The following is a 72,089-nucleotide window of genomic DNA, read 5'->3' as shown; positions in this document are numbered from 1 at the left end:
ACTAAGGGGCAATGTATCATGGCCAATTAACTTAACACGCACATCGTTGGACTGTGAGAAGAAACCGAAGCACCCGGAGGAAACCCACACACACACACGGGGAGAACATGCAAACTCTATACAGATAGTGACCCAAGGCCGGAATTGAACCCGTGTCCCTGGCGCTGTGAGGCAGCAGTGCTAACCACTGTGCCACCACACCACCCACAATATTCCGGACATCCGGGTTCGAATCCTGCGAGGGCAGCTGATGGAATTTGAATTCAATAAAAAATATCTGGAATTAAGAGTCTACTGATTACCATGAAACCATTGTCGATTGTTGGAAAAACCCACCTGGTTCACTAATGTCCATTAGGGAAGGAAATCTGCCATCCTTACCTGGTCTGGCCTACTTGTGACTCCAAGCCACAGCAATGTGGTTGACTTTCATCTGCCCTCCAAGGGCAACTAGGGATGGGCAATAAATGTGGCTAGCCAGCGGCGCCCATGTCCGATGAATGAATTTTTAAAAAAGGTCACTCACTGAGAACTCACTGTCACCCCTCTCTTGTGCAGCTTCCAGCAGCTTAGGTGTGCACATCTCAATGAAACCATCAAGACAAGTAGTTGGGTTGTTACACACACCACATGTGCATTAGAGCAGGCGATGGAGGCCAGTACAGCAGTAGAGAGTTGCATCAGAGGGTGCAGGAGTCAACAAGTTCTGCTCAGTTGAACATCGATGCCGAGACTCAGGGGCGTCAACAAAGAGGACCACTCTGGAGCAGTAGCAGAAAAAGCCCAAGGATTTGTATGGCCTTTCCATAGGCATTGTTCATGGTTGGAGTAGTCTGTCTTTGGCATCAGTGCCACAATGCCTCAGGCCTTCATGCTGATGCTGAGGCCCAGGGAAAGAATGGCCACCTGCATGGAGTATGAGATGCAATTGTTAACTGAGTGCACGTTAGCCCTAATCTTCCACCTGAAGCCAGATGGAGGAAAATCTCACCTTGGCTGTTCAGCACCTCACTGGAATGCAGAAAGAGCAGCAGGGGTTGAGGAGAAGGTTGCTGCTGCTGGTGTTGGAGTTGGTGTTTTGGCACTGGCATTGATGATGAAGCGTTAAAGATCAAGATGCATTAGCAGTTGCCATTACTGCTGAGAAGGGCAAATTAAAGGTTAAAAAAAAACTCCAACATAGCTGATGTGACCTCCAGAGTCACAACATCCAACATTTAGGCCGGAATTTTACCGGCCAGCCCGCCATGGGAATTGGAGCAGGCAAGGGGCAGAGCATGAGAAGGCCCGTTGACCCCAGGCGGGATTTTGCGGTTTCGGGATGAGTGAGGCCCGTCAAATCCCACCCTTAAACTCAGTTGCCTTTTAACATACTCAAAATAACAGACCTCTCTCACTCTAACAAATGCACTTGAGTTAAATGTGTAAGTCAGTGGGTTCCTGCCGGCCTACAGAGACTCCAGCGTTTGTGTGCTCTTTTACCCTCCTTCCTGCATAGATAACTGTCCAACAGGCAGGTTCAAATTCCCTCCCATATTGTCACCAGTGCCTGTCCAGAAATGCATGATACTCTCAGATGTACTGGCCTTAGTATCACGGAGAACATCATATGGAAATTTGTTCACTCCTACAAGTTTTCATTGAGGAGGCGGTAACATTGTTTTGCAGACTCTGGCTTAGCTTCATCCCCTTAGACACTGCACATTCATCAACAGTTACTTCTGCTTTGAACAATAGATCAAACGTGTTGAATTTTAAAAACTCTTTACAATCCTCCTTTTGTGTGCACTGAGTATTCCTGCTGATCCACCTCTGCCAATTCCAAGCCCACGATCACTACCATCTAGAACATCAATAGCAGCAGAAACCTGGGAACACCATTGTAATGACCTCAGTGAGGCCCATGAGGGTGGCCTCTTGGAGTATGAGCTCCCTGATTGAGGTGATGATTGCCTGCCCAATCAAGGAGTCTCACATGTGTAAATGAGATGGGTGGCACGGTGGCACAGTGGTTAGCACTTCTGCCTCACAGCGCCAGGAGCCCGGGTTTGCACGTTCTCCCTGTGTCTGCATGGGTTTCCTCTGGGTGCTCTGGTTTCCTCCCACATTCTGAAAGATGTGCTGGTTAAGTGTATAGACCCGAAAAGGTGCAGGACTGTAGCGACTAGGGGAATTTCACAGTAACTTCATTGCAGTGTTAATGTAAGCCTTACATGTGACTAATAAATAAACTTTAAGCTTTATTATGAGGATTATCAGGTCTACTGACACTCTGGATTCTGGCTTTGTACCTGAAGTACTCTTAGGAGTGGAGGCAAGTTTGTAAATAAAGGGAATCTGGTGAAGGGACAACGGCCTCTGAGGAGTTATTTCAACCACCACCTTGAAGTTCCCCTCCATCACTCACTACTCTGACTGGGAAATATATCAGTCGTTCCTACACTGTCGCTGGGTCAAAACCCTGTAATTCCCTCCCTAACAGCACTGTGGGTGCACCTACACCTCAGGGACTGCCGCGCTTCGAGAAGGCAGCTCACCACCACTTTCTCAAGGGCAGCCCAGGATGGGCAATAAATGCCGGCCTAGCCAGCAACACACACATCCCGGGAATGAATTTTTAAAAATAATTCCAAATAGTTGATGTTGGAGGCTTATTTTGGAGCAAAATAGCTTCTGAGCTCGGCAAGGCAGTCTGCAACCACTATTGTAAAGCTTGTTTTAATGATGGTCACAAGCTTACTGTATGAGAGAGATAGGGATTCATGCAAAATGATGAAGGTTGAATTTGAATTCAATTATTCTGCTATTAACAGGCTCGACAAGGCAAAAAACATGGATTCAGCATCGTAATGGATATGACCCACTTCATTTCAGCCATCGTTTTGTAGTATGCCGTGAATGTGCACTAAATGCACACTTCTAAAATGATTGCTGCCTAAAGCATCAATAACATAAGCATCAATAGTGACACTGATAGTGAATTCCATTTTAAAGGTATCATATCAATTTTGTTCTCGGAGAACATTTTTCATGCCTCCACAATAAAAATATTGTATTTCTGTTTCTTTTTCACTTCGATTAAGGCTTGGAAATTCTGTGTTTGCTTCTCCTCACCACGTGTTCATTGTCATTGCCTGCCGAAATTTAATCTGTACGTTTCTGTGATGACTTCAATTAGGCAATTGAGGTTGGCTTGCTCTCCTAATTGAGTTCATACTCAAGCAAGTGTGAGCTCAATACTTGCTTGAGGGAGCCAAATCAGGGAGCCCCATGTCCTGCATTTAAACAGGAGTGTCAGTCTCTCTGCACTCCTGATGCAGATAGCACACTGTCAGCACTCTGTACGTTGTAGTGAGATCTTGTAAATAAAGGAATTTTTGGTGACGAGACTTTGGCCTCCGAGGACTTATTGCAGTTTCAGAATGCCAAAGATTTCTGACAGATCTCCTCTAAGTCTCCTTAGCCAAGGTTTTCTACAAGGAAGTGAAAATTCGTGAAAATTAGCTTATTCACTTGATCCATTCAGCATAACTCAGGGCTTATGGCCAGGAATCATCCTGCTCCTTCTTCACACAACTGCTTTTGAATGTATCTCTAGCAGGATAAAAATTCAATTTCTGCACTCTTGACACTCGTTTATATTGCACATGTAAAACTGCATCATCCCAGGTTATGATTTTCTGTCTATTAAGGATGAAGCAGAGTTTTAAAATCCTAGTCTTTTTCAGATAGGTGACCAAATCTGTATACCACACTCCAGAACGCTACTACTGACACCAATATGACTTATCGATTTCCTTCCAGATGCAATGCAGGACCTTGTTTGCCTCATAGGTAATTGCTTCACACTCACCAGATGCTATCAGGTTGTGATCAATGATCACTTATTTCCTTTGTAGTTTCTGCTAGTGGAAGGTGTTTTCAGAGAACCATACAAGTTCACGGCATAGAAGAAGGTCATTCGGCCCATTTATAGGGTTAAACATTCCTGCTAGAGGATATAAAATCATGGACAAAGACCCTACAATATGCCCTTTACTAGAACTACCCACAACATTTTTTTATTCATTCATGAGGCATGGACGTCACTGGCTGGCTAGCATTTATTGCCCATCCCCAGTTGCCCCTCGAGAAGATGGTGGTGGGGCACCTTCTTGAATTGCTACAATCCATGTGCTGTGGGTTGACCCACGATGCCATTAGGGAGGGAATTCCAGGATTTTGACCCAACAACTGCGGAGGAACGGCGATATATTTCCAAGTCAGGATGGTGAATGGCTTGGAGGGAAACTTGCAGTGGTGGTGTTCCCATGTATCTGCTGCCCTTGTCCTTCAGATGGAAGTGGTCGTGGGTTTGGAAGATGCTGTCTAAGCATCTTTGGTGAATTGCTGCAGTGCATCTTGTAGATAGTACACACTGCTGCTACTGAGCATCAGTGGTGGAGGGAGTGGATGTTTGTGGATGTGGTGCCAATCAAGCGGGCTGCTTTGTCCTGGATGGTGTCAAGCTTCTTGAGTGTTGCTGGAGCTGCACCCATCCAGGCAAGTAGGGAGTCTTCCATCACACTCCTGACCTGTGCCTTGTAGATGATGGATGGGCTTTGGGGAGTCAGGAGGTGAGTTACTCGCTGCAGTATTCTTTCTGATTTGATTTAGTATTGTCACATGTATTAGTATACAGTGAAAAGTATTTTCTCTTGCGCGCTATACAGACAAAACATACCGTACATAGAGAAGGAAAGGGGAGATGTGGAATGTAGTGTTACAGTCATAGGTAGGGTGTAGAGAAAGATCAACTTAATGTGAGGTAGGTCCATTTAAAAGTCTGATGACAGCAGGGAAGAAGCTGTTTTGAGTTGGTACATGACCTCAGACTTTTGTATCTTTTTCCCGATGGAAGAAGGCGGAAGAGAGTATGTCTGAGGTGCGTGGGGTCCTTGATTATGCTGACTGCTTTTCCAAGGCAGCAGGAAGTGTAGATGGAGTCAATGGATGGGAGGCTGATTTGCATGATGGACTGGGCTTCATTCACGACCCTTTGTAGTTTCTTGCGGTTTTGGGCAGAGCAGGAGCCATACCAAGCTGTGATACAACCAGAAAGAATGCTTGCTCTTGTAGCCACTGTGCTTATGTGGCGAGTCCAGTTGAATTACTTACTTTCTCCCTATAGCTCTGTATCTTCTGCGTCAGATTTGTTTTGTGATCCTTCCTTAACAATTGCCGATAACTTGACCTCAACCATTCCCTGTGGGACATTATTTCACGCTCCAACAACTCTGCAAAAAAAAACCCTCCCAATTGCTCTCGCCACTTTCCTAATGACAATTTTAAATTGATCTTCCCTTGTCACTTACACCCCAAAGGAAATTGTCTTTCCTTATTTACCCTATCAAAACCCTTCATAATTTTAGAAACCTCTATTAAATCAGCTTTTAGTTTTCTGTGCATCAAGGGAAATAGCGCCAGTATTTTCAGCCTCTCCTCATTACTATAATTTCTCATCCTTGGTATCATTTAAGTGAATCTATATATTATATTCTCTGTGGCTTTAATGCTTTCCTGTAATGAGGTGCTCAAAAGTACTTCATGACCTTAATATTGGCTTGTGCTAATTTATCATAATCTCTTTCTTCTTGTTCCAATGTAGAAGCTCCAAAAAGCTGTTGGTACTATTATAAATGAGTTGGAAATGGTGTACTCCGGGAGGTGTATGCTTAACAAATTATTCATTTGCCCCACAACCATCATCTCCTTCAAATTCTTCACTGTTCCTCCTGAGTGGATTACCCCACTGTTTTAAATTACATCTTCTAACTCTCTACCCATTCCATTAATGTGTCTTTATCCGCTTGAAATGCTTTGGAAGTCCATCTCTTTTTTACTAAACTTCCAATCTTGCTTTGTCAGCCAATGTAAAAAAAAATCTTAAAACTTCTTCTTGTCCCTTTCATTCTTTCTCTGAATCCCATTGCGCTCTCTCTTTATATCTCTTTTTTCATACCTGGCTTGACATTGGATTCATTCACTCTAATTTATCCTCCTTCTCAGTACTATCTTTGTCTATTTCACAATCCTTAAATGTCATTGGTTAAGGAGATACACTGTCTCCCCCATTCTTTGCTAGAGTCCCAGATGCCCTGTTGCCATTGACACCATTTTCAACTTGTTCTCAGAATCTTAAAATGTTATAGAATAGAAGGAAGCCATTCAGCCTGTCTTGTCCATGCTAGCTTAATACAAGTGAAATTCACTTAGCCCCACTTCCCCAACATTTTTTCCCGTAGCCTTGAAATCTCTTTTCTCTTTTTATCCAATTCCCTTTTGATATTCTCATGTGAATCTGCCTCTAACAACCTCTCAAGCAGCGCATTTTAAATCCTAACCAGATACAGCGTAAAAAAAATGACATGTCACCATTTCTTCTTTCACCAAGCTGTGTCCTCTGGTTCTAGATCCTCCCATCAATGGGGTGGTACAGTGGCACAGTGGTTAGCACTGCTACCTCACAGTAAAAGGGACCCGGGTTCAATTCCTGGCTTGGATCATTGTCTGTTGGGAGTCTGCATATTCTCCCCATGTCTGCATGGGTTTCCTCTGGGTGCTCCAGTTTCCTCCCATAGTCTGAAAGATATGCTGACTAGGTGCATTGGCCATGCTAAATTCTCCCTCAGTGTACCTGAACAGGTGCCGGAGTGTGGCGACTCGGAGATTTTCACAGTAACTTCATTGCAGTGTTCATGTAAGCCTACTTATGACACTAATAAATAAACCTAAAAACAATGGAACAGTTGCTCTCTATCTACTCTGTCCAGAACCTTTATAATTTTGAACACCTCTATCCAATCTCTTTTAATCTTCTCTTCTCCAAGGAGAAGAGTTGCAGCTTCTCCAACCTATCCACACAACTGACATTCCGGGCACCATTCTCATTCATCTTTTTTTTGCACTTTCTCTAATTCCTTCACATCCTTCCTAGACTGTGGTGCCCAGAACTTTGAGGCACCACAGTCTAGGGTAAAGGGTATAGGAGTAAGTCAAACTAACAAAGTGCTCTCCATGAGGTGCCAAGTTTCAGCAAAGACTGAGCCATTACATGGTCTAGTCTGCGGTGCCTTGGCACAAATAGAATTGAAAGCTTGTGCCAGTGCCTCTGCTATTTCCTCTGGTGCCTTCAACAGGTCACAGTGCCTGGACAATACAGTGACTCATCTCTGTAGAGCTCTGCTGTCTTTTTAATTGTTACTATTAACAACTGTTTCACCTCATTTTCTAGTAAATCTACATACCCACTCTCACTGTCAAATGATTATGATTAGCCCTTTCCTTGTTACATAGAATCCCTACAGTGCAGAAGTATGCCATTCAGCCTATTGAACCTGCACCGACAAAAATCCCACCCTGGCCCTATCCCCGTAACCCCACCTATTTACCCCTCTAATCCCTCTAACCTATGCATTCCAGGACACGAAGGGGCAATTTAGCATGGCCAATGCACCTAACCCGCACATCTTTGGGCTGTGGGAGGAAACCAGAGCACCCGGCAGAAACCCACACAAACACGGGGAGAATGTGCAAACTCCTCACAGACAGTGACTCAAGGCCAGGAATCGAAGCCAGGTCCCTGGAACTGTGAGGCAGCAGTGCTAACCACTGTGCCACCGTGCCGCCATTGTGTTGTTTGTAAGATCTGGCTCAAAAATCCTGGGTTTCCTCAATGTGAATTATATCATATATATTAGATATATTTGAGCGGCACGTTACACTTTTACCAACAAACGCAGTTACACACAGGTTTCCTGGTGCTTTAATTTAAATATTTTATTGCAGCTTTTGCGCAACTGGAGTGTACATTTAAACATAAAATTATTCTTAATTTCTATGCCACAACAGTTTAACTCTTTAAAGGTGCCCTACAGAACATATTTGTCCCATAGCAAAGTACGCACATGATAAATTATTTACTGTCAGTTTCTACTAATTCATCCCCACCCACAGCATCAGTTTACATCTTGCCCACAGTTGCCATCTGTGCCCAATTGGCACCATGCCAGAGCAGCAGGCAGAAGTTGGGAATCATTTGAAAGATGGAAACAGAGCTCTGAGATGAAGGTTGGGATTCTCCCCAAACAATTCCAAGTGCCGAATTTGCGCAAAAACTGGAGTAAATCCTGCTGGATTCTTTGGCGGGATTTTCAAAATGAATCTCCCATTGGTGGGGATGGGGGCGGGGTAGGGGGGGTCCCGCTGCCAATCTGCAGCGGGATCAGTGACAGAGGAAGGAAGGCCAGCGATTGGGGCTGGGCATCGGGGTGGGGTGGTGGGGGGGGGGGGGGGGGGGTCAGCCTGTCGGGGAGGTGGTTGGGGCTGTGGGGGAGATGGGGACGGGACTGGGGGCGGAGTTGGGACTGGGGGTGGAGTTGGGACTGGGAGTGGAGTTGGGACTGGGAGTGGAGTTGGGACTGGGAGTGGAGTTGGGGTAGGGGAAGGGATTGAGGTGGGTGTGGGGGTTTGCGGGGGGTGGTGAGGCTGGCTCAGACATGTCTGGGGGGCTGGCGATCGGGCCGTGGGGGGTGGGGGGGAGTCGCGGAGCTGGCCAGCAATCAGGAAGCAGACAATGCATACTGCGCATGCTCAATGGCCCGCTCAGCACTATGCTGCCAGGAATAGGTCCTGCCCACTGATTTATCATGTGAATCACGCCAGGGCACTCCGCAGTGCACAGAGTTTCCCACTGAAAAAAACCAGCAGGATATACTCCAGTTTTTATGCAGATTCGATACTTAGAATTTTTTTGGGAGAATCCCACCCAAAAGGAGTGAGCAAAGCTATGGCAGACAGACTTCAATATTGGAAGTGTGAAGTCATCCACTTTGGATCTGAGAAAGTCAATATTTTCTGGACAGCGAAAGATGAGAAGCTGTGGATGAACCAAGGGATTTCAGCGCTCATGTACGCCTCGTTCAAAGGTACAGAAAGTGAATATAAAGGCTATTGTAATATTTGCTCTTTTCCCAAGGAGAATCGAAATTCATGAGTGGTAAAGTGATGCCTCATTGGTACAGAACCTTGGTGAGTCTGCATCTGGAAAGCTGTGTTCAATTTTGGGCAAACGTACGTTGGAAATAGCTGCAGCATAGGTATCCAGGTTTAACGGGTAAAATTATAAGATCAGGATATATAAGCTTGGCTTGTATTTCCTGAACTTTAGAAGGTGTATAATATTATTAAGGGGTTCAATAGGAGAGATGCAGGAAAGCAGTTTCCTCTGGCAAAGGAATCCAGAACAAAGGAGCATCATAACATTAGAGTGAAACTATTTAATAATCACATAAGGAAGCACTTTTTCTCTCAAAGAGTGGTGGATACTGAGTCAATTCACATTTTCAAGTCAGATTGATAAATTTTGATTAGGTAAGGGTGTGCACGGATATAGAACAAAGGCAGCTAAATGGATTTGTGGTATACATTAGTCAGGTGTAACTGAAAAGGTCGAGGGGCTGAATGGCCTACTTCTGTTCTTGTGGTCCTATCTAGTATCCTCAGGTATCCAAACTTACTTAACTTCTCTCAACACAACTGCTGCACATTCATAACCAATAGCCTTCTCTTCACACACAGCCTCCCACCCCCTTAACCTGCAATAGAATTACAAATATATTACATCAGACACTTACCTTGCAATTTGATTTTTAAAAATTCATTCATGGGACATGGGCATCATTGGCTGGCCAGCATTTATTGCCCATTCCTAGTTGCCCTTGGAAGGCAGTTGCTGTGGCACATCGCCACATTGCGGTGGCTCTGGAGTCACATGCAGGCCAGACCAGGTAAGGACGGCAGATTTCCTTCCCTAAAGGACATTAGTGAACCAGATGGATTTGTCCAACAATCGACAATGGTTACATAGTCATCAGTAAATTCTTAATTCCAGATATTTTTTATTGAATTCAAATTCCACCAGCTGCCGTGGCAGGATTCGAACCCGGGTCTCCAGAATAGTAATTGAGTTTCTGGATTAATAGTCTAGTTATAATACCACTAGACCATCGCCTCCCCATGAACAAGATGAGTCAGAAACATGAACATGATGAGTCAGAAAATAGACCATTATGCAGGTGTGGATTTCTTTACACAGGATTTCTGGCAAGGGTGCGCTGGTGTTATGGTTCAGGTTAGAAACTCCAAAGTGTTTTATGGAGCCTGTCTGAATCATAGGTTTTGTATCTTGAATTTGGCTAGGATAAGCATGAAATGTTCCTCTTCAGGTGTGATTCAAAAGACCCACTAGGGAGCTTTTATCGAACAAAGTTTACTTAAGAATATAGTTAACATGTATGGAAAGAATATTTGCAATAACTTCTAACAATTACAAATAAAAACAAAACAACCACGATAATGTATAACCCTTAACAAAGCTATCTAATGTGTTCCAATCAAACCAAAACCCTTGCCATAGACAAAATCCTTTAATTAGGTTCATTATAGCAAAGTCTACTGCTCACTTGATAATGGAAATTGAATCCTTTGGTTGAAGCCTGCAGTTCTTAGGGTGGCATGGTGGCACAGTGGTTAGCAGTGCTGCCTCACAGCACCAGGGACCTGGGTTCAATTCCGGCCTCGGATCGCTGTCTGTGTGGAGTCTGCACGTTCTCCCCGTATCTGCATGGGTTTCCTCCGGGTGCTCGGTTTCCTCCTACAGTCCAAAGATGTGCAGGTTAGGTTGATTGGTCATGCTAAATTGCTCCTAGTATCAGGGAGATTAGCAGGGTAAATATGTGGGGTCACAGGGATAGGGCCTGGGTGGGATTGTGATCGGTGCAGATTCAATGGGCTGAATGGCCTCCTCCTGCACTGTAGGGATTCTATGATTCTACGTTCTCAGTTGGAACAGTTTGAAGCCAAGACAGCTTCCTAAAACACGAGAGAGACTCTGGTCCAACCCCCAACAACAGCAGATTTTCACCCTTCAGGTAAGCAAGATCTTGGTTTCAGCTAACCAACTGAATTTTCAAAACAACAGGGAGAGAGGGAAAACATTTCTTTTCAGCTTAATGTCCCTTCTAAAACTAAAAAAACTCAAGCCTACAGCTCCAAACTGAAAATGAAAATGAAACTGTCCAAAAACACCTGACCGTCCTCCTAACAATGTTACAACTAATCCCAGAGTAAACACACACAACCCCATTTCAGCCACTTAAGTAGCAATAAAAGGACATTTCCAGTCAAGCCAGCGACAATGACATCATTGAAGCTGCGAGCTAAGAAGCCACTGGAGCTGTGAGAGCTGCAGAAATCATGCTCAAAAAAAACCTTTCTTAAAGATACACAAACATCTGGGTTAAAGAGATGAGCTTGAATGTAATTTGATCAGGTACAGAGATGCAGGTAAGGATTCCATTGTGGTTAATCAGTCAGTGAGGATGTGCTGCAGAATCTGACCTGATGATGTTAAGTGAGGATATGCTTGGTTGCAACACAGATGGATTCTACAGCCTTGGGGATGGAACCATTTCCCATTTGTACCATTCACCAGTGGCTCGGTCGGTTCCCCTGTAGCATTACAGTGGGTGTCTGGATTACTAGTCTAATGACAATACCACTATGCCCCACCGCCTCCCCTAGCTGGGGTATACTCAGTTCTGTTTATAGCAAAATCAAGCTGGTGTCCACATCAATGTGGCCAACAGTAACTTATGGTCTAATTACCCGCGAGGGTCATTTGGCTTCTTTGGAACATAAATCCCAGTGTGAAACAAACATAAATGCAATGCAACCGATCGGAGTAATATGGCTGACTGGATTGTGCCAAGGCACCTCTCTGAGCTCCTTGTCTCTACAGCTGCTCTTCCCCTGTCATGATATTCCAGATGTGGAGATGCCGGCATTGGACTGGGGTAAGCACAGTAAGAAGTCTCACAACACCAGGTTAAAGTCCAACAGGTTTATTTGGTAGCAAATACCATAAGCTTTCGGAGCTTGCTGCTCCTTCGTCAGATGGAGTGGTCTCTGTTCTCCAACAGTGCACAGACCTGATATTCCAAAGCATGGATATACCCATTCTCATTCCTTCATCCTTCCCAATGTTTCGGGTGCTAAAGTTGGTAAGCCTTTCTTTGGGGGATTTCCCAGATGGAATCCTAAGACAAACATTGTGGCCTGAAATATCATAGAATCATAGAATCCTTACAGTGCAAATGGAGGCCATTCGGCCCATTAAGCCTGCACCGACAACAATCCCACCCAGGCCCTATCCCCTTAACCCCACCTATTTACCCTGCTCATCTCCCTGACACTAAGGGGCAATTTTCCATGGCCAATCTAACTAAGGCACACATTTTTGGAGTCTGGGAGGAAACTAAAGCATTTGGAGGAAACACATGCAGACATGGGGAGAGCATGCAAAGTGACCTTGTTGTGGAATTGAACCCGGGTCTCTGGCACTGTGAGGCAGCAGTGCTAACCACTGTGCCACTGTGCTGCCCACGATGTAATATGTACGATAAGGGCTGACTGCCTGCCTGCCTACCTCCCGTCAGTTGGCAATGAGGAAGTAGGCACTGGGCCTTCCAAGCTCAGGATTTCACAGCAATCTTCATGGTCATCAACAAAATATAAGCTTTAATATGATACAAATCAACCCACCCCCAACTTAGCCCATTCAAACATCACCACTCCAATTCATCTGAAGGCTGCTACCAGTATCTTACCTGCTATCAATTCCATACAAAGCTACCTGGGAACATGTTGTGTGATACCAGCACTTGCCAGGCTGGTCTATCGAGACCTGAGACCCATTTTCAATTGAGACTTTTTCTTATATAAATAATAAATGCTAGGCTAGCATCTATTGTCCATACCTAATTGGCCTTTAGATGGCAGTGGTCACCTTCTTGAATCACTGCAGTCCACGCACGTAGGTACATCCATAGCGCTGTTAGAGAATGAGTTCCAGGATTTTGACCCAGCAAATCAGCAAAGGAACTGTGACTTTTGTTTTCATGAGGAATGGGCTTAAAAATATCTTACAGAAAAGGCTATTTGTACACATGGGATGGACTGACCTTTGTAGATAGCCACATCAACAGGTATTATTGGATATTGGGGAGAGTATAGCCATGAGCTATGTCTTGAGGTATTTTTCATTGCTAATAATAATCTAGATGATCCTCACAATCCAGCTGCTAATCAGGCAATGGGGAAAAGGAAAAGGGCAATGTTTTTAACAGAAGCACACCCACAAATATGTGAAATGCTCAAGAATTTGCTCTGCCCTGTTAAACCAAAGGTCATACAGCTGTTGGACATTTTGTGTAAGCTCAAACAGCACTGCATCCCCAAGCTATTGGAGATTGCTGAAAGGTATCAGTTTGGAACAAGGAATTAGTTGCCCAGTGAACAAATTGGAGACTTTATCGTGGCTTTGAAATAGCTATCCACATGGTGTAATTTTGGAGAATTTCAAGAGAGAGTGTTGTAGGACAGACATGCATGTGTTCAAAAGTAACGCATTGGCAGTTAGTGGCTTACATTGCCAAAGTTAACACTTGACATAGCTCACCAAACAACAGGACGGCATGGTGGCACAGTGGTTAGAACTGCTGCCTCACAGTACCAGGGACCCAGTTCGATTCCCGGCTTGGGTCACTATCTGTGTGGAGTCTGCACGTTCCCCTCGTATCTGCATGGATTTCCTCCAGGTGTTCCAGTTTCATAGAACATAGATCATAGAAAAAATACAGCACAAACAGGCCCTTCGGCCCACAAGTTGCACCGGTAATGTCCCTACCTACCTAGGCTTATATATAGGCTTACCTATAACCCTCAATCCTATTGAGTCCCATGTACTCATCCAGAAGTCTCTTAAAAGATCCTATCGAGTTTGCCTCCACCACCACTGACGGCAGCTGATTCTACTCACCCACCACCCTCTGAGTGGAAAAACTTACCCCTGACATCTCCTCTGTACCTACTCCCCAGCACCTTAAACCTGTGTCCTCTCGTAGCAGCCATTTCAGCCCTGGGAAAAAGCCTCCGAGAATCCACCGGATGTATACCTCTCAACATCTTGTACACCTCTATCAGGTCACCTCTCATCCTTCGTCTCTCCAAGGAGAAAAGACCGAGCTCCCTCAGCCTATCCTCATAAGGCATGCCAACCAATCCAGGCAACATCCTTGTAAATCTTCTCTGCACCCTTTCAATAATTTCCACATCCCTCCTGTAATGAGGCGACCAGAACTGAGCACAGTACTCCAAGTGGGGTCTGACGAGGGTCTTATAAAGCTGCATCATTATCTCCCGACTCTTAAATTCAATCCCTCGATTGATGAAGGCCAGCACACCATACGCCTTCTTAACCACCTTCTCTATCTGCGAGGCCGATTTAAGAGTCCTATGGATCCGGATCCCAAGGTCCTTCTGATCCTCTACCCTGCTAAGAGTCTTACCCTTGATATTATACTTCTTCATCCCATTTGACCTACCAAAATGGACCACTACACATTTATCTGGGTTGAAGTCCATCTGCCACTTCTCCGCCCAGTCTTGCATCCTATCTATGTCACGCTGCAGCTTCTGACATCCCTCCAACCTATCCACAACACCACCAACCTTCGTGTCGTCGGCAAACTTATCAACCCATCCCTCCACTTCCTCATCCAGGTCATTTATGAAAATGACAAACAGCAAGGGTCCCAGAACAGATCCCTGGGTCACTCCACTGGTGACCGACCTCCATTCAGAAAAAGACCCATCTACAACCACTCTCTGCCTTCTGCAGGCAAGCCAGTTCTGAATCCACAAGGCAACAGCCCCTTGGATCCCATGCCCTCTCACTTTCTCGAGAAGTCTTGCATGGGGGACCTCCCACAGTCTGAAGGACGTGCTGGTTAGGTACATAGGCCATGCTAAATTCTCCCTCAGTGTACCCGATCAGGCGCCAGAGTGTGGCGACCAGGGAATTTTCACAGTAACTTCATTGCAGTGTTAATGTAAGCCTACTTGTGACACTAATGAATAAACTTTAAATTATCCATGGACATGGTGGAGTGGGACACAAGAGGGTTCAAAACAACCTGTTGTCTACAGAAGTAAACAAGCTGAATAAGAAGAAGGCCCTAACAACAGCCGTTAGTCGTAGCAGAAGTACTTCATAGTCTTGTTACCAATGCTCAGGCTAACATTGGGCACAGAATTGTCCATTTGTGGAGGCAGAGCACTAGTGCTGCAAGAAAAAGGGTCATCTTGCCAAGGCATGTCAAAAGAATATAAACTGAGAGAACGTTGGTTGGAGGGAATTGGCAGTCACTGTATATCGAACAGCACCAGGTCAATGAGGGGTCAGTTGAGATCCATACAATCTGAAGCATAACAATATCCAATAGAAATGCACAGGGCAGTCAAAGCAGCATTGGATGGAGCTCCTGTAAATACAGAGATCGGCACAAGTCTGTCAGTCAGTGCGATTCCTGAATTGTTGTAATATCAAATATTGTGTCAGCATCAGCTGGAGAAATCACACAAAGAATTTCATGGCGGCATAGAGGCACAGCGGCACAGAGCACTGCTGCCTCACAGCGCCAGGGACCCGGGTTTGATTCCCACCTTCGATGACTGTCTATGCAGAGTCTGCACGTTCTCCCTGTGTCTGCGTGGGTTTCCTCCAGGTGCTCCAGTTTCCTCCCACAGTCTGAAAGTCGTACTGGTCTGGTGCATTGGCCATGCTAAATTCACCCTCAGTGTACCCGAACAGGTGCCGGAGTGTGGCGACTAGGGGATTTTCACAGGAATTTCATTGCAGTGTTAATGTAAGCCTACTTGTGACACTAATAAATAAATAAACTTTGAAATGAAAGTTATGGAGACATGAAAATCCTCACAATGTGAAGTGTGTCAGTCCCAGTCACACCCAAGGAGCAATACTCAAAATTGTCCATCATTGTAATGACAGGTGAAAATGGAATTTTGTAGGAGTCCACAACTTACTATGAGTTTAAGAGTGAAGCCAGGAATGGAGTCAGAAGTCTGGAGCAGCTGAAGAAAAGACCCCAAAGACTCAGGTAAGAACAGAATCTGGGAAGCAAGGGAGGAAGCGGAAAGGCCTGCTGTCGTCAATGTGCGGAGAGGTAAACCTAGGAGTCGGCAAGGTGGGGGAGAGATGAGGCTGGGGGAGGGGACAGGCAATTAAGGCCAAGAGAGGCAAGGCCAGGAGCAGGAGAAAGAGGGATTGAGGACAAGAATGGAAGCACTGCAGAAAAAAAACCCCGGTTGAGTAGACAGGCCACAGAAGAGGAAGTCTGTGGCTAACAAAGTGAAATCGGCAACATTAAACAGATGTACTGGCTCTACTTTATTAACAATGTTAAAATGAAACAACATTAAGTGAGTCGATGTTAAGCGAGGATCTACTGTAAATTGTATAGAATTTTGACCATCGTGTGCCATTATCAGGAAGGGGAGAGGAGTGTAATAACACCCTCTTGCGGCCATTTGTACATGTGAGTATATAAATCAAAACTGGATTAAACTTGTTTTTCTGGGGTACTAGAATTCCATACAGTTCACTGTCTCTCTTGTTCTATAAGGAAATTGCAAGCCCAGCCTCTGTTGTTTCTCCATCTATGTCTTTCTATGCCTTTCCCAAATCAGCCTTTGATTATTGATCTTTTCTCACTCGGCTGCAATTAAAAAACAAGAAGCCCTATTCAGCCCAATGCAGAAGCAAATCCCTACACCTCCCATCAGACCCACTTCATCCATTCCCTTGCTTCTCCCTCCTAATCTGTGCATTCATGGTCCAGGGCTTACCCTTTTCATACCCAGTTGCAGATAATATTCCTTTGGCAATTTGAAAGTCAGGACCCCCTAGCCTGTCTTCAGACCCATTGCAGAGATGAGCAGAAAAGAACATGATAAGATGTGCTGAAAGAAAAGGAAGACAAAATGGAATGGAGTCGGAGATGCTGAAGGAATTGGAGAGAAAGGAGAAAACGAGTTTAAGATGCACCGGAGAAAGAGATGTATAGAAAGAGAAAACTGTATAGAAAGAGAAAATGTCTGAACAAGAAGAACTTACATTAGTATAGGACCTTCAGTGAAGTAAACCACCCAAGACACCATAGGACCATTATAAAACAAAGTTTTGACACTGAATGACAGAAGGTAAACTTAGTACAGGTGAATGCAGGCTGGGACAAATAGGAAGGTTTAAAAGAGCATCTTAAAGGAGGAGAGAGGGAGTCAGAAAGATTTAAGGAAAGTATTCCAGAGCTTAGGGCCTAGGCAGCTGCAACAATGAAAACAATAAGAACCCGAGTTGGATAAATGTAGTGAACTTGATAAGATGGAGCAAATTCATGGAAGGATTTTTAAAAAAGAATTTCAGAAATCAAAACGTGGTAGAACGTGGAGCAAGATGATTGGTAAATGGAATGTTGTCTGATTTAATTTGATTTGTTACTGTCTCATGTATTGGTATGCAGTGAAAAGTATTGTTTCTTCTGCGCTATACAAAGCATGCCATTCACAGAAAAGGAAATGAGAGGGTGCAGAATGTTACAGTCATAGCTAGGGTGCAGAGAAAGATCAACCTAATATAAGAAAGGTCCATTCAAAAGTCTGGTAGCAGCAGGATAGAAGCTGTTCTTGAGTCGTGACCACAGACTTTTGTATCTTTTTCTCAATGGAAGGTGGAAGACAGTATGTCCGGGGTGCGTGGGGTCCTTAATTATGCTGACTGCTTTGCCGAGGCAGCAGGAAGTGCAGACAGAGTCAATGGATGGGAGGCGGTTTGCATAATGGACTGGGCTTCGCTCACGACCCTTTGTAATTTCTTGCGGTCTTGGGCAGAGCAGGAGCCATATCAAGCTGTGATACAACCAGAAAGAATGCTTTCTATGGTGCATCTGTAAAAGTTGGTGAGAGTCATAGCAGACATGCCAAATTTCCTTAGCCTCCTGAGGAAGTAGAGGCGCTGGTGATGGGCATCAGAATGTTGGATGAGATCCTCTTTAAGAATGGTGCAAGGGTGAATGCTGCCCAGGAGGGAATTGCAACCATAGAGAGAATGGGACATATCCTGAAGACACAGTGAAGGAGAGAATTGGAAAAAAAGGCAGAAATGAGGAAGGGGAAGGTGAGAGGCAGATAGATATGATGGGTCGCCTCTGCTGCCGGAAAAACTGCTACAGAAAATCCCCACCATTATCACAGCTACAGGCGGCATGGTGGCACAGTGGTTAACACAATGTCAGGGACCTGCATTCAATTGCAGCCTTGGGTGACCGAGTGGAGTTTTCACGTTCTCCCCGTGTCTGCGTGGGTTTCCTCCGGATGCTTCAGGTTCTTCCCATAGTCCAAAGATGTGCAGGTTAGGTTGATTGGCCATGCTAAATTGCCCCTTAGTGTCCCAAAATGTGTAGGTTAGGGGGATTAGCGGGGTAAATACATCGGGATACGGCGGGCTTGGGTAAGATAGTCTGTCAGAGAGTCGGTTAACTTGATGGGCTGAATGGCCTTTTCTGCACTGTAGGGATTCTATGATGGCCAATAGGAATTGTGTGAGTATATGGAGAGAGAAGGGGAGAAAAACCATGGAAGAAAAGCTGCAAGAGGAGACATGAAGCATTAGAAAGTGAATGATGGGATAGTCACAGGGAGAGAGATAGTTTATTTTTATCCATGAACAGCACCACAAGTAGTCAACTAGTAATTATTATGTGGTGAATTAAGTATGTACATTTCAAAGAAAGTTTGTATCATTTTTGTGGCAATGCAGGAAAAGGAGTTTACACTCAAATCATCTATTTACATAAATGATTATGCATTATGTTTTGATTGCAGTTGTTGATCCTGGGTGATAACATAAATTGTGAAAACTTGCAACAGCAGATCCTTTTGTTTGGTTCCGAGAGGCTAATTATGGGTATAACAGACTTCAAAATATTTCTCATGAAAAGGATAAAACGATGAAAAGATAGAAACATATTCTGTCCCAGTCCTAAATCTGCCGATTGATTGAACAAATTCAACTCTATAGAAAAATGAAAATGATTAAAAACAAAAGTGTCTTCCAGCAATGCGACGTCTTTGTTCAAATTACCAGCAGCTATGTGCCTGTCTGTTATGCTCACTGCTCATTCGTTGTCCATGGAGTAACTTTGGCAGAGAACCAGGAATTTCTGCAGCAGAGGAAGGATACCAAACGAGCCAGCACAGTATATGTGACACACAGGGAACTGGAGCTGTCTTTGTCATTTACTGTGGTTGCCTGTGAAGATCTCTCGCAAATTATAACAGCAGACCATTAAAACAAATCCCCTAAAGGCTGTGGATCTTAAGATACAGAATGACTTTTTTCTTTCTGTGCTATTAATTGCAAGGGCAGGACATTTGCCTGTAACGAGTGACAAATAGTTCTATAAGCACCTCTGACAGACCTATGCCTGCCACAGAGCTTTTAACATTGAAGTTCTGGCTCGGAGCAGATCACTAACAGCAGATGAAGTGAAGGTTGATTCTGGGACACAAGCTCTTCTCTATGCTGTCCCCAAAGGAAAGAGGAATGAGCAAAATATATCTGCATTCCCAAAATAGCACAAGGTACTGTGAGCTGGCTGGACCGTAGGAAAACATGAAAAGTATCTTACAGGCATTCTATTCAGATTTTATTTTGTTCAGTGTCTTAGCACAAGTCTTTCACAGTCTGTGATTCTGGTCAACAGCTTAGACCAAAGCTGCAGCTGCTACTCAGCTACTGCATGATTATGGTATGGAATGTGGGGATAAACACAAACCTGGGTAAGTGATGTATTGCTTTGATAAATATTACTTCATCATTTCTGTTCTCTTACAAATCCGGTGTTAACGATTAGAGCTGTTTTTGTTTCCCAGCATATCTTTCTGGATAAACCGGCATGCAGACAAGTAGATAAAAACATGGCTTTCAGTTGTTTGATTTTAATGCTGCACATTCAATGCACTGTAGAGTTTATATTACTGCCAAATGGCAGCATTGTTGAACTGGACAGTGTGTTAGAAAGCTATAGAATTCCAAATCCATCTCACTTCTAGAATATTGCAACAAAACAGCACTGGCAGTCAGCACGTTGCTGTGTTATTATTGCACCAAGGTTGGTGTTCAACAATCCATCTGAAACTAGAATATTTCAGATTGTTATCGGGTGTTGCAATCTTCTGTTCCCCTGAATTGGAAATTAAATCCAGTACAGCCAATTACTTCCCAACAGCACAGCAAAGTGCTTCATTATTTTAAGAAAGGTCGCTGTGGCTTTTCGAAAAGTGATTTTATTTTTGAAAACCGTATACTGCAGTTTCACAAAAGATTGATAAAACTTATTTCACTTGCTGGTTTCACATTGTAATACTGGAATCCATTATTAAATTGCAATAGCTGCTTTTGATTGCTGTCACCAAATAATTTTTGCTTTGAATTACGAATTACTTAATACCTTTAGCTGTACTTTACTAAGCTATCAAATTGTAATGTATTCATCGAATCAGAAATATATGAAATAATATTAATTGCTGTACCGCGTACCTCTCAATTAAAAATTACTATCAATTCTTTATGGTTCTCCATCCCTGCATGAAGTTATGTCTTTTACCTGTTTCCTACGAGTTTAATAAAATTGATAATCCAGCACATTTTATGTGTTTGTATTTTGATTAAAAGGTTTGAATTTAATTTTTGTCGCAGTTTTTGTAAATTAAGTTAATTACACTGGCATCAGATGTGAATTTAACTCTGAGCTTTTAAATGAAGTCAAATAGTTTCTTTGCCAGTAATGTTTAAGGGGCACACATCAGGATTGATAAGTATGTGTGAGATTGTTTGTCTTGGATAGCTGCAGTGCATGTTTGGACGTGGAATACATCTGCTGATGCAGTAATTTCTGAGCTGTCATAGCTCGCTCACCTCGTACTTTTAGTCAAAAATCACATCAAAACGATCTCAACAGAATGAAACAGCAAGATGCATTTTGCATCAGGGAGGCAGATGATAAATTTGAATTGTTTTAGATTTTTTGCCACAGGTTATCAGGGATTAATAATATCAGTTACACCCATGTCATTGTGCAGCGTAACTAAATATTAATATCAATATTCATTCATTTAAATTGCCTAGTTTTTAAAGCGACATTATAAAGTATGTCATTGTTGAGAATGCTGCACAAAATTGTCAAATATACAGATTTTAAGGATGTGGCGAAGATGCTGACAAAGTCCGCAAAAGCATGAAGGTGTCACTGATCATAGAACCAGAACTAAATAACACATATGTTAATATATTTTTACGTCAAGTGAAAACATGGTCCTTGAAATTTCATAACCCCCGAAAATATGTGCGGAGGCAGTGATGTGTGATTAATCCACCGGTACAAGCAGCATGCAAACTTGCCTGTTCATTTAAATCATCATAGCACACAGCCAATAATGTACCTGCAGTTGCACACCTGATCAGGGGGTGCACAATCGCGAAAGGCTATGATGAGTAAAAACCAGCCCATGCTACTTAAAGCCAGCCTGCACCTCGTAAAGGAGAGGAACTTTCCGGTTGGAGCTGATGCTGGAAGTCATTTTACAACCAGTTCGGACCTGGGGAAGGACGCAAGAATGGGACAACATGGAAGAGAGTGTGCTTCAAGGTTTTCCGGAGCTACATTGGAGGTGTCGGTTCAGGAAGTAGAGAAGAGGAGTGATTTTGTTCGGAATTTTCCGGCCATTCACGCCAGCTGGATCTTCCAGTCCTGCTGCCACACACCTGCCCCCGCCCTCCAGCATGGGTTTCAAAGCAGTGAGGGGTGCATTTAACAGGAAACCCCTTTGACAATGGCGGGACCAGAAGATCTCCTGCCAGCCAATGGTGAGCCCCCCCCCCCAGGCTGCCACGAAACACACACTGTGTTGCTCGGTAAATGCTGCCTGTTACCTATCCATCGGGGAAGGCGGGCCTGAAGACAAACTTGGTAAAGGCAGTGGGATTGGATAGCCATCTAAATCACCTGGATACAGTGACCTCATACGAGTGGTCAACTGACTATCTTCAAATGGCATATCCTCACACTCAATACATTACATCCCCTCCCAATAATATCTATCAATCAGGACCCACAGCCGATATTCATAGCTCTATCTCACTATCTCACATTTAGCACCGCTGCAATCCTCATGCTCACATCTCACCTTGCACCTGCCACCTATTCAACCATGACTGTCACATCACTCAAATGCATTGCACCACACTCACTGACACACTTCCCCCTTTATACAGGATAAGGTGATGCACAATCAAAGGCAACAGGATCTAACAAACGCCAGACAGGCACAACCACACACCCTTAAATCAAAGGAGATGGTGGTCGTCAATATGACTGTAGCTATGGTTAGCAACAAGACTGAACCATTGAAAATGATAGTATACTCATACCTAATCCTCCTTCTCACACCCCAATTAAAAATATATATATTTATTAGTCACAGGTATGCTTACATTAACATTGCAATGAAGTTACTGTGAAGACCCCCTAGTCACCACACTCCAGCACCTGTTCGGGTACACTGAGGGAGAGTTTAGTTTGGCCAATGCACCTCACCAGCACGTCTTTTGGACTATGGGAGGAAACCGGAGCACCCGGAGGAAACCCACGCAGACACAGGGACAGCGTGCAGACTCCGCACAGTGACCCAAGCCAGGTCCCTGGAGCTGTGAGGCAGCAGTGCTAACCACTGTGCCACCGTGCCGCCCGTAAATTTCCCCCTCGTCTCATAACTCTATCCTTGTGCCTTTCTCCTTTTAGATACCAAAGTGCTGCAGCCAGGTACAGACAGTGGTGGAAGGACAGGGGGGCATTGATGGAGAGAAAACCCACCGTGAGCTTTTGTGCTTGTAGATCCCAACTGAAACACTGACATTGCAAGCAGCTGAGAGGCAAGATCTATATGTGGTAGGCACATGTGGCCCGCTGCCAGGACAGGGGACAAGGGTAGCACAATGACAGCTTGCTGCTGGGCAAGATCGTACTTGAGTTCTGCTGCAGAGGACTCAGATGATGGGATGACCTCCAGGAAAAGGTTAATATTCAATGAATCATAGAATCCTACAGTGGAGAAGGAGGCCATTCAGCCCATCGAGTCTGCACCAACTACAATCCCATCCAGGCCCTATCCCTCATAAACTCATGTATTTACACTAGCTAGTCCTCCTGATGCTAAGGGGCAATTTAGTACGGCCAATCCACCTAATCCACACATCTTTTGGACAGTGGGAGGAAACCAGAGTAAACCCATGCAGACACGGGGAGAATGTGCAAACTCCACACAGACAGTGACCCGAGCCGGGAATCGAACCCAGGTCCCTGGCACTGTGAGGCAGCAGTGCTAAACACTGTACCACCATGCTGCCCCCATGATTGGTGAATTGACAAGACTGCCAGAAAACCTGTGAGCGATGTCAAGAGGCATGGAGGCAACTGGCACCAACCTGGCACAGGACTTGGAGTCCATCCTTTCCAGTGTGGAAATGATAGCCAACTTCATAGCCCATTGCAGATGCAGAGTCTGATGACTGGTGTCTCAGCTTCCATTGGAGCACCGACAGAAGATTCCCATTGTCTGGGTGTGGCATCAGAGACTCAGATGTATGCCCCGCCATGCAAGCTCATATTGCTGCCATCATGTCTTAGATGTCAGTGTTGAAAGGCATGATGGCACAGCAGTCCAGCAACCTGTCCTTCAACAGATTACTAGGATCACTGAGGTGTCAACCTGGGGGAGTGACATTGGGCCCCGATTTTACCATTTTGATTCCAAGTGCTGGGCGGACTTGAAACTGGGAGTGTTTCAGATCCGACTTTTAGACCTGTTCTCAGGCGCCCCCATATGCACTCTGCCTGAAAAAATATCAGCGATTCCAAATCGCGCTGCACAATCCTGTGAGCGGGGCTTAATGCACCCAAAATCTTGCAATTCCGATCGGCACCTCCAACCGCGCATGTGCAGAAAAAAAAATAATAGAATGCGGCTCCCCTGCCACATCGCTCCAGGGCCGGATAATGCCTCCCCCTGGCCCCCACAGACATTGCCCCACCCCAACAACATTACTGACCCCCTTATCCCCCCATCCCCTCCGCCACCCAGACCAATCATGGGCCCCTCCCCCCCTTCCCCCCCACCGATCTCAGGCAGAGTGGCAATAGAACCCCCTTCCCCCTCACTGAACACAGTCAGAGTGGCAGCGGACACCCCCCTTCCCCCTCTCACCGATCTTAAGCAGAGAGCATTCGGACCCACCTTCCTCGCAAACCGCCCCCCAACTGATCTCAAGCAGAGAGCCGTCAGACGCTTGGCACTTACCTCCTCACTAACTGGAGCGCCCAAATCGGCGTTTTGTAGATCATGTATGTTCGCACCGATTCTGGATGGGCAAACGTGGTGGTAAAGGGGGAAGTGCCGGTAAGGTTGGGTGTGCAGCCCATTAAGTCAATTTAAATGCATGCAAATACATTTAAATGACTGTCGCGCCCGTTTCGGGCGTGGTCCCGATCACGGCCATTTTCAGGCCTTGGTAAAGGAGGAACCGGCGCAGAGGTGGCCGCAGATTGCGCTACTCGCCTCACGCCCGACTTTACCAAGTTTTCGTGCCCGAAAACGGGCGCAATGTGATGGTAAAACGGACCCATGTGCTCCGTGGAGCATAACTCTTCGGGTGACAACATTCATCCTCTCACTGCCACTCTGCCAATGCCCTTGGTGTTGCTTGACAGCTGTCATCAATGCGGAGATGCCACAGTCCAAAGCCAGGCCCGCTGGGTCAAGAGCTACTCACAATCATCCAGCAAAGCCATTTCCAGTCTCTGGCATTGAAAATCAGCAACCTTCCTCCAGCCAGACCTGGGGTAGCATTATGGAATAGCACCAAGCCAGGCAAAGGCATTAAAGGAATGCACAAGAGTGATTGGTTTGTAACGTGGCAGGGTTTAATTTATCAATTCGGTTGGAATGTTTATTTTGTAATGGTTTTCGGTTTTGCATTATAGCCAAGCCAATCCTATGATGGCCAGTGACTGTTGGAAACAAGATGTGTGACTGTTGGTGAATGGGGAATTGAGGCTTTATCCAGTGGTACTGAAATCAGGTGAGCTCATCTCAGCCAGCCTGGCCAAAAAGAAATTGCTTTGGTTACTTCCTCCTCTTTCTCCTCCTCAGCTGTTCATCTGAAAGCTGGTGGAAAGAGTTGTGTCTTCAAGATGGTGGGTTGAGAGCCATGCAGCAGACCACTATGAATCTTGTTACATGCTCTGCTTGAGTATATCTAGGCTCCTCCAGTGTGGTCCAGGCAGCAGAGGTGTTCATAGAATCATAGACACAGTACAGGAGGAGGCCATTCGGCCCATCGAATCTGTACCAACCACAATCCCACCCAGGCCCTATTCCCGTAACCCTCATTTACTCTAGCTAGTCCCCCTGACACTAAGGGGCAATTTAACATGGCCAATTAGCCTAACCTGCACATCTTTGGACTGTGGGAGGAAACTGGAGCACCTGGAGGAAACCCACGCAGACACGGGTTGTTTGAGCACCCCAATGGTCTGTTCTATCACATAGTGCGAGACAGCGGGGCTTTCTTTAAGTGGTTGCTGCCCGTGTGTGAGTGTGTGAGTTTTCCACCGGAGTCATGAGCCATGTCATCAAGGCCATGAGCTCTTAGCCACCCCCTGGTTTAGTGGTGGCATACATGGAGTTGGCACAGTGGACTACCTCTGAATGAAGCCATCATGACTGCTGCCAGGATACTGAGCAATAAGCTGCATGATACTCTACGGGTGGGATAATGAAGTGGCAAAGTCTGACACGCTGTTACTCACTGAGTTTTAGGGAGAAAATTTGTTCTCCCTAAGTAGCAATGGCCTCCTGCTGAGAGCTCATTTCCCCATCCTCCCTCTTCCAGCAGCTTGTCTTGCTCTCTGTCACCTTTGACTGAAGTTTGATAGGAGAATGGGAAAAGGAAATGGAAAAACTAGCCCACCCATGCCTGAAAGGAAAAAGTTTTTTTGCAGAATCTTTGAAATCAGGATAAGTTCCTCTAGAACATGCTCCAAAAATCTCTGAAGACTTTAGAAACTTTAAACAATTCTTAGGAACTATCAAATGCTCTACAATTGCAACAGCAGCCAATAGAAATGAATCATGAACTAACCTAAAAGTATGATCCCTTTAAGTAGGGTGTCATTCCTGCTGCTGGACTCACGTGGAGCTGTGTGAATTTAGGAAAGGGCTTTAGCTGATAATTGTGCTCCAAGATGGCAGCACTGGTATTATATCAATGTTTGTCATAGTCAGTGTCTCATCATTATCAAAGGTGGCCATTTCTTGAATGCGTAGAGTTATCTGCTGTGCATTCTTTAATGGCAACACTTCCATAAACCTGCCTGGCTTTCCACAGTGCGGGTGGAATGAATTGCCTGACCTTGTTGGTACTGCCCAGTCTTTCTAGTGTGCCTTTTGTCCTCTGTGCGTTGTGTTTTTTGTTGCTCGAAGGAAACAGCACGGTCAGTAACTCGAGCTATCATTCCATTGTGAAACTGCTGTATCACATTTACAGCTCTATCAGCACATCCATGTTTCCCTATGACTTTCCTCTCTATTTACTGTATCAATGGCCTTCGTCAAGTCAACAAAGGCATGGTCTAGTCACAACCACTGGTTGCACCATTTTGTTTGTATTTGCTGAAGGGTGAAGATCATGCCACAAGTGCCTTTGTTTTTCCCGAACCCACTTTGATCTTCTGGCAGTAAACCATGTTCTGCCATATGGCTTACCAGTCTATTGAATAGAACCTTTGCCAGAATCTTACTAGCTATCATAAGCAGCGAGATTCCTCTTTGATTGCATGGTATAGTGGTTCGCACTGCTGCCTCACAGTGCCAGGAACCCGGGTTCGATTCCCAGCTTGGGTCACTGTCTGTGTGGAGTCTGCATGTTCTCCCCTTGTCTGCGTGGGTTTCCTCCAAGTGCTCCAGTTTCCTCCCAAAGTCTGAAAAATCCAGTAAGAAGTCTCACCTAATGAAGGGGCAGCGCTCCGAAAGCTCATGCTACCAAATAAACTTGTTGGACTTTAACCTGGGTGTTGTGAGACTTCTTACTGTGCCTAACCCAGTCCAACGCCAACATCTCCGCATCAGTCTGAAAGATGTGCTGGTTAGGTGCATTGGCCATGCTAAATTCTCCCTCCGTGTACCCGAAAAGGCACCGGACTGTGGCGACTAGGGGATTTTCACAATTACTTCATTACAGTGTTAATGTAAACCTACTTGTGACACTAATAAATGAACTAAATTAAACACACAAATGTTTGTGCCTTTTCCTTTGTACAAGTGAACAATTCCGGCACCCTTGAACGTCTGAGGAATAGTTTGTTGATCCCACATCATGTAATATGATTGTGTGATTTTGATGGCTGGCTAACATAGAAACATAGAAACTAGAAGCAAGAGTAGGCCATTCAGCTCTGCAAGCCTGCTCCGCCATTCATTTTGATCATGGCTGATCATCAAATTCAATATCCTGATCCTGCCTTCTCCCCTCTATATCCCTTGATCACTTTAGCCCCAAGGGCTATATCTAACATCCCCTAAATTTGTAAATTTCTCCTTGGATTCCACCTGAGCCTGGAGCTTTCTTGGAGGGTAGGAATCTGATGGCTTCGTCAACCTCCACGACAGAGGGTTTGCCTTCTAGGTTTTCACGTTTGGGCCAGTCTAGAAACTTGCCTATAGCCGCCCCATTTACAATGGATGGGTGGTTAAGCACACCCCTGAAGTGCTCAGCCCAGCACTCTCTGACTGTTGTCCTGCCCATCAGACAAGATTCCCCATCAACGCTGTGAATAGGCAAACAGCCTCGTGAGGAAGGACTAAACGCAGCCTCCAGGGCTTTATCGAAATCCCTCATGTCAAACTGATCAGCATAGACTTGAATCTCTCCAGCTTGTTTGACCCACCATGCCTCTTGGATCCTATACAGCTTCTGTTAAGCGTTCCTTTCACTCTCCTGGAGTGATATCTTCACAGCTGGTGTATCTTCATTTCCCAGCCATTCTGCATCTGCTGCATATTTCCCCTGTGGCACCTTTGATCTCTGGTTTTATCAAACCATCTCGGTAGTTATTTCACCATTCCCAGGACATCATTGACAGCTTCCAGGACTGGTGATTTTCAAGATTGATTTCAACATGATCAGTTGGGTTTTCTTCAGAAGACAGCTGCTCCCCCAGTCTGAGCCTGAACTGTACTCAGCAGCACTGGTCCCAGCGTGCCAGTTTCTACACATCAAGCTTTCTCGGGGGTTGAGTACATGTTCATCTTCTTTTCAGTAAGGTAATAATTTCATCTTGGAGTACAGCATCATCTGGTCTATAGAGCACTCCATTCCTTCCATAGCCCTGGTGATGAAAATATCCCTCATGTTAATTAGTCAGGGTTTGAAGGGCTATGTGAATGGACAGGAAAGTGGAGTTGAGGCTGAGGTGAAATCAGCCATGATCGTACTAAATGGCAGAGCAGGCGCGAGGGCCTAAATTACCTACTCCTACTCCTAGTTCTTACGCTTCTACACTCTACTGGGTGACAATAAAGTCAATCTGATGTTAGTGTTTAGATTTTGGATGCAGTTTGTACTTTGACTTCTGACCGAGGGGGAATTCTCCAGGCTCCCAGCCGTGTGTTTATCGCTGGTGGGAGGTGGCGCGCTGTTCATTGGTGGCAGGATTCTCTGGTCCCGCTGCTGTCAATGGGATTTCCTATTGAGGTTACCCCACGCTGCCAGGAAACCAACATTTCTAGCGGGACCAGAGGATCCTGCCAGTGTGAACGGCCAGAGAATTCCACCCAGCGTTGGTGATTGACATATTCCAGTGGGTGAAAAGACTCAGGCGAAACATGCCATTCCTGTCGCATTTCCTCACACTTTGATTCACTAGGATACAATCTCAAACCTGATAGTCAGCTCCGACCCTTAGAATCTACAGTGCAGAAGGAGGCCATATGACCCATCGAGCCTGCATCAACCACAATCCCGCCCAGGCCCTATCCATGTAACCCCATGTATTTACTGTTCTAGTCCCCCTGGCACTAAGGGACAATTTATCAAGGCCAATCCATCTAACCTGCACATCTTTGGAGTGTGGGAGGAAACTGGAGCACCCGGAGGAAATCCACGCAGACACGGGGAGAATGTGTAAATTCCTCACAGACAGTGACCCGAGATCGGAATTGAACCCGGGTCCCTAGCGTTGTGATGCAGCAGTGCTAACCACTGTGCCACCGTGCCGCCCTTTGCTTTGAAGTTCATCATCACAAGGTCTATCTTTACATATAAATGGACTGGAATAAACAGTTGTAAGAAAATCAATATCGCACACAGATAAATGTCACAATCTACCCAAGCTGTATACTTATTTATTTATTTATTTAGTAGTCACAAGTAAGACTTACATTAACACTGCAATGAAGTCATTGTGAAATTCCCCTAGTTGCCACAGTCCGGCGCCTGTTCGGGTCAATGCACCAAACCAGCATATCTTTCAGATTGTGGGAGGAAACCGGAGCACGTGGAGGAAACCCACGCAGACAGAGAGAGAATGTGCAAACTCCACACACACAGTCACCCAAGCCGGGTCCCTGCACTGTGAGGCCCCAGTGCTAACCACTGTGCCGCCTACTGCGTGAGTTGATGCCACCGTACTTCCCTGTGTGAGTCAATACCCTTGCTAAAATGGCATCTGGCATGGCTGGTGCCAGGAGTGTGCTCACATGCTACAGGTGACATTATGGAAGGAAAACCACACCCACAGTGCTGAAAAACCGCCATGCTGCAAAGTTGAATTTCATGGGCACAGCATTTTCTTTTTGCCAATGTCTATCTTTGCATTTCTTTGGCTCTTAATACCGTGGCATGTACTGTAATATTGGAAACACTGACAATTTCATCAAAACAGGTTGCACTTTAGTCTAATGTTTTTAAGACTAGCACAACTGATTGCATAGGCGCGAGTTATCCTGAGCACAGTTTGTACTTAAGTTCCACAATCTTTTGTGTCAATTATGCTGATGTCAGGCAATTTGTACCAAAAATAACAGCACTGTGGCACAGTGGTTGGCACTGCTGCCTCACAGTGTTAGGGACCCGGGTTCAGTTCCCAGCTTGGGTCACTGTCTGTGTGGAGTCTGCACGTTTTTCCCGTATCTGCGTGGGTTTCCTCCGGGTGCTCTGGATTCCTCCCACAGTCCGAAAGTTGGTTAGGTGCATTGGCCATGCTAAATTATCCCTCAGTGTACCTGAACAGCACCGAAGTATGGCGACTAGGGGATTTTCACAGTAACTTCATTGCAGTGTTAACATAAGCCTACTTGTGACACTAATAAATAAACAATCGAATAGAAACTCCAGCTCAGGGACTATATTAAACCTACTTTATTCAAATAATTACTTCACCTCAAACCGTTGTCTTATGAGACAGAAGGCTGCCACAGATCTATTTCATCTATAGATATAACTCTAACAAATATCTATCATGTCATTCCTTCATTACTGGAAGTACAAAATACAAGGTTTTGATGAAAATGATACAAATATTTAATATCTTTCAAGGCTTAGTAGGATTGAATAGAGCAGGCTTAAACTATCCAATAAACAACCTGACCCATGAGGTTTGGAGGCAGGGTATTTTAATGAGGGCCGAAATCCCAAAACATAAACGTAAAGATTAATTCAAGGCTTTTCTTCTCCACTCGATATCTCTGCAACAATACATATTGTTACTGGAGAGGTCTGAAATTCAGGACTTTTGAAACCAGAACTTCCCCCTTTTTAACTAAATAATGGATCAGTCTTTCCATCGAGGTGTTAACTAACATAGTTTGTATCTTTAGCTACACAAACAAAAAAAATGATTCAATTGTCTTCAACCACTTAGAAAACATTAAAGAAAAAGAGGTAAGCGATGGCAAAATCGGAAGTTTCGCATGTCACGCTTACATTCTGTCAGCACCTGTGATCTCAAGTCACCTTCTTTCATGATATTTTTTAACATTTTAAAAGACAGATTTGAAAATAACATCAGAAGTGTGGTTTGGTGAATGTGAAAATATCAATCAGAAAACACAACAATTAAAATTAAATGCATAGTTGAGCCCCAAATATATTACGTTTTAATATAATAATGGCACGGTGGCACAGTGGTTAGCACTGCTGCCTCACAGCGCCAGGCACCCTGGTTCAATTCCAGCCTCGGGTCACTGTCTGTGTGGAGTTTGCACATTCTCCCCGTGTCTGCGTGGGTTTCCCTCCGGGTGCTCCGGATTCCTCCCACAGTCCAAAGATGTGCGGGTTAGGTTGATTGGTCACTCTAAATTGACCCTAGTGTCAGGAAGATTAGCAGGGTAAATATGTGGGGTTATGGGAATAGGGCCTGGGTGGGATTATGGTCGGTGCAGGCTCGATGGACCGAATGGCCTCCTTCTGCACTGTAGGGATTCTATGATTCTATGATTAAATGATAATTCTATCTGTCAGAATCAACACAATGCAGCTTTAAATTAATCTACTTTGAGATGGCATAAACCACATATTTCCTCTTCAGAGGCATAAGCCAGTGCATTAACCCCAAATGTGCACTCCTGTACACAAATCATATTTTCAGATCTGCTGCTGCACCATCTAATGAACCAGTTTAGATATTAAATTCTGCGCCTTGGTTAGCTGACTTACACTCACTCTCTTGAAGTGCTCAAACAAGTGGATGATGCTTTCAGCCGGAAAGAGTCCATCTGTTGAACAGGGATTTTCAGACAAACTGAGTCACGGCCTCAGAATAAATAGAAGTGCGTTCCTTCTAAATTAAAATGTATTCATAGAAAATCACACCCCGCTCCCAGTGTGAAAACGGGAACAGCATTGGATTCCCTGGCACATTGTTCCATAACTTGTGATAAAAGCAAACTTGTCCCTCCAATATTCAAGCTCACAGTTTGGTTCCAAGCAACATTTTGAATTGGTTCAATACCTTCACCTCGAAAATCTTATCTGGTAGATTATTTAACAGTATATTGAATCGTCCTTTGAGAAAACATCATTTTCTTCCGTATTTATTTTAAATTTACTTTTCATTTATGTAAAGTAAATGCATATCCTTTGTCCTACTGACCCCACTTATCTTTTGAATTCATTTTTTTCCGTACAATTTAATACTTTATATTCCTCGACAAGATCCCTTTTAATCTTCTCTCTAGCCTGCAGAGCTTAACCTGACCTAATCTGTCCCAGATCATTCCCTCTACACTCAGAAACATTCTTACTTGTGGTCTTTACACACTTTTTGCTCTTTGGCAATCAATATACCCTGTGCAAGGATTCTCAGAATTTGAGTTCCCACATATGCTTTAAACCAAGTGATGCAACAGTGGGTGGCATGGTGGCACAGTGGTTCGCACTGCTGCCTCACAGCGCCAGGGACCCAGGTTTGATTCCCAGCTTGGGTCACTGTCTGTGCAGATTCTGCATGTTCTCCCTGTGTCTGCGTGGGTTTCCTCTGGGTGCTCCAGTTTCCTCCCACAGTCCGAAAGGCATGGTGGTTAGGTGTATTGGCCATGCTAAATTCTCCCTCAGTGTACCCAAGCAGGCACCGGAGTGTGGCAACTATGGGACTTTCACAGTAACTTCATTGCAATGTTAATGTAAGCCTACTTGTGACTAATAAATAAACTTTAACTTTAGAGGGAGCAGGCAAAATATTGCAATAGAATGTAACATAATTGCTAAAGAAGTGGTCATTTTTTTATGTTGGTGTGGGCTGGCATACTTGCACTTATGTAGCAGATTTAATTCAATAAATCATAGAATCCCTACAGCACAGAAAGGGGTATTTGGCCCAACGAGCCTGCACCGACTGTGGCAGAGTATCTTGCCCTGGCTCTCTCCCTCGCCCTATCCCTGTAACTCCACACATTTCCCATGGCTAATCCACCTAGCCTACACATCGTGGGACGCTAAGGGGAAATTTAGCATGGCCAATCCACCTGATCTGCACATCTTTGGACTGTGGAAGGAAACCAGAGCACCCGAAGGAAACCCATGCCAACACAGGGAGAACGTGCAAACAGACAGTCACCCAGAGCCGGAATTGAACCCAGGTCCCTGGAGCTGTGAGGCAGCAATGCTAACCACTATGCCACCGTGCCATCCAAAATGCTTGACAGAGGCAAAAGAAGCCCCCCTCAGACACTATTGGAAGTTGGGTGGCCTACGGGAGAGCATTGGAACAATAGGCCTGCATGGACTTTAGTCTGGCTGTGAATTCTACATGAGACGGAATGGACAGGGGTAGGTTCGATGGCGAGGTTGGGAAATCTGGAGGAAGGGGTTTGTCAAATGTCCTGCAGAAGTAAAACGCTGGGTTCCCGCCCACAGGCAATCTGATGAAGAGGCTGCAGGCATTTCAAGAATGAGACTGCTTCGAGCAGAGCCGAAGCCAGTTAGCTGTAATGGGGATGTGAGAAAGCTCGTTGGTAGGGGATGAATGGGGAATGGGAATTGTATGGGGGCTGGTTTCGGCCTTGGGGAGCAGGGTGGAGGGCGGGGGCTGGTTCGATGGTTGTTAGGGGTGTACAGATAGGAGGGGTGAATAGCTTGTTGCATCTGAAGAAAGCATGCCTGCTCCTCTTGGTCCACAAGCGATGCTAAAGGCACTTACTTTATGAATTCAACCCCATGCCTCCTTACTGCTGCCGAATTTCTCATAGTCCAAGCAATCGGGCACCTATGGTTAACAATAGGCTGACTGTTAAAACAAAGGCATGCAGCCTCATCATAATGTTTAAATAACCATTCACTTCCCACAAGCAAGTCGGCTGCTTGCCCGTTGCCCTACCTCCATTAAAACTGGACATCCATTAAAACTGGACATGAGCAACATCATCATGGGTTTGATTCATGTTTCAGATTTTTCAGATTTCAACCTCTAAGATGATCCCAACCCTCCTGTTTTTGGGAGTTAAGCTTCAGCCCATTGGCTTTAGAAACATAGAAAATAGGTACAGGAGTAGGCCATTCAGCCCTTTGAGCCTGTACCACCATTCAATAAGATCATGGTTAATCATGCACTTTCAGTATCCCACTCCTGCTTTCTCTTCATACCCCTTGATCCCTTAAGTTGCAAGGGCCACGTCCAGCTCCCTCTTAAACATATCTAACGAACTGGCCCCAGATTTCTGTGGTAGAGAATTCCACAGGTTCACAACTCTCTGAGTGAAAGAGTTTTTCCCCACCTCAGTTCTGTTCTGCACTTCCCCAACTTTATTCCCGCATCTCGCCTGTCCAGTCCCACCAGGATTTTAAATAGGCAGTCTTAGCAAAGACTGGGTAGGGTTTGACCCACTGCCCTGGACCAAACAGAACATGGCATTATTGGGTTCAGCCTGAGCAAGTTGCTGGGGAGTGAATGCAATTGGTTTTACAGACAGAGCAGAATCGGGATGGTTTGAAGTTTGCTGATGTTCAACTGAATGAAGCTCTAGATCTTCTGGAACTTGGTGTCAACAAGTAATCAGTTTGGTAGTGGTCAAAGAATCAGGGATGTTGGCATGCAAGTGAAGTTGACCCCATGCCTATAAAAGGAGCTGCTGAAGGGCAGCATGTAGTAAATACAGAGGATATGAATGGAATCTTGAAGCACTGATGCAAATTTTTGGCCAACGTTATTCCGCTTGGGTTCAACATCATTATTCCATCATGCAAGTGAACTCCACAACTTTATGAAATGGTGAAGACTTTTACTTGTTAGCATCGAATTAAATGATAGCATGGGCTGGGAATTGTGGCAGATATCTCATTCTGTGTTCTGAATGCTATTATTTTGTACCTACCAAAACGTACAGTAAAACAGAAAATGCTGGGAATACTGAACAGGTGAGGCAGTGTCTGTGGAGAGAGAAACAGCTAATGCTTCAGTGTAAGTGACCTTTCATCAGAACTGTTCAGATGCTGCCAGACCTGCTGAGGATTGCCAGCATTTTTCCTTTTATTTCAGATCTTCAGTATCCACAGCATTTTGCTTTTATGTATGCGCATTCCCCTATCTCTATGGAAGAAAAACCTTCCAGTGAGGTTGAGGCCAATCTTAGACCCACAACCTGCGTTAGTTGGACATGAACAGACCATTGTTTTCCTGGCATGATTTTCTGATTTTTATGTTATGGAATTTAATATATAATGAATCAATCTTCTTGATTATGCTTTAGTAAGCTTTTTCAATATGTCTGAGGATATCTGTTGCTCTTTTTCTGTCCCATGCCTGATGGGCAGTTCCAAGGTGCCCCCTGGGCATGGGCACTTTGCCTCTTGGGCAGTGCCAGGGGGCACAGGCTGGCATTGCCAGGGTGTCCATGCCAAGGGGGCACCACCTTCCTGCTGCCCGACCCCCTGGGGGGCCCTGATTGGCCCCCTTCACTCCAGCAGGGTCTCCTGCTACTTCCCCGAAGGTGGAGAGCTAGTCTGAACCCCGCTGGAGTGAAATTGTACTGGCGGGGTGAGAGACGCTAGAGGGCCCGGAGACTCGATGGGCTGAATGGCCTAATTCTACACTGTAGGAATTCTATGATTCTATGATGACTTCAGTCCCGGGCCTGCTGATCACATTAAAATAACATGCAAATCAGATTTAAATCACTTATCTGCTGTTCCTGCCGATTTCCATCGTGCAAATCTCACGAATCGGCCCATACACGATTCTCCCGGCCTGCCATGCTAAAATATTAGTGTGGCAGGATGGGAGAATCACCCTCTATATCGCTGACTGGACCAAGTTTCAGTGAATGCTGCAATTTCCTCTGTTGCAACATCATAGAACAGAGAACATAGAACATTACAGCGCAGTGCAGGCCCTTCGGCCCTCGATGTTGCACCGACCAGTGAAACCAATCTAAAGCCCCTCTAATCTATTCTATTCCAATATCATCCATATGTTTATCCAATAACCATTTGAATGCTCTTAATGTTGACGAGTCCACTACTGCTGCAGGCAGAGCATTCCACGCCCTTACTAATCTCTGAGTAAAGAACCTACCTCTGACATCTGTCCTATATCTCTCACCTCTCAATTTAAAGCTATGTCCCCTCGTGCTAGCCAACACCATCCGAGGAAAAAGGCTCTCACTTTCCACCCTATCTAATCCTCTGATCATCTTGTATGCCTCTATTAAGTCACCTCTTAACCTTCTTCTCTCTAACGAAAACAACCTCAAGCCCCTCAGCCTTTCCTCATACGATTTTCCCACCATACCAGGCAACATTCTGGTAAATCTCCTCTGCACCCTTTCCAACACTTCCACATCTTTCCTATAATACGGCGACCAGAACTGTACGCAATACTCCAAATGTGGCCGCACCAGAGTATTGTACAGTTGAAGATTACTTCTGCGTGGATTGATTTCCCACTTGCCTGATTTGCACGGCTTACCATGGACCGATATGCCTCTAGACAGGGCCCATAACCTTTACAGTATCCAGTGCCTTCAGCTGATTCTTTACTTCATGTGGAGTGAACCAAATTGGCTGAAGACTGGCATCCGTAATGCTGGGGACCTCCGAGGAGTTCAAAATGGATCAACAACTCGGCACTTCTGGCTAAAGATTTTCACAAATGCTTCAGCCTTATCTTTTGCACTGATGTGCTGAGCTCCCCCCCCCCCCATTCTCCCCACATCATTGAGGATGGAGATATTTATGGAGCCTCCTCCTCCAGTGTGTTTAATTTCCCGCTAAGATTCACGACTGGATGTGGTAGGACTTGCAGAGCTTAGACCTGATCTGTTGCTCGTCGAATCTTTCAACAATATGTTCCAACTAATTGCTCAATCGTTTAAATTTAGGCCCCAGGACTCTGAACAGCCAGAGCAATGCTTCCTTTGCCTGTGGTAATACTACATTGGGGCAATTTTCAACATTTTCCAGTATTAGGCAGGGACGAGTGATTGCACTGCCTACTTCACACTAGTGGAGTCAGGCCAAAACCATTTCTGAGTTTAGGTGTCATTTTGCACAGATTGGCATCTTGCGATCAGAAAATCCAAAGGCTCTATAACCAAACAAAGCCAGATGTAAACCATTGAAGCCTAGGATGACACTCTAGGCATGTGTACCTGGAGGAAAGCTCAGTGGAGTCAGGGATAGCACAAAAATACGCAGAAATGTGTCAGCAGTTGTCCTTTGATCATCCTCCATTGTCCTTTTGTTGACCAATGGTTAGGATATTTTATGGGCAGATAAAGGTTAGATAAAGGCAGATAAACCAGATAAATCTGGCTCTGTGATTGGAATTGTGGAATTGAGATTTTCATAGACTTGTCTGCAAATGGCCTAAGTGTTGCATATAAAATATGGTTAGGAGATTCCAAGATGATCTGAGCCTCTATTCTTTAGGTTTCTACCTATTTCAGACAGTATACCTGGCTGTTCGTTTGCAGACTCATCTGAAATTGCATCAGGTGGACTTCATGTTGCTAACAGGCGGATGGGCAATTTAGTGACTGCACTGGCGGATGGTCAGTGGCATTGCTCGTGGCTTAAGAGATATGGGGTTAACTTTGGCAGCTTGCTAATGGAATGAACAATCAGCCCGTGCGTGCTGGGGACAATGAGGCAGGAGATATTTTGAGGCCAAGATTTCAGAATGCCCATTTGCTGCTCGTAGCTCAATAGATGCAGCCCAACCCTAACCACCCATCCACCCGCCCTCCATTATCGTCTGGCTCAGAAGCTGCTGAACTGGTGGGAAGGTAAATCTGGGTGGCGGGGATCCTGATTACAGAGGAGAGGTGGGGGGCTGAGGACAAAAACAGCCTTGTTGATATATAGGGTGACATTGATGGAACACTCCTGCTTCTCCTGGCCTCACAAAAACACTTAAAATTTATATTTGCAGGTTCGATTTCACTCTATCAAGTGTCTGAGCAGTTCTATCCTAAAATGACACTCAGTATCTTACGGAAACCCTGACACCCTGCTTTGTGTTTTAAACAGAGCCGATTACTTAACCAGGCTGACTGCCCATTGACGGGCCCCTCTGAAAGTGGCGATGGGCTGTTTATTTGGCAGTAATAGGGAAGTAGGTCAGAAAACCTAATTTTTCATCCGTTGCCACCCCGATTAATATCTATTGTGGAGAAATAAAATCCACCCCATGCTATATTGGAACAGGTAGTCTCACAAAACCGGTTAAAGTCCAACAGATTTATTTGGAATCACAAGCTTTCAGAGCACTGCTCCTTCATCAAGTGGGTACAAATTGAGTTTGGATTGACTCACCTGATGAAGGAGCAGTGCTCCGAAAGCTTGCAATTCCAAACAAACCTATTGGACTTTAACCTGGTGTTGTGAGACTTCTTACTGTGCCCACCCCAGTCCAACGCTGGCTTCTCCACATATTGGAACCACGCAGCACAGAATATATCATTTTACAGCAGAGGAACCCAACACCCTTCTCCCTGCAATTGGCAGGAAGTTTACACAACAAGACTAATAAAGCAAATGTAGAATTCCCTCAGGACGCAGTCGTGATTTCTTTCCTTCTCCCCTCCAATTGAGCAGAACAACTTGCCCTCTCCCTTCTGAGAAGATCCTGCTAGCAAAATGAAAGTCAGTTTTAAGAATTGATTGGAAAAGTAATTCTAAAAGATTCATTTGACAAAAATGATGGACACTGCAACAGTACCCATTTCCACCTGGAAATCTAAATATCTAATAGGCTTTCTGCCCATTCTCCATCTCACTGTCTCACTTGACTGTCTGATATTTTTTCCATCCATGTAATCATTTTCAGGCTGCAATGTTAGATTTTCCAGTGGAAATATCAGTTGCCGATCTATTAACAATAAGAAGTGTATCAAACTCAGTCAAACATAGAAAGATCCTCCTCATTAGGGGAGAAAACAAGCTATTGTGTGTGATGGCTGCAGATTGAGTATTCTCACCGAAGCGTAAGTGATTGAATTTTGTACATTTTTCTCAATAAAAGGGAATGAAATTCTGATCAATGTTTAAAACCTAATTCCCTCATGTTTGAATTTTCTAGCATAAGTTACGTGAGCATTGTATTTGCATATCTGAAGATGTTTCTGCTTAGGGGAGGACCGCTGAGGAAAATTCCCTTTCGTGCAGGGCTGCTAGCATTTGTAGCTTATGATCTTTTATTTATTCTTTCACGGGATGATGACACGTTCACTCAACCAGCAGTTGTTGCCCATCTCTAACTGAGTGATGGTGAGCCAACTTTTTGAACCGCTGCAGTCGGCACAGTGTAGGTACACCCACAATGCTGTTGGAAAGGAGTTGCAGGGTTTAAACCTAGCGGCATTGAAGGAACAATTATCTAGTTCCAAGTCAGGCTACTGTATGGCTTGGAGGGGAAATGCAGGTGGTGGAATCTCCAGGCATCTGCTGCACTTGTCCTTCTAGCACCTAGAATCTAGGTGATAGAGGACGACAATTTGGAAGGTGCTGTCACAGGGAGCTTGATGAGTTGCTGCAGTGTATCTTGATGATGCTGCACACTGCTGCCACTATGCGTCAGTAGTTGGAGGGAATGAATGTTGAATGAGGTGGATGAGATGCCAGTCAAGTGGGCTGCTTTGTCCTGGGTGACATCAAGGTTGTTGGAGCTGTTCTCGTTCATCACACTTCTGGCTTGCGCCTTGCAGATGGTGCTCGGGCTTTTGGAAGTCAGGAAGATGAGTTACTTGTGACAGAATTCCCAGCCTCTGACCCACTCCTGGAGCTGTAGTACTTACCAATCACAGTGTAGTTAGTCCAGTTCAGCTTCTGGTAAATGGTACCCCTCAGGATGTTGTTAGTGGAGGACTCTGTGATGGTAATGAGCTTAAAGACATATTGGGTGCGATTTGGAGCCCACATTCTGCAGACATGGCAGCACATGCTCCAAATTCGAAAAGCATGATTCCTGCCGGCGACTGTCACGGGGGGGGAGGTGAAAGTTGCCAATGGTGGGAGGAACAGGGAGAAGGGACCAATGATTAGGGCGATGGGACAGGTTTTGCCGGCAACTTGAGGTCCCAACCCCTACATGAGGGTGTGAAAAACGCCCCCTTGATTTTTTTTAGGTAAATTCATAGAATCCCTACAGCGTAGAAGGAGGCCATTCAGTCCACTGGGCCTGCACTGGTCCTATCCCCTTAATCCCGTGTATTTACCCTGCCAATCCCCCTGACACTAACGGGCAATTTGGCATGTCCAATTAATCTAACCTGCACATCTTTGGACTGTGGGAGGCAACCGGAGAACCCGGAGGAAACCCACACAAACACAGGGAGAATGTGCAAATTCCACACTGGCAGTCATCCTAGGCTGGAATTGAACCCAGGTCCCTGGCACTGTGAGGCAGCAATGCTAACCACTGTGCCACCATGCCGTATGATCTGGAGAGAAAACTGGCGTGTTTCTCTGGAGAGAAATCGTCGATTTTCTCATTGGAAGCAACAACAGTCTACCATCTTTTGGTAAGATTCCCTAAAATGAATGATTGATTCCTAACTTTCCCATTTGATGATTATTATGGGGGGAATTCTTTGGCCGTTCACGCCACAGGGATTTTCCGATTCCACAGGCAGTGCGTCCCCTCTCGTGGGTTTTGATGCAGGGTGACATGAATGGGAAATGCCATCGACAGCAATGGGACCAGAGGATCCCGCTATCATAGAACAATGCAGCCCCTCCCACCATTGAGAAACATGCGACTGGAAAGCCGGAGAATTCCCCTCCATGTTAGACGGCAGTGATCAGTTTCTCTGAATCTAACTTTTGAAATCATTTGGTCTTTATATCCAGTTACGTCTCAATGAACTGAAAGTCACTCAACCCCGCCATCCAAAACCCCAAAGGAAACAGCAACATTGAACTGAAAAGCTGAGAATTGCCTGAGCCAGTTTTCACGTGCTGTATCAAACGGCTCACTGCCTGCTTGTTTAGGTGTATAATGAATCTGGGAAAGCTTATACCCACAGCACTTAAATATACCTGGGGAGGCAATGGCCTAGTGGTATTATCACTAACTATTCCAGAAACTCAGCTATTGTTCTAGGGATCTAAGTTCAAATCCTGCCCACAGCAGATGGTGGAATTTGAATTCAATTTTTAAAAATCTGGAATTTAAAGTTAAAGTAAAGTTTATTAATTAGCCACGAGTAGGCTCACATTAACACTGCGATGACGTTGCTGTGAAAATCCCCTAGTCGCCACACTCCGGTGCCTGTTCGGGTGGGAGAATTTAGCATGGCCGATGCACCTAACCAGCACATCTTTAGAATCTACTAATGATCATGAAACTATTGGCGATTGTCAGAAAAAACCCATCCGATCCTTGAGGGAAGGAAATCTGCCATCCTTACCTGGACTGGCCTACATTTGACTCCAGAGCCAAGTAATGTGGTTGACTCTCAACTGCCCTCGGGCAATGAGGGATGGGCAGTAAATGCTGGCCAACCCACGAATGAATAAAAAAAGCTGCTGGGGGGAAGTAACTTTCAGTGGACACGTAAAATGGACAGGGTGTAGTCACAGTCACTTGTTTTACAGCGTGCCCGATGTACTCAGTGAAATCAGTGGAAAGGACAATCAGCAACGGTGTATACCTGGCAGCCCATCTTTTTGACCACAATTAAATGTTGCCCATGTTGCCTGACTGTCTGAATACATGTCACAAAATAATTAACAAAGCCTTTAGAGTCGTATCTACAGTGTTTCATCCACTACAGCAGATCCTTTGGCCCACTGATTATTTTGCCTGTCACACAATATTCACAGCTCTCCAATATACCAACAAAAAGGCCCGGACACAGTGCTACGATGCCAAAAATATGCAACAACACAGACTGACTTATGTACACATAAGGCATGCAGAGAAAAAAAAATCAATTTGCAGTTGATAATCCGCTGACATGGTTTGAGTACTGATCCCAGATTACAGCACCAGGCTCCAATGCACGTATGGCATTGCACATCAAAGAAAAGACTCATTGTTAGATGCAGCACAGCATGGGCACCAAGCATTCCATCTCAGTGGTGATAAAATACTAAGAGGACTATCCAGTCGTTTCCTGCGGAGTATTTGTTGGTCAGTTGATTGTAGAGTGACGTTGACAGCAGGACTGAGGATTCTATGTTCCAGTTTCTTATCCTAACCCTGGGATAAAGAAGAAGTGAATCAACAGGATACGGAATGGTAGGGGGAAATATGTTCGTGTGTGTGTGTACTTTTGTTCGTGTGTGTGTGTATTTTTGTGTACATGAAGATGAACTATGAAGAGATTACTCTATGTGTTACTGTGATAGAGCTAAGCTACAATTCATAGAATCAATAGAATTCCTATAATGCAGAAGGAGGCCATTCGACCCATCACACCTGCACTGACCACAATCCCACCCAGGCCCTATCCCCATGTATTTATCCTGCTGATCCCCCTGACACTAAGGGACAATTTAACACGGCCGATCAACCTAACTCACACATCTTTGGAGTGTGGGAGCAAACCGGAGCATCCCCATGCAGGCACGGGGAGAATGTGCAAACTCCACACAGACAGACACCGAAGGATGGAATTGAACCTGAGACCCTTTGAACCTGAGACCCTGGCGCTGTGAGACAGCAGTGCTAACTACTGTGCCAGCGTGCTTGCCCCTTATTCATTTGAAAAGCATTGTCAAGCTCTCCCTGACATGTATGCACTAGCAAAGAGCTCTAAGGGTAGAAAGATCTATCCAACTGTGGTGTTTCTGCATTCATCTTTAATGGCAATGTGTTTCGGTGTAATCTCCGAGTGGTCAGATAACATTCTATCAAATTCCACCCCCCCCGGTATTCACTAAACGCATCATCTGCTCACTTTGCGGAGTCTCATCTGGCAGTTGCTCGTGCATGGGGCACATACCCCACACTCTTTGCCCGCATACGAGACTCCTCACTGAGCATTATCCAAAGTTAGAAGCGGTGTCAAGTTTTGTAGTTTTTAATAATAAACTCAGTAATCTGTTCAGATAACTGAGTGATTCACTTTGCCCTCTTTTTAAAAATATTATTCAGGATAAACAATTGTACATCCTATAGAAGTAAATCTACAAAGTTACATTTTGAAAATGCATTCAGAAAACATAAATATAAATGTAACATGCAAAGTTATACAAACCAAGGGATTTTTGTCTAGATATTTTTATTCTAGGTAGACTTTGCTAAGCACTCAGATCATTAAACATCCTGTTTAAGATTAGCTGGGAATGTCTAAGAGTAATACTGATTATTGAGTGGAATTTAGATCTCAGGTATGATGAGATTTGAAAATCGAAACTCTGCAAAGTCAAGATAATCTTAAATTCTGGCAATTAGAATGTACGTTATTGAAGAGAGATAAGTAGGTTTTAATAGTTTTTAAAATATTTGGAAGTACGAAAGTCAATAGTTGGTTCCATAGATTAAGAAAATGCTCCTTATTATGAAGGTCTTAGATCTTCCCTTGTTCCCTACTCTGATTTCAGAGCATTATATTTGTCAAAATCTTAACAGACAACAGTGAAAGTTCAATTGGTTGTAATTGCTGCTACGGCAGCTCTAAGATAAAGTAAGATTTGGCAGGGAGTATTTTTATTACAATAAATATTCCAAGGATAATTTAAATCCTACTTGTTGCAGAAGTTCTGCTGTTGGCATCCTAGAGTTTTTCACTCCGAAATGCTCCATTCACCTTAACTCGACTGAAGTACGCAAAACATTGTGCGGAGAGGTTGTGGGTGTCCAACAGTGTTAGTGTTTGGGTAGGGTGTAAGTCGCCAACACATCTCGGGTTAATAAAAACAGAAAATGCTGGAAATGCTCAGCGGATCAGTCAACATTGGTCGAAAGAAAAGGGTTAATGGGTGGAATTTTCCCGTCCCACCCGCCACGGGAATTGTAGCGGGCCGGCCGGGGTGGAGGGGGGGGGGGGGTCAGACCATGCAAAGGTCCGTTGACCTCGGGCGGTATTTTCCGGCTTTGGAGCAAGCGTGGTCGGAAAATCCCACTCAATGTTTCAGGTTGATGACCTTTCATCAAGAGCTGGTAGAAGTTAGAGATGCAACAAGCTTGAAGCAAGTGTAGAGGCAGCAAAATGGGGAAAGGGGGGTGAAAGAACAGAAGGAAAGAACATTGATAGGGTGAAAGGTGAGAGTGAACAAATAAGGAAAGAGATGATAGTGCAAAGCAAAAGCAGATGGCAATGGCACAAGTAAAGCAATAAATAATGGACCTAGAGGCAAAACCGGATAAGTATATGCAACTAATGTTTGAAAAATAAAAGTAAAGTTATGACCTGAAATTATTGAACTCATTATTGAGACTGAAAGGCTGTAAAATGTTTATCCTATCCTCAAAAGTCAAGGTGCTGTTCCTCAAGCATCTATTGAGCTTTAAGTAAGACTCAGATTGTGATTAATCAGGCAGCAGTGATCCCCACACTCATGTATGCTTCAGAGACTTCCAAACACTACCTGTTCTGTATGTGGCACAGTCTACAGATCACACACTAGACTTATTAACCATCTCAAAACCCATTGAACCAGAGTAGAAGCAAGTCATTCTCAACACCAAGGAACTGCCTAAAGAGAAGATAGTTAAATTAGGCTGTGAGTGTCCAATACTGCAATAGTTTGTGAGGATGTTGGTGGCCATCAGCATTTGAATTATGGTAAAGTCATAATTTGTAAATTACGTTTTTTATACTTGAGGGCTATGGACACTTTCAGGCTGACAAAACATGCAAGCCTGTAATTTTCACATCTAATTTTGAAAAAGCAACTATGTATCCTATTATATATTTAAATGGGTGCATGGTTGCTTTAAGAGCTGATCTGATGGTGATGTCATTAGGGTGTTGCCACAGGCTGCTGTTTTATTTTCAGTTTTTACTCTGTACAGCCAAAAGTTTAAGTTTATTTATTATTAGTCACAAGTAGGCTTTCAGTAACACTGAAGTGAAGTTATTGTGAAAATCCCCTAGTCGCCACACTCTGGCACCTGTTCGGGTACACTGAGGAAGAATTTAGCATGGCCAATGCACCTAACCAGCTTTCAGACTGTGGGAGGAAACCGGAGCACCCGGAGGAAACCCACACCGACGCGGGGAGAATGTGCAATGTTTGCATGTCTTTTCTTTTTGTGTAAAACCTTCAACCCTTAACATAGTTAGAATATTACATATCCCCTTAACCAGTTTAATTCGTTTTGTTGTCTAAATTGCTAAGCAGATTATGGATAGGTGTGGGGGTCACAGGGTAGTTGTCATGGCGGACTTTAACTTTCCAAATATTGATTGGAACCTTTGTAGGTCGAATAGTTCGGATGGGACAGTTTTTGTGCAGTGTGTGCAGGAGGGTTTCCTGACACAATATGTGGATAGGCCGACAAGAGGTGGGGCCACATTGGACTTGGTACTGGGAAATGAACCGGGCCAAGTGATAGATTTGGTTGTGGGAGAGCACTTTGGAGATAGTGACCACAATTCGGTGTCTTTTGTTATTGCAATGGAGAGAGATAGGACCGTATGGCAGGGCAAGGTTTATAATTGGGGGAGAGGTAATTATCATGCAATTAGGCAAGAATTAGGGGGCATAAGATGGGAACAGAAACTGTCAGGGAAAGGCACTAATGAAAAGTGGAACTTTTTCAAGGAACAAATACTGTGTGTCCTTGATAGGTATGTCCCTGTCAGGCAGGGAGGAAATGGCCGAGTGAGGGAACCATGGTTCACAAAAGAGGTGGAATGTCTTGTAAAAAGGAAGAGGGAAGCTTATGTAGGGATGAGGAAACAAGGTTCAGATGGCTCGATTGCGGGTTACAAGTTAGCAAGGAATGAGCTGAAAAAGGGGCTTAGGAGAGCTAGGAGGGGACACGAGAAGTCCTTGGCGGGTCGGATCAAGGAAAACCCCAAGGCTTTTTACTCTTATGTGAGGAATAAAAGAATGACCAGGGTGAGGTTAGGGCCGGTCAAGGACAGTAGTGGGAACTTGTGTATGGAGTCAGTAGAGATAGGAGAGGTGATGAATGAATACTTTTCTTCAGTGTTCACCAAGGAGAGGGGCCATGTTTTTGAGGAAGAGAAGGGGTTACAGGCTAATAGGCTGGAGGAAGTAGATGTTCGGAGGGAGGATGTACTAGCAGTTTTGAATAAACTGAAGGTCGATAAGCCCCCTGGGCCTGATGAAATATATCCTAGGATTCTTTGGGAGGCAAGGGATGAGATTGAAAAGCCTTTGGCTTTGATCTTTGGGTCCTCACTGTCCACGGGGATGGTGCCAGAGGAATAGAAATAACCCTGGTAAATATAGGCCGGTTAGTCTTACTTCAGTGGTTGGTAAGTTGATGGAAAAGGTACTTAGGGATGGGATTTATGACCATTTAGAAAGCTGCGGATTAATCCGGGATAGTCAGCATGGATTTGTGAAGGGCAAGTCGTGCCTCACAAATTTGATAAAATTTTTTGAGGAGGTAACTAAGTGCGTTGATGAAGGTAGGGCAGTTGATGTCATATACATGGATTTTAGTAAGGCGTTTGATAAGGTCCCCCATGATCGGCTTATGATGAAAGTAAGGAGGTGTGGGATAGAGGGAAAGTTGGCCAATTGGATAGGTAATTGGCTATCTGATCGAAGACAGAGGGTGGTGGTGGATGGAAAATTTTCGGACTGGAGGCAGGTTGCTAGCGGAGTGCCACAGGGATCAGTGCTTTTGTGATTTTTATTAATGACTTAGAGGAAGGGGCTGAAGGGTGGATCATTAAATTTGCTGATGACACCAAGATTGGTGGAGTAGTGGATGAAGTGGAGGGCTGTTGTAGACTGCAAAGAGACATAGATAGGATGCAAAGCTGGGCTGAAAAATGGCAAATGGAGTTTAACCCTGATAAATGTGAGGTGATTCATTTTAGTAGGACTAATTTAACTGTGGATTACAGGGTCAAAGGTAGGGTTCTGAAGACTGTGGAGGAACAGAGAGATCTTGGGGTCCATATCCACAGATCTCTGAAGGTTGCCACTCAAGTGGATAGAGCTGTGAAGAAGGCCTATAGTGTGTTAGCTTTTATTAACAGGGGGTTGGAGTTTAAGAGCCGTGGGATTATGCTGCAATTGTACAGGACCTTGGTGAGACCACATTTGGAATATTGTGTGCAGTTCTGGTCACCTCACTATAAGAAGGATGTGGAAGCGCTGGAAAGAGTGCTGCCTGGTTTGGAGGGTAGGTCTTATGAGGAAAGGTTGAGGGAGCTAGGGCTGTTCTCTCTGGAGCGGAGGAGGTTGAGGGGAGACTTAATAGAGGTTTATAAAATGATGAAGGGGATAGATAGAGTGAACATTCAAAGGCTATTTCCTCGGGTGGATGGAGCTATTACAAGGGGGCATAACTATAGGGTTCATGGTGGGAGGTATAGGTAGGATATCAGAGGTAGGTTCTTTACGCAGAGAGTGGTTGGGGTGTGGAATGGACTGCCTGCAGTGATAGTGGAGTCAGACACTTTTGGAACATTTAAGCGGTTATTGGATAGGCACATGGAGCACACCAGGATGATAGGGAGTGGGATAGCTTGATCTTGGTTCCAGATAAAGCTCGGCACAACATTGTGGTGCGAAGGGCCTGTTCTGTGCTGTACTGTTCTATGTTCTGATAGATGAATGGTGAATGAACAGCACAGAGCCCAATTCAGGAAGTAAAAATTGAAATATTTAATATAAAATCATGCACAGAAAGTTAAAGGTAAAAAAATATGTGATTGAGAGAGATGAAAGAGAGACAAAGAACTGGTAAAAATTGCATGTCATTTACTTATTTTTATTTGTTTAAATCTCCAACAATAATTAAACTCTGAAGGAATGAGATTGCCCACTTTTAAAATCTAAATATCAGTGCTGGAGAGGTTGTTTGACATGGGAATGGGGATGCCCTAACTTTTCCTGACATGTTTATTGAGCACTTAAGAGTAAATAGAACAACTTCACACTATCCCCTGTATAAATGGTGAGATACCTGAATAACAAAGCTTCTGAAACAGCAAGCCATCTAAGATGCAACTTCCTGATTTCTGCATTTAACTGCACTTGCATAGTTACCAAAGTTATTGTCCAATTGACTGTCTAACAACAGTGAGTTTTGATAACTCTTTCTTATTTAATCACAAAATCCATAGGCTGTTGAATATATTAAAAACTTATTCTTATCTTGCTTCTGCATGACTATAGTTTTTTGTGCTGTCGATCATGACGCCTCTGTATATTCACAACAGAACACAGATTGTCACACAATAACTGGAGCTTTTAAAAATAGAATTTTAAGGGTTTCAGTTTAGAATCATTTTAAATGTGCCATCCATCCATTCTGGTGTCGTTTCACAATCTGCCTATAAGAAATGAAGGAAAGTAGAGTTTACTGAACCTTTCCCCTAGAGAGTTCTTGTTTCCTTGGGAAATCCATCTGGATGCCTGCTTTGCCATGTCTCCTCCTCTTTTGTGTTGCCTCATAATCTTTGAATCTTTCTTGGCTTGTGTGGGGGTGCAGGGGAGAATTATGCTAATGAAGCTTGAGGGAATATTCCCATCAGCTTTGAGGTGAGGGGGACTGAAAAATTGTTGCTTTATTTTACCCCACATCTTTTTCACTTAGATTATTCTTTTTCATAGAATCTCTATGATGCAGAAGGAGGCCACTTGGTCCATTCGGACTCTCTGAAAAAGCATCTTACCCAGGCTCAGTCCCTGGCCTATCCCAGCAACCCTGCACATTTACCATAGTTAATACACCTAAACTGCACATCTTGGGACACTAAGGGGCAAGTTAGCATGACCAATCCACCTAACCTGCACATCTTTGGACTATGGGAGGAAACCGGAGCACCCGGAGGAAACCCACACAGACATGGGGAGAATGTGCAAACTCCCCACAGACAGTCACCCGAGGCCAGAATCGAACCTGGGTTCCTGGCACTGTGAGGCAGCAGTGCTAACCACTGTGCCACCATGCTACATATGTTTGCCCTGGTGGAGTAGTTTGATTAATGATAAACGCATTCAATGATCAATAAATCCTCCTGCCACATCACTGACAGAGATCATATAAGGTTGAGTGAGATGGAGAGGAATACTATTTATTCTTCAACACAGAGATGGTAGAATTTATTTCACATACCTGGATTGAAGTATCAATAACAAAAGTCCAACCCTAATTCCACATCGATGAATTGTGATATGCTGCACTTCCCATGCCATTTGCAGTGTTGTTCTGATGTCAGCAGTTATTGTCATTGAATTGATTTTCTATTCCTTTGAAATCCTACTTTCTAGGACCCTTTGTCTTTCTAATTGTTTTCTTTCTCACAGCTGCCCCACTGTCTACTTAAAAATATCAGACTCAGGAGTTAAAAAAAATGCCTGACCTAGAAACAGCTTGTTGTAAATTTGTAAGTGAAAATAGGTCAGAGCTTGCATAGAGAATAACTTGATTTTGGGGTTAGCTGGTCTGATATTGGAAGTTAATGGTTTGTTATTGGGGTTCACTGGTTTGATATTGGGAGTTAGTGGTCTGATATTGGGGTTGACTGGTCTGATATTGGGAGTTAATGGTCTGATATTGGGGTTGAATGGTCTGATATTGAGAGTTAATGGTCTCATATTGGTGTTGACCGGCCTGATATTGGGGTTGACTGGTTTGATATTGGGGTTGACTGATTTGATATTGTGGTTTACGGGTCTGATATTGCGGCTGACTGGTTTGATATTGGGGTTGACTGGTTTGATATTGGGGTTGATTGGTTTGATATTGGGGTTGACTGGTTTGATATTGGGGTTGACTGGTTTGATATTGGGGTTGACTGATTTGATATTGTGGTTTACAGGTCTGATATTGCGGCTGACTGGTTTGATATTGGGGTTGACTGGTCTGATACTAGGGTTGACTGGTCTGATATTGAGATTGACTGGTTTGATATTTGGTTGATTGGTCTGATATTGGGGTTGTCTGGTCTAATATTGAGGTTGACTTGTCTGATATTGGGGTTGACGGGTTTGACATTGAGATGTTCTGGTTTAACACTAAGCTTAGTTAATCTGACACTGAGGATTCTATTTTTAGGTTCAGTCCAGGCCGGACACAGATATAGGTGGACGCTAAAAGAAGTACCGCCAGCGAACACACTGGTACTCTGATCCATCCCACACCCCTAGGCCATTTTCCTGGAGGTGGGATTGGGAGGGGTGTGTAGGGTGGCAACTAGCATGACTCCCCACCTGCAAACAGCAGGTAGTCAATTACTCCCGTAAGTAGTCTTTTGAAACCAATTTGTTGGAGAATGACTGGGATTTTCCAGATTCCCACGGGAATCAAGGGCAGCGCAGCTGGAAGTGGACCCCCAGTGGCAGAGCAGAGGCAAGAGCTCCAGGTAGGCTAAGAGAGCACCCTAGCCCTCTTTGGCATGGGTTTAGCAGCAGCCACGAGCCACCATGTGATGGGCTCCTGCCAACCTACGATGGCAAGTCAGCCACTGGTTCTATTTTTATCTTACATTTTAAAATGCAGAGAGTGTGTATAGATGGGTCTTTTTCTAATTGGAGGTCGGTCACCAGTGGTGTGCCCCAGGGATCTGTTCTGGGATCCTTGCTGTTTGTCATTTTCATAAATGACTGGATGAGGAAGTGGAGGAATGAGTTGGTAAGTTTGCCGATGACACGAAGGTTGGTGGGGTTGTGGATAGTCTGGAGGGATGTCAGCAGTTACAGAGGGACATAGATAAGATGCAAGACTGGGCGGAGAAGTGGCAGATGGACTTCAACCCAGATAAATGCGTAGTGGTCCATTTTGGCAGGTCGAATGGGACGAAGGAGTACAATATAAAGGGAAAGACTCTTAGTACGGTAGAGGATCAGAAGGACCTTGGGGTCCGGGTCCATAGGACTCTTAAATCAGCCCCGCAGGTGGAGGAGGTGGTTAAGAAGGCGTATGGTGTGCTGGCCTTTATCAATCGAGGAATTGAGTTTAGGAGTCCGGGGATAATGATGCAGCTATATAAGACCCTCGTCAGACCCCACTTGGAGTACTGTGCTTAGTTCTGGTCGCCTCATTACAGGAAGGATGTGGAAAAGATTGAAAGGGTGCAGAGGAGACTTACAAGGATGTTGCCTGGATTGAGTGGCATGCCTTATGAGGATAGGCTGAGGGAGCTTGGTCTTTTCTCCTTGGAGAGACGTAGGATGGGAGGAGACCTAATAGAGGTATATAAGATGTTGAGAGGTATAGATCGGGTGGACTCTCAGAGGCTTTTTCCCAGGGTGGAAATGGCTGCTACAAGAGGACACAGGTTTAAGGTGCTGGGGGGTAGGTACAGGGGAAATGTTAGGGGGAAGTTTTTCACACAGAGGGTGGTGGGCAAGTGGAATCGGCTGCCGTCAGTGGTGGTGGAGGCAAACTCAATAGGGTCTTTTAAGAGACTTCTGGATGAGTACATGGGACTTAATAGGATGGAGGGTTATAGGTAGGCCTAAAAGGTAGGGATATGTTCGGCACAACTTGTGAGGCCGAAGGGCCTGTTTTGTGCTGTAGTTTTCTATGTTTCTATGTTTCTAAAATGTCAGAGAGAACCTCGATTTTGAGTCACTGTCTTTCTCAGTTATTTACAATATCATCCTGTTACTAGTTCCAAATTGGAAAACCTGCTATAGAGCTTCAGTCACGAGAACCCCACAGACGAGCTTAATTGGCCAATTTGGATAAAATCACAGTGACCATATTATGCTAGGTGTGGGCTTCAAACCTCCATTTGAGCCTGATGACAGGGTTCAGAAGCTTACAGAGAAAATCGTGCCCTGAGATTGAATAGCCAATTTGGGGTTGAGGGCCTGACATTGGAGTTGATGGCCTAATATTAGAGGTATCAAGTGGCATTGGTCTTTTGCTGAGTGCTGCTATGGTAGCATGAATTATGTAATGCGAGTGTGGAGTTGAGAGCTGCGAAAGGTTGAGATGGTAGCTAGCTGAAAACACAATAGCGCTGTGCTGAAATTGACAAAACTACTGAGACTGGTAGCTTTACCTTTCTTCACAAATTAATAACATGATTCGGTAGATGAGAGGATTGGTCTCCTCGAATGGTATCTCCGTTGGAAATTCTGTTTCTGTGGAAAGTTCTGAACAACCACTTCCTCAACACCAGAGTCAGTCAATAAGCTCTTAAAAGGCATTTTATTACCTGGTTGCTTTTGTTGTATCTCAGCACATTCCACAGATAAGAAAATCACATTTGAGTAATAAAAATGCAATGCACAGTCCTTTGTGGAAACAGTCAGATTACTCATAAGTTGCTATGTGGCACGTTTTTCTATCTGCAGATGTAATGCGAACATTTGAAAAACTTTTAAATGTTTTATCTCAAAGGGAAATGTAATTTGTAATATGTTTAAATTAGAGCTGCCACTAGCATTTTAATCATTACTGATTGTGGCTCGGCTCAAGGCCACCTCATCTATCATTGTCTATGAATTACTTTGTTCAAACCAGAGGCCTGTAGCAAGATTAAATTAAAAAAGGATCATCTTCACCTCTGATAGATTAAGCTTCCGATATCCTCCTGGCACTATTAAAAATTCATCAGGAATCTAAATGTATTGAGCAGCATAAACAAACTGAAAGGCAACACTGATGGATTTTTATTTCCGATGCATGTGTTTGGCTGCAGAGACACCCCAAGTGAAAGGTCAGTTCTGACTATAGGTGTGCTGAAGATGAATGTTGCAGTTTCATGAGTTCAGCTGAACTGCAGACGCATGCTTCAGTTCCAGCTGTCATTCCCCATTGAAATCAAGTCCGGGGCTGAGGAGATATGATTTTGTTCTCAGGGATGTTGACATTGAGGCCAGCGAGGAGTAGATTTGGGTGAACTGGAAGCAAGCCAGGCTCAGCTTGGTAGTCCAGAAAAAAAATAAATAGAGGCTTGAGGGATCAACACAATGTTTTTGGAATCATCAAGCTACATCTATAATATTTGTTACATCCAAACCAGCGCAGGCTCATCGGCAAGCTCCCTTGGCTATAGACTCATCATTGATCTTTCCGAATACTTCCGTGAAGGTTCATGATTCATTGAAAAGAATCATGGAATTTTACAGCACACAAATTAGCTGTTTGACACATCCTGTCAAAACTGGCTTCACGAAAGAGCTATCCAGCTTGTTCCAAAGCCAATGCCCTTCCCTTTAGGCGAGGCGATGGTCTAGTAGTATTATTGCTAGACTATTCATCCAGAAATTCAGCGAATGTTCTTGGGACCTGGGTTTGAATCCCAGCAGATGGTGGAATTTGAATTCAACACAAAATATCTGGAATTAAGGATCTGCTGATGACCATGACACCATTGTTGATTGTCGGAAAAACCCATCTGGTTCGCTAATGTCCTTTCGGGATGGAAATCTGCTGTCTTTATCTTGTCTGATCTAAATGTGACTCCAGAGCCACAGCAGTATGGTTGACTCTCAACTGCCCTCGGACAACTAGGGATGGCCAATAAATGCTGGCCAGCCATGTCCACAAATGAATTAAAACAAAATATCCTTTTAACTTGGTTTATTTTTCAATTATGGTACCATTGTGGCTATGTTACAATACTCACAATCCACATGCCTGGATGAATGATCTGGAGTCATGAATTCAAATCCCACAAGACCACTGGGGAATTTAAATTCAGTTGATTCAGGTAAAATATCAGTATCAGTAATGACGACCATGAAACTGCTGGGTTTTCTGGTTCATTTAACGTCCTTTAGGGAGGAAAATCTGACATCCTCAACTGATCTGGCCGACATGTGACTCCAAATCCACAGCAATGTGGTTGGCTCTCAACTGCCCTCTGAAATGGTCTAGCAAGCCACTCAGTTGTATCAAACCACAATGATCAAGAAAAGAAGATTAAAAGGGGACAGAGAGCCCAGCATCAACCTTGATACTGGATACATCCAGGCCAGTCATAGAATCCCTACAGTGCAGAAAGAGGCCATTCGGCCTTCGAGTCTACACCGACAACAACCCTATCCAGGGCCTCTCCCTGCAGCCCCACATATTTACTTTGTTAATCCCTCTAACCTATGTATCCCGGGACACTAAGGGGCAATTTAGCATGGCCGATGCACCTAACCCGCACATCTTTGGAGTGTGGGAGGAAACCAGAGCACCCGGAGCAAACCCACGCAGAGACTGGGAGAACATGCAGACTCTGCCCAAACAGTGACCCAAGCCAAGAATTGAACCTAAGTCCCTGGTGCTGTGAGGCAGCAATGCTAACCACTGCGCCACCGTGCTGCCCATGCAGTCAACCCTGCAAAATCTTCCTCACTAATATCATAAAGTTATCACGAATTCTGATTCCACCATTGATTCTGGGAGGAATCCAGATCCAAAAAGTCCTTTGCGTAAACAGAGTTTTCTCACGCCCCCCCCCCCCCCCCCCCCCGCCCTTCCTTCTGCTGGTGATGATGGTAAAATTCTGCCCCCTTGTGACAGACATACCAACTGTTGACCAGGCAACTTAGAAAACATACAATGCAAAGAAGAAGGCAAATCAACATTGACAAAATGTCCTGATTTACAACCCCCAGAATCCTACCCACCTACCTTGCAAGCTAATTGGCTTCTCAAAGAGTCTGGGGCTTTAAACTGACTTGCTTTATGGCAGCTGGCACAGTAAAAATAAAGGGGCTTCCTTGCCTCCAATTCTCTTGTCCTTGACACAGAGATCCGGCAGAAGCTCCCTTACATTGTTTTCACCTGGCATGAGTTGGAAGCTGGGGCGGCAAAGGAGCAACTTTATTTCCATGTTAGTGGGTAGGAATGGAATGATAACCACACTCATTGTGCCACTCCACAGAAGTTACAAGTAGTTTTAGGTGTTTCTGTCCATGGCAGCCAGTGTTTCAATATCCAACATTTTGTATTTTTAACCTCTCTTCCTAGACAGTTATGAGTTTTGATGGGTATCTAGATCAAAGGAAATGGCTCTCCCTTCATACTCCCCTTAGAGTGATTTCTTCATTTCTCACCTTTACCTTGGAATGTGCCTTACATTTTTAAACAGTTTGCTCTGTCCCACTTCAAATTGCAAATTTCCAATCAGTTAAAAGTTGAAAATAGTATTTTGAAAATAAAGGGTTATAGCCTCGTAACAACACTGTTGCTGAATCAACTTTAGATGGTGGCAGAGTCCCCACTGACTGTGTTGAAATATCTTCTAATGATGAAGCACTAGATAGATCCTACAGAAGGAGGCCATTCAGCCCGTCACATCTGCACTGACCACAATCTCACCTAGGCCCTATTCCCATAACCCCATGTATTTACCCTGCTCATCCCCCTGACACTGAGGGGCAATTTAGCATGACCAATCAACCTAACCTTTGGCATGTGGGAGGAACTCGGAGTACCTGGAGGAAACCCGTGCAGACATGGGGAGAATGTACAAACTCCACACAGCCAGTAACCCAAGGCAGGAATTGAACCTTGGTCCCTGGCGCTGTGAGGCAGCAGTGTTAACCACTGTGCCACCGTGCTGCTCACTTAACACTTTGAGGACTGTATATATGAAACATATAAATGTAAAAACACATTCATCAACCTCACTAAATAACTAGAGAATAAAAATACTTAGTAACATCCTAGTGTGTTACAATCATATTTTCTAATTATGTCAGCTAAATTATGCTAGTTGCTTTGAATAGTAAAGCTACCAGGTTGCTCATTATATTAAGTTCAGTACCATTACACATGCACTGGAAATAATTTTCAATTTGTATGCTACTGTAAAATAAGTGATATGATTCACTTCATCCAAAAGATGTGCAGGTTAAGTGGATTGGCCATGCTAAATTGCCCCTTAGTGTCCAAAGATGTATAATTTAGGGGGATTAGCAGGGTAAATATGTGGGGTTACAGGGATAGGCCCTGGGTGGGATTGTTGTCGGTGCAGACTCGATGGGCCGAATGGTGCCTTACTGCACTGGAGGAATTCTATGATTCCGCTGCCAATTATACATGATATGTAAAAAATATATGAAATGAAAGTCGCAAAAGTCCCAGTGGCTGCTCTCCCCCTTTTTGAGAGTGAGGGAGCTGACTGGTGGTGATTTAACTTGAGGGTCACCGCTTCTCAGGTGAGGGGCAAGGTTGAGAAAGTGAGGCCTTGATGAATAACCTCAGCCTGTATGGGAATTGAACCCATGCCTTTGATTTGATTTCATTTATTATTGTCACATGTATTAGTATGCAGTGAAAAGTATTGTTCCTTGCTCGCTATACAGGCAAAGCATACCGTACATGGAGAAGGAAAAGAGAGGGTGCAGAGTGTAGCGTCACAGACATAGCTAGGGTGTAGCGAAAGATCAACTTGATATGAGGTAGGTCCATTCAAAAGTCTGATGGCAGCAGGGAAGAAGCTGTTTTGAATCGGTTGGTATGTGACCTCAGACTTTTGTATCTTTTTCTCAACGGAAGAAGGTGGAAGAGTGTATGTCCAGGGTGCGTGGGGTCCTTGGTTATGCTGGCTGCTTTTCCGAGGCAGCGGGAAGTAGAGACAGAGTCAATGGATGGGAGGCTGGTTTGCATGATGGATTGGGCTTCGTTCATGACCCTTTGTAGTTCATTGTGATCTTGGACAGAGCAGGAGCCATACCAAGCTGTGATGCAACCAGAAAGAATGCTTTCTATGGTGTAGCTGTAAAAGTTGGTCAGAGTTGTAGCAGACATGCCAAATTTCCTTTGTCTTTTGAGGAAGTAGAGGCATCGCTGTTGGCATCGCTCTGCATCACGAACCAGCCGTCCACCAACTGAGCTAACTGAACCCCCGCAAAAAATATATAATAGATTGTTGAATCACTGGCATCGAAAGTCAGAATTATCCCACACATTTATAAACATAGAGGATAATGCCACATGATCAAGCAGCATTTAGTTTGTGCGACAGAGGTCCCACCCACTGGTTCTCTCTGGGAGGGCCAATGCATTTTAAGTGCAATTGGCACTTCCATGGAACATTGGGCCTCCTACTCAATCAAAGCCCCACTCGAGTGGAAATATCATCCAAAGAGCAGCTGGCCAGTCAGAGGCTGGCAGCACTCCAATACCGGCAGCAGTTCCAGGAGCAGTGACTGCTACTGGTGACTGCACCTTCACCAGGAATCTCCACTGGATCCTTGAAGCCAGGTAAGCGTGATCAGGATGGGGGTTGTGGGGAAGGGTTTGCCAGTGAGGAGAGGGGAGGGGGATTGGACGCCAGGAGGGTGGCTTTCAGTGGGCTCCCCTCAAATTGGACACGGAGTGCTTGTGAACGAGGGACGCCCCCCTCCCCCTCACCACCCCTCACATGGCTGCAGGCAAACCCAACAGTGTTTACTGGGTGGCTTTTGGGAGGCTGTGAGAGCCCCATTAAATCCCTGAGCTGCCATGAAATCTCGGCTTTCAGGGATAATTGCTCTTAAATGACTTGTTCAACCATTACCCGAATAGGAATCAAGTTGTGAGCAGTCCCCAAAAACGTGAAAGCAGCTCATACTCACCTCAAAGTCAAGGAAGAAGTCAGGCTCTCCAGGTGAATGCCAGTTATATACAGTGGTCAAAGTGAATCTTCTAATTCCTCGCTGCCGGAAACTTAATTCCAGTGAGATAACCTTTTAATGAGCTTCCATGACATGCAATAGAGCTTCACAACATTAGTCATCAGTAAGCTCAACCCGGTTTTCACCCACCTTTAAAGATCAGATTTCCTATAGTTCATCCCGCCATTGGGAAACTAATTTTTGGGCTTCTCCTAAATTAAGTTCCCCCACCCACCATGCCACCCATTGCTGGCAAGATCGGAAGATTCTGCCCCACATTTCTGACAGTGCTGCACTCCTCCCGTGCTGCACTTTGTCTGAATTAAGAGCTCAAGTCCTATATTGAAACTACAATTTTCGAAATCAGAGGCAACTGATCAGCGATAACGCATTTTTAATTTTGCACGTGTTCATTCCTTAAAACCTTGAATGGAAGCAAAATACCATGGATGTTGGAATCTGAAGCAAAAACAGAAAATGCTGGAAAATCTCAGCAGGTCTGACAGCATCTGTGGAGAGAAAAGAGCCAATGTTTTGAGTCTGGATGACCCTTCATCAGAGTTGAAGACAAAGAAAATAGGATGAGATTTATACTGTAAGGGTAAGGGAGGTGTAATTAATAGGGATATCATAGACAAAAAGACAAAGGGAATATATATTGTGGAGATAAAGTCTGAAAATTGTGCTAATAGAGTCCATTATGAGATTGGAATGTGTAAATGGCACAACAAAGGTACAGACTGCCAAAAGGACAACCTGCGCCATGTAGCAGAAGGCCCTAGTAGGATGGGGTGGGTGGGGTGGGTGGGGGGAGGGGGGGGGGGGGGGCGGACAACATGGAAAGAGAGATTTTAGAAGTGGGCAAATAAAATGATGGAAGAAAATGAAATAAATGGAAATGGAATAGAGTTGGAGGAGGGAGTTCATGCTCTGAAGTTGTTGAACTCAATGTTCAATCCAGAAGGCTGTAAAGTACCAAGAGTCATTTTTATCTTATTAATCCATTTTATTACTTTATAGTCTTATTATTTTTAATTCTTCTATCATTTTATTTGTCCACTTCCAAAATCTTGCTTTTCATTCTATTTCCCCACGCCCCATCCATCCCACTAGGGCCATCTGCTACATGCCTCAGGTTGTCCTTTGACACTAAAGTTTATTCATTATTATCATATATAGGCTTACATTAACATCGCAATGTAGTTACTGTGAAAATCCCCTAGTCAGCACACTCCGGCACCTGTTCGGGTACCCTAAGGGAGAATTTAGCATGGCCAATCCATGTAACCAGCATGTCTTTCGGACTGTTGGAGGAAACCAGAACATCCGGAGGAAACCCATGCAGACACAGGGGGAACGTGCAGACTCCACACAGACAGCGACCCAAGCTGGGAATTGAACCTGGGTCCCTAGCACTTTGAGGCAGCAGTGCTAACCACTGTGTCACCATGCCGACACTCTGCAGCTTTGTTCTGCCATTTACACATTCCAATCTCTTAATGGACACTATTAGCACCATTGTCAGCCTTTATCATCACTACTTACATTCCAGTTGTCTTTTTGCCAATGACATCCCTATCAATTACATCCCCATCACCCTTACAGTATAAATCTCATCCTATTTTCTTGGTCTTCAGCTCTGACGAAGGGTCAAGCAAACTCGAAACGTTAGCCCTATTCTCTTTCCAGAGACGTTGTCGGCCCAACTGAGTTTTCCAGCATTTTCTGTTTTTGCTTAAAACCTTGAAACCTTGTAAAGTCGAACCCACAAGGATGAAGATCTCAAAACAGGAGCAAATGTATCTTGACTAAACAGATGCTAATTAAAGCTTGAAATGTGCACTGACAGTGTTGTGTAGTGATGTATTATTTACACACTGACTCTGTTACTCATGCCACAGTCTATTTTTATTCCTGTTGTATGGTCATTCGGTTAATGTAATCCTAACCAGGCCAATTAAAATACTGCTAATACTGTTAATACTTCAACAGAATATCTTGAAATTCCCATTTACTGTGTAATTTGAAATATTTTACAATTTGCATGTAAATATTTTCAGAATAAATTTTTATTATAGTAGTATGCTGCCAACATTTGATTGTTTGAAAACATGCATGAAATTAATAAGAAAAATCACTGAAACCAATGTTTTTCCTTTGGCAAATTTCCCCTCCTTGCCTCTCCTACAACTATGTTGTAGATGCCAGGGCTAGAATTTTCAATCCAGTGTCAGGAGAAGATGGCGGTATAGTGGTATTGTCTTTGGATTGGTAATCCAGAGACCCAGATTAATGTGCTGGGGACCAGGGTTCAAATCCTGTCAGGGCAGATGGTGAAATTTGAATTCATTAAAAATGATGACCATTAAATCATTATTATAAAAACACATCTAGTTCACTAAATCTCCTACCCTTACCTGGTCTGGCCTACAAATAACTCCACACCCACAGCAATGTGGCTGACTGTGAAATGGCCAAGCAAGGCACTCAGTTCAAGGGCAATTAGGAGTAGCCAATAGATGCTGGCCCAGCCAGTGATGCCCACATTCCCATGAGTGATTTTTTTTAAAAATGCAAAGTTAATAATTGGCCCAGGGGGTGAGTCCGGCATCCAACTAGCCCCACCTGGAATGACCTGAAAGTGGAACATGGAATCCAAGGGCCCTTTGAAAAGGTGAGAGTGGTATTCACTAAAGAGGTGGCTGATGCGCATCAATTGGACACGAGGCACAAAGCTTCGGTAAAAGAAGGCTTTTATTAACTAACAATGGAACTATCAGAACTTTAACACACTATCCCAGACTGAAGGGGTCCCGCCCGAGCAGGGGGTCTTATACCTCTCCCAGGAGGCGGAGCCCAACTGGGATGTGCCACAACAGTAACAACCACAGGTGTATCAATCCCACCCTAGCCCAACAACAACATTAGAACAATCCCACAGTGGGAACCAACGATGGTTCACCACAGTGGCATAGGAGGGCTCGCAGTGAGCCAACGGTAGTTCAGGCAGCCCCAAGGTTCTCTGATACCTGTTTTGAGGAATTAACCAAAGCAAATGCTGAGAGGCAAGGTATATTATTCATAGAATCCCTACAGTGCAGAAGGAGGCCATTTGGCCCATCGAGTCTGCACCAGCTCTTCGACAGAATATCTTACCCCAGTCAACTCCCGCAAATCCCCCTAACCTACACATCTTTGGACACTAGGGGGCAATTTAGCACGGCTAATTCACCCAACTTGCACATCTTTGTACTGGGAGGAAACCCACACAGTGAGAACGTGCAAACACAACACATGTCACCCAAGGCCGGAATTGAACCCGGGTCCCTGGCACTGTGAAACAGCAGTGCTAACCACTATGCCACCGTACTACCCATTCCTGGCAACAGGGAGAAGGAACTGCCAAGAGACACCAAAAGGCCTGGCTGGAGGTGACTACAGAGGGCAGCAGTAGAGGAGTGATCGGGAGGAAGTGGGTTCAATGTCAGAAAAGATTTAATGACCTGATAAGATCTGGAGAGGTGAGTGACAAACGACACCCAGGTAACAGGTCTCTAACTCTGTCTGTAGCAGCATGCACATGAACTGAACATACCAAGTGCCCATCGTTCTATGTTACATTGTCAGAGCAAGTGGCCAGTTGAACCATTAAGAATTAGCTACGCTCACATATAGAGCGCAATTGCTAAAGGGTGGTGGTGAGGGGTGGCCGGGGGGGGGGGGGGGGGGGGTTTATCATTGAGGAATCCAACGGCACATGCCAGTGTCCTGTTGGAATTGGTGAGGGAGGCCAGGCTACTTGTACATCATTCTCTCCTCATTCTGCAAGAAAAGACAGCTCACAATAACCAGGGGATGTCTCAAACAGGGCATAGTGCAGAGGACCTGATCTTCCTGACATCATGTGGAGTTGCCGATGTTGGACTGGGGTAGGCACAGTAAGTAGTCTCACAACACCAGGTTAAAGTCCAACATGTTTATTTGGAATCATGAGCTTTCGTAGCACTGCTCCTGCATCAGGTGAAGGATTTTACCTGGTGTTGTGAGACTACTTACTGTGCCTTCCTGACATCCATAGAGGAGGTGGTGCTGGACATCGTGAGAATGCGATCAGGAGAGGCCATTTTCAATGGTGAGGCTGGAGGCTTTGTGGAACATGGTCATTGATAACTACCTTCAGCTGAAGGGAATGGAGGAATCTTCTGTCCAACACGCACTTTGTCTCTTTGACTGCTGTCAACTATTGGGTTGGTTGTGCTGAAGCACTTGCTGAGTAACCTGAGTTCTTATCACTACTTTCTTGTGTTTCTCACTGGGCCTGCAGCTGAGAGGAAGCAATCCCACCAAAGCAGACAATCTCCTCAGCACGAGGAGACTCCACAAAGGCTGCGCCATCACATCATTCCCTCGCACCATCCACCAGCACAGAGACATTCACTTCTGTTGGGCCGAAATCAAGATGAATAAAGAGCCTCAGTTCCCCCCCACAGTTACAAAGGAGAGTCATACTGGACTCGAAACATTGACTCTGTTTCTCTCTCCACAGATACTGCCAGACCTGCTGAGATTTCCCAGCACTTTCTGTTTCTGATACAAATCTGTTTGAAGCTTTAAGAAACTGAATTCCATCCTTTTTCAACTCACAATTTTACAGTCTACTTTTTTAACTGCTGGAAACAAACTTGCCTATACAATGCCTATTTCAGCCAATCTAATTCATCGCGTGGTCCCTTTAATTAGATATTCCCACTTTGACAGATTCGAAGTGGAGGTGCTGAGGAACCCTACATTGGAGGGAGATCGCTGAGATTGCCCCAGGCCCCATGGTGATCAACAGACTGGTATGGCTGCAAGGACCATGCTGATTCAGCAATGCTTAAGCAATCTCCCTCCAATGTAGGGTTCCTCAGCACCTCCATTCTCCCTCCTTCTCCTTTTCTATCTCCCAATCCTCCTCTGAGGAAGAGTCGTGTTCCAGGTCCTCCTCTTCCACTCCAGTCCTCGCTGCGAGTTGGCTGATTTATCCCCAACTCCTAATATTTACTTCTAACCTGCATGCTTTAGGCTAATTGTAACAATTGCACCACCATCTGATTGAATTTAGATCAAATCTCAGATCCTCCCAGACTATGTCGCTCAGACTTTTACTGTGTAAATGATAGAATCCCTACAGTGCAGAAATAGGCCGTTCGACCCATTATTGTGCCTGCACCAACAACAATTCTACTCAGGCCCTATCCCCACAATCCCAGGTATTCACCCTGATAATCTCCCTGACACTAAGGGACAATTGAACATGGCCAATCAACCTAAACCGCACATCTTTTGGACTGTGGGAGGAAAGTGGAACCCCCGGAGTAAACCCATGCAGACACGGGGAGAACGTGCAAACTCCACATGGACAGATACCCAAGGCCAGAATTGAACCTGACTCACTGGCGCTGTGAGGCAGCAGTGCTAACCACTGTGGCGCCCTAATGCACTAATAATGTAAAGGAGTTTGAAAGCAGTTTTAAATTGAACTAACCTGGAATGCTTATGGCTAGAAGCATCATTTTTCAAACATAACTCTCAAGCTCCCCATGCACTAACCCTGCCCAGTTCTTTCTGGTGAGAATTTTCTTCAGCGCTTCTGACACAGAGCTTCCTCTGGGAAAGGGCGGCTGGAGGCTTTTAGCACCTGTACATTGTTGACCTTGCTTACCACCTCTAACCAAGTACACTGTGCTGCTGTGTTTTGTGAGGCTTGCCTTTGAATTTCACATTTCACGAAACAGTATTTCCACTTAACAGCCAACGAACAGGAAATTCAGCTGCTCTATCTTCTACCGACATTTTGCGCCTGTATTTATTTTGCCAGCCATTGGTTTGTTTATGCACTAAAGCTGTTTCAAAGACAACAACAACTTTTCTTTCACTTCCACAGTGTACCTTTTAACCTTTAAGTTACACTAAATGCGAAATTTTCCCATCCCGCCCGCCACGGGAATCACAGCGGGCGGGACACGGACCATGCAAAGGTCTGTTGACCTCGGGTGGGATTTTCCAGCATTGGGGTGAACGTAGCCAGATAGTCCCGCCCTAAATGTTTCCCTTCCCACTAACACCAGCACACTTGGCAATACTCTGGAGAATTTTGCGTGATTTCAAGAACAAATTATATATAGCTCTTGGGGCGAAAGGGATCAAGGGATATGGGGGGAAGGCAGGATCAGGATATTAAATTTGATGATCAACCATGATCAAAATGAATGGTGGAACAGGCTCAAAGGGCTGAATGGCCTTCTCCTGTTTCTTGTTTCTATGTTGTGGAGTGCTTATCACCTTTTGGGTTACCTCCCTGTTGTTATATTTTGGCTTCTTTACTTGAGACTAACATTATTGTTTGGTAGTTGCTGTTTGGGGTCATGCTCCTCGTGTGCAAGATTAGCACCACTCTTTTAGGATCTGCATATGAATTAGGAGCAGGAGTAGGCCACTTGGCCCTTCAAGCCTGCTCTGCTATTCAATAAGATCATGGCTGATCTGATTTCTCCACTTTCCCTCCTAACCCCTATAATCCTTTACCTCCTTACTTATCAATAATCTATCTTGCTCTACCTTAAATATAATCAAAGATCTGCTTCTACGACCTTTTCAGGAACAGAGTTCCAAAGACTCGCGCCCCTCTGTGAGAAAATAAAATCTCCTTATTTCTGTCTGAAATGGGCAGCCCCTTATTTTAAAACAGTGACCCCTGGTTCCAGATTCTCCCACAACAATGACAATGCGGACATCATGGCCTACTGTGTATTAAAGGCAGCATAGCTGGTGACTGATTCAAACACAGCATCACAGTGTTGTGGTTTGAAGCAGTTGAACTCGGTTGTCAAATGGTATTGCTTCCTTTGACACAGTAATTGGGGTTGACATACTGACCTCTGATACTCACCTTGGTCTCATCTATAATGTCCTAGGAAGCCTGACAAATGTATTAGGTAGATGTCCCACTGTAATGTCCTGTGAGGTTTCAGTTGTATTAATGCCATTGTGACCCTAACAGCTGATGAAAGGAAGAATCAAACCAATGCTCAATGCTTTAAAAAATGGGTTAGTTCAGTTTCTGTAGTGAAGCGTACATGGAGAAAATAAATCTGACATACCCGAGGTGAAACAGCTGTGGGTATTGTTGTAGTGAACATTCCAATGCCAAGTCCCCAAGGTCATGTTCCAGGAGTTACTCCTGCCTGGAGCATATGAGGCCTGCATAACCAGGCTAGATAGGTCTCTGCACTTCTTCATCTCATGATTTCGTTAGAGTAGTTTTGAAGTTTTACAGTTGGTGCCTAATACATGTACCTTATTACAACCATCAATATTACACAATAAATATTTTTTAAGCTACACCAGAGCCCTCCCAGCTCTACGCTGCTGAATTCTGCCACTTCATGGTGATTTTTACGAGCTAAACTTTTCATGCTGTTTTTGACCAGACATGTTGTAGTAAGTCAGGAAGCCCGACTAAAAAGGAACATAGTTTATTTACAGAATGCAAAGTGCTTTTGTGTCATGTTTCTTGTGAAGGATTTTTTTGTTAACAGTCAGTTCTAACCACCCTGTGCCACTTTGGCTGTAACTGGCAGCCTTTGTTGTTACTGCAGCGGCATCATTTATCTTAATTGCTAAAGCGTTTGTTTTAATCTGGACTAATGCAGTTTTGGAGAGAGTGCAGAGGAGGTTTACAAGAATGTTGCCGGGGCTGGAAATGTGTAGCTACAAGGAGAGATTGGGTATGTTGGGGTCATTTTCCTTGGAACAAAGAAAGCTGAGGGGGTGACCTGATTGAGGTGTACAAAATTATGAGGGGAAGTGATAGAGTGGACAGATGAAAATAGTTTTTCTTGGTGGAGAATAGATTCAAATAATTGGTAGAAGATGTAGAGGGGACATGAGGAAGAACTTTTTTAAGCAAAAGGGAAATGGGTGTCTGGAATTCGCTGTTGGTGGTGGAGCCAGAGTCTCTAAACTCTTTTAAAAAGTACCTGGATGTCCACTTTAAGTACTGCAAGCTACAGGGCTATGGGCCTGGTGCAAGGAAGGTGGGAATAAGAACATAAAAACTAGGAGCATGAATAGGCCATCCAGTCCCTCGAGCCCGCTCCGCCATTCAATAACATCATGGCTGATCTTTTTGTGGACTCAGCTCCACTTACCTGCCCGCTCACCATAACCCTTAATTTCTTTACTGTTCAAAAATTTATCTATCCTTGCCTTAAAAACATTCAATGAGGTAGCCTCAACTGCTGCACTGGGCAGGGAATTCCACAGATTCACAACCCTTTGTGTGAAGAAGTTCCTCCTCAACTCAGTCCTAAATCTGCTTCCCCTTATTTTGAGGCCATGCCCCCTAATTAGAAAGGGTGTCCTTAGGCTGGCATGGACAAGATGGGCCAAATGATCTCTTTCTGTGCTGTAACTTTCTATGGTTCAAGCCAAGAAGGAAAAAAAACAGTAAAATGGGGAATAAGGAATATTGGTCTGAACTGCTGTTGTATAGTTTAAAATGGAACACCAATAAAACGGGGAATTAAGAATAATGATCCAAACAGATTTTTTTTACCTTCTGGGTACTCAGCGTTCAATTGTTTACCAAAGACAGGTCAGGTTTTGGCTGAACGTGAGAATTGGGAGGCGGCTTGTATCTGGGAAGCAAACAAAGCTTTTGATATTGCTGGAGATAAGGGGCTAAATGGTTAGGGGTCAAGAGTGGGGCAAAATGGTGTTGGGGTATTGGGAATGGTGGCACACAGGGAAGACAGGTTATTTTCTGGCAACATGTACAAATCAAAATACCCTGCGTGTTACTAGTTTACATGAACACTTTGTCATTAGGAAACATTTGCATGTAGATAAAATCAATTAGTTTGTCATTTCCAGAATTGACTGACAGATGAGGTAACACCAGTAGCTCGTTGTGAAAAGATGGAGCCTTGGAAAGCAGATTATATATTGCAGCAGAGCTTGGTTCATTCCACCAAACTCCAGGTTGTGCTCCTCCCAAAACTATGTTTTATTGTGGGTATTGCAAGTGAGGTCTCAGAATATCGGGCAGGTAGACCCGGCAACGTCGAGGGCTATTGCTCTGGAGTCAGGCATTGCCTCTCTGGAGGGAGAACTAGCGGGGCTCTATAGCCCAAATGGTGCCTGAATTGGAAGCCATCCAGTGAGCTTTAGCAGTCTTTTTTGAAACATAGAAAATAGAAGAAGGAGTAGGCCATTCAGCCCATCAAGCGTGCTCTGCCATGATCAGCCATCATGGCTGATCATCAAATTCAATATTCTGATTCCACCTTTCCTCCTTGACCCCTTTAGCCCCGAGGGCTATATCTAATTTCTTCTTGAAATCACACAATGTGTTGGCCTTAACTACTTGCTGTGGTAGTGAACTCCACAGATTCACCAAACTCTGGGTATTAGAGGGTCCACCTACCACTGATAAAGATAAAGCAGAAGTGGGAAGAGGCCCTTATTTGGCCACTTAAATGGCTCAAATAGCCTCTTAAGTGGGAATAACATCCAAAACATCTCTGCTGCTGGTAAGATGGCTTAGCAATGGGAAGACAACAGGTACTTCACTCCCTGCCTTTCCTCACCATTTTACAGGCCCTTATGCACATCCAAGCCCATCCCTAGCCCACTGTATGTGCTATTTAAGATAATAGAGCTCTGTATTAGAAAATACAACCTGATTTCTCAACTCAGAACCGAGACCAACCCAATATGTCTTATGCCCCCCCTAACAAACCATGCTATTCAGATGTTCTCCATTTTATTTTTCAAATGTTCTTGTGGTGTCTCTGAGCAGCATTGGCCACTGAGTAATATTGATGATTTAGCATAATTTCAGTGTGAAATTGTTTCAACTAGAAGTTACTGAAACTGCTGAGATTGCATCTTTCAACAGCTAGGAAATGAATTCAGCTATTGGCGGCATTAGGCTGGTTTTTCAATAGTTCAAACTGTTGATCGCAAATCATCACAACAAGGTGTATTCCTCTTTCTGAACAAGTCACGCCATTTGAACCATAATCTCTTCTTGTTTTGCACAATGTTCGTAGCGTGGCAAAAAAATCTTCCTTTACCACGATGCCAATCTTATCGTCACCAGTTTTATATAGGGATACTCAACACAAACATGGTAAAATTGTTCTGTATTATGTAAATCGAGGCATTTACCCACTTAAAATACGTTGATTAATCAAAATACCAGAGCAAATAAATGGTTTAATGCTAACAATAAAATAGTGGAGAGAGGAACTAAATAAAGAATTTAACATCCCCATTAAATTGGAAAAGAAAATAAAAATTCACAGTTCCATTAAAACAGTGGGGAGAGGAATATGATTTAAGCATGTCAGAAGTATTCAAAAATTGACAGCAATATATCTCTAAGAATCTGTAACCACTTTAACGGTAAAGTCTAAAAACATTTTCTTCATCTCCTGAAGTACTGACATGCTTGAGTAAGATTCAGTGGGTGCCACTGGTAGCTTTGTAAATTGTTCATTCTTAGACAATAACTGCTGGCATAAAACGGGACAATAGAGGGTTTCATAGCCTAGCCTAATCCCAGTTTTCACCTGATGTGCACTTTATTTCCTGCAGGAAGTACTAGTTAGCAACTTGACATTTCTTTCAGTAAAATGGAATTGGGCAGCCAAGTGTGGTGCACCAACCGAGATCAGCTTAATAAACAAGGATTATGCATCAAACTACAAACTGGATGCAGTTTAGCGCTGTATTGGTACTTTCCTCAACAGAATAGTGATGGGGGGCGGGGGTTGGGGGGGGATCTTTACTGATGGCTTTCATGTGGAACTCTTCAAATACATATCAGGAATCTTGAAGCACTGGTGACTTGCAACTTGGTAATCTTCCATCAGTGTGAAAGCGGGTGGCACGGTGGCACAGTGGTTGGCACTGCTGCCTCACGGCACCAAGGACCCGGGTTTTCGATTCCGGCCTTGGGTCACTGTCTGTGCAGAGTCTGCACGTTCTCCCTGTGTCTGCGGGGGTTTCCTCTGGGTGCTCTGGTTTCCTCCCACAGTCTGAAAGACGTGCTGGTTAGGTGCATTGGCCATGATAATTCTCCCTCAGTGTATCTGAACAGGCGCCAGAGTGTGACGACCAGGGGCTTTTCAACATAACTTCATTGCAATGTACTTGTGATACTAATAAATGAACTATACTTTAGATCCGTCCTCTCAGTTCATTGAAATGGGGCTGTCGCTTTTGCACTGATAACTTGTCTAATGAGCAGCTGGCTTCGAACTTATGTAAACAGCATCGCAAATGAACCTGCAGGGTAAATCTGGCATCTTCAAACTTGGAAGTGTAGAGAAGCGAGTCATGGTATATCACTCTTCACCAGTACTTCAATATGTCATTTAACACCCCATTTGGTTTCGCTGAAGAGATTCAGCCACATTTAAATGTTTGATAGTAACACTTATCAGTAAGATTCAACTGTCAGAAAAAGGGTGTCGTAGCCTGCTAATTATACCGTCATTGTATATGGAACAAGACAATCCATTGGCCCATTGAGCTAATTCCTCCCAGCAGACCCAATTCAATTTACTCTGTCAGTGCATCGTACCAATTAATTCAATCTCTTGAGGGAGGTAAGGAAATTGCCAAGCAATAAAACTCCCAAATTTCTCCCTGATCACCAAAGAGAATGGAACCAACAGCCAGAGTTTCAGCGTAAGATGCTAATCTATATTATTTAGCTCTGACCAGTTCACAAACAGTACAACAAAGCTGTTCCAAAAGCTCAGAAGCCAAGAGGAAAATTTCCCCCCGATCATACTTGAAGAGGTGTGTGAGGAGACTCATGTGGAATATAGTTGCTGATATAGACCAGTTAGACCATTCTTCAATAGAGTGCATTCTCTGTAATTTTATATATTTTTCGACTAAATAAGTTTCATCCGTAGCAGGCTGAGGAATTTCTTTCCCTGTTTGCGATGTCATTAGCACGTTCCAGAGGAAATTGTTCTCCGATATTCAGGAATAGTGGGGCAGCACAGTGGCACAGTGGTTAGCACTGCTGCCTCAAAGTGCCAGGGATGCGGGTTCGATTCTGGCCTCGGGTGACTATCTGTGTGGAGGTTGCACGTTCTCCCCGTGTCTGTGTGGGTTTCCTCCGGGTGCTCCTGTTTCCTCCCACACTCCAAAGATGTGCAGGTTAGGTAGACTGGCCATGCAGATTTGCCCCTTAGCGTCCTAAGATGTGCAGGTTAGATGGATTAGCCATGGTAAATTTCCCCTAAATGGCAATTAGGATCCCTTATGTATCATAGGACCTTGAATTGCATGTTAAAATGATCTACTGCTGCAATAGGCAACTATTCTGGCCACTAATGATTTCAGAACATAGGAACAGGAGTAGGCCATTCAGCCCCTCGAGCCCACTCCGCCATTCAATAAGATCATGGCTGATCTGTGGTCTAACTCCATGTACCTGCCCTAAAAATTTGCCTATCTCAGACTTAAACAGCATCCACTACCATTTCAGGAAGAGAGTTCCAAAGCTCCACCACTCTCTGCAAGTAGAAGTGTTTTCTAACATCTCTCCTGAATGGTTTTGGCCCTAATTTTTAGATTATGAACAGAGTGGGATTTTCTTTTTTCCCAATGATTGTCAAGCGATTTCTCACTGAAAGGGTGGACTTTTCCTGTTCCGCCTGCCACGGGAATCGTAGCGGGTAGGACAGGACTATGCAAAGGTCCATTGACCTCGGGCGGGATTTTCCGATCTTGTGGCGAGCTTGGCCGGAAAATCCCGCCCAAAATCTCCCCATTCCACTGCATGCTCACATATTTCCACTCATCCATCAGGGCTATGTCTGTTTCTCTTTGAATCTGAACATACGACATTTCCGCCTATTAGTTTCTAAGTTAATTAAGCTAATATATTCTTTCTTTCTTTTCAAGCTGACACTTTTCGATTATCTCTATTTTTAACTTCCGACATTTATTCTCTAGTGACACCCTTCCTCCCTGTGTTGAAACTGTCATCTCTAGGTTGAGGGTTTATTTACATGCCTGGTGTGTGGGCGCGAGTGTTGATTCCCAGCTGAAACCGGTAGGTAAGTAGCAGCAGGCATTTCTGCCAGCCTCAGGTGTTATGCCCCCGTCCCCTCCCCCACCCCAATGCCAGCCATCATTTCGAGGCACGGGCAACTCTGATGGAAATGTTGTTCTGAAACCTGATTGGAGTAGCCAATTCCCGAGTGTTTTGACTTAATGTCGGTGTAAGTATTCTCCAAGCTTCACAGCAAGGATTGAAAGAAGGGTAAGAGTGTTATTCAGCAGTTATTAAGTTTTTTATGAATCGTGAATTGAAAAAAAATCAATGTCTTTCTTCATTGGAAGCTTAAAATTTGCTGTGTGGAATTATAGGGATATCCTTACAACGTATAGCTATCAACAAACAGCTCTGTAATTCTCAACCTGTACATTGTGTTGTCATTCAACGTAGATTTCACAACATCAATCTCAGCAACTGAGTTCTTTTTGCCATTTATGTCTTCATAAAATTATATAAAATTATTCATATACAGTCACTCTTCCTGAAACTAGTTTGTTAATTGTAAGTGGAATTCCTAGTGCACTTGTTTTGCAAGGAGATTGGTTTAGTTTATAACTCTTGCTTTGCATCTAGTTCTCTGAACACCGCTGGTGTTAATGGTTAAGGTAAAAATGCAGATATATTAACGAAGTTCATTCGCTCACTCAAAGGCTATTTTAAAACATAGCCAACTTTCCTTAGATAGCAAAAAGAAAGCGCTCCAGCAATCTAATAAGGGCAACTCTTGAGATCATTTGAAATTGCATAAGTGTACCTAAAATACATATATGTTAGGAATTAAGCGTTCACTTTTTATTCATTGGTGTCGCTGGCTGGCCAGCATTTATTGCCCATCTCTAGTTGCCCTTGGAGGGCAGTTGAGAGTCAACCATGTTGCTGTGGCTCTGGAATCACATGTAGGCCAGACCTGGTAAGGACACCAGATTTCCTTCCCTAAAGGACATTAGTGAACCAGATGGGTTTTTCCGACAATGGTTTCATGGTTATCAGTAGATTCTTAATTCCAGATATTTTTATTGAATTCAATTTCCCCCATCTGTTGTCACAGGATTCAAACCTGGGTCCTCAGAACATTAGTTGAGATTCTGGATTAATAGTCTAGTCATAATGCTAGTTGGCTATCACCTCCCCTCCAGGAGGACATTTCAATAAGTTATTTGTGTGTGTTCAGAACAAATCATAGTTTTAGGTTGTAAGTTTAATTTAGGATTCTATATGTATATGTGTTAAGGGAGA

The sequence above is a fragment of the Mustelus asterias genome, chromosome 26 (assembly GCF_964213995.1).
Source record: "Mustelus asterias chromosome 26, sMusAst1.hap1.1, whole genome shotgun sequence".
Classification (NCBI taxonomy): Eukaryota; Metazoa; Chordata; class Chondrichthyes; order Carcharhiniformes; family Triakidae; genus Mustelus; species Mustelus asterias.
This window is presented reverse-complemented; position numbering follows the sequence as displayed.